At 50.4% G+C, this 69,890-nt stretch overlaps 5 protein-coding genes and 1 pseudogene across 6 annotated transcripts in view; all 6 read left to right on the top strand.

Annotated features, from left to right (window-relative positions):
• The window catches only part of LOC140896946 (ribonuclease-like), a 417-nt gene extending 70 nt beyond the window's left edge, over positions 1–347 (top strand). Inside the window, exon 1 of the mRNA XM_073309129.1 lies at positions 1–347. This exon is cut by the window's left edge and continues 70 nt beyond it. Coding sequence (XP_073165230.1) covers positions 1–347 — 347 coding nt within the window.
• A 3,310-nt stretch (positions 348–3,657) lies between these two features.
• LOC140897229 (ribonuclease-like) lies at positions 3,658–7,512 on the top strand (annotated as a pseudogene).
• Positions 7,513–16,171: 8,659 nt separating this feature from the next.
• LOC140897228 (ribonuclease-like) lies at positions 16,172–16,902 on the top strand. The gene is made up of 2 exons (XM_073309623.1): positions 16,172–16,561; positions 16,786–16,902. Exons 1-2 carry the CDS (start codon positions 16,172–16,174, stop codon positions 16,900–16,902), a joined length of 507 nt encoding a protein of 168 aa, XP_073165724.1.
• An 11,050-nt stretch (positions 16,903–27,952) lies between these two features.
• Positions 27,953–28,462, top strand: LOC140897227 (ribonuclease-like). The gene is made up of 2 exons (XM_073309622.1): positions 27,953–28,113; positions 28,186–28,462. Exons 1-2 carry the CDS (start codon positions 27,953–27,955, stop codon positions 28,460–28,462), a joined length of 438 nt encoding a protein of 145 aa, XP_073165723.1.
• A 9,120-nt stretch (positions 28,463–37,582) lies between these two features.
• Positions 37,583–39,569, top strand: LOC140897035 (ribonuclease-like). Of its 2 annotated transcripts, none has more exons than XR_012154667.1 (2): positions 37,583–37,641; positions 38,343–38,534. XR_012154667.1 is itself a non-coding variant. In XM_073309296.1 (2 exons), exon 2 carries the CDS (start codon positions 38,922–38,924, stop codon positions 39,351–39,353), a length of 432 nt encoding a protein of 143 aa, XP_073165397.1. In that variant the 5' UTR covers positions 37,583–37,641; positions 38,899–38,921; the 3' UTR covers positions 39,354–39,569. The 2 variants fall into 2 exon arrangements, 1 of the variants encoding a protein (XP_073165397.1); XM_073309296.1 differs by lacking the exon at positions 38,343–38,534 and adding an exon at positions 38,899–39,569.
• A 16,692-nt stretch (positions 39,570–56,261) lies between these two features.
• LOC140897226 (ribonuclease-like) lies at positions 56,262–56,681 on the top strand. The gene has a single exon (XM_073309621.1). The coding sequence runs from the start codon at positions 56,262–56,264 to the stop codon at positions 56,679–56,681; it is 420 nt and encodes a 139-aa protein (XP_073165722.1).
• Positions 56,682–69,890: the final 13,209 nt, after the last annotated feature.

Here is a 69,890-nt window from a genome sequence, read left to right as displayed (position 1 = left end):
CGACAGCTGACGCCCAGTATGATAAATTCCTGAAGAGACATCTCGACTTCCCCAAGTCATGGGCTGAGAACGACCAGCTGTACTGCACAACCATGATGGGGAAGCGTAGCATCCGCTGCCAGGGCAAGAACACCTTCGTCCACGCCAGCGAGGCCCAGCTGAGAGCCGTCTGCAGCTCGGGGTTGAGCCACGGGCAAAATGCCCGCGACAGCCTGGGCACCTTCCGGCTGACCTTCTGCACCCGCCTACCCAAGGGTCCGTGCCTCTACCGGGGCAGCTCCACCATAGCCCGTATCCGCCTGGTCTGCCACAACGGGTTGCCCGTCCAGTACGTGAGGCGTATCTAGTGCCACCCTGCCCAGGCACTGTACTGTTTTAAGTGTGGATTTCCCAAAAATATTATAAAAATAATCCGCACTCCAGTGACTTACTGATTAGAAAACAGGCCATGATAGCCATGATATCAGAAGCTTTGCTCTTAGGTAAACTATTTGCAAACATGCATCTCCAAAGGAGCTAAAGCCGTCTTCAACCATATAAGTAGTAATCAAAGCTTGCACCACTGGGTGGAAACAGGAGTTAGAGAGGTCACCCATATCCTCTTGAAAACATTTTCCAAGCAGTATGTCCTTCTTTAAATTGCAGGGATACAGCCTTATACAATCGACTGTATAAAATTGCCTTTTACAGCCTTATACAATCGACTGTATAAAATCACTTCCTAAAAATCGACTTCTATAAATTCAACCTAATTTTGTAGTGTAGACATACCCTAATTAGAGCAGTTTTACTTTCAGTCAGGAATTGGTAAGGATTTAAATGGAGGGTTATTGCTAGAAAGAGAGAAGGGAGAAAGTCCCACTTTTACAGTTTCATTTTATGGCTTCTCATTAGGATCCTTTTTGATCCCGAATACAGAGCATTTAGACATTCCTTTCAAGTCAGGACTCTCCTTAAACCGCATCCTCCTTCCTTTGTTCTCCAGATAATCTTATCCCTCTACCAGACTGCTGTCCTGGTCATTGATAAGGTCCAAGTGGTTTGTTGCCATTCGCAGTGTATTTACAACTTGCCACTATTAATTATTGCACACGACAAACAATGCTTATCGGCCTTCGCAAAACATAGCAGAAAAGAAGAGAGTCTATACAGATAAAGCCAGACAGAAGTTATATAAGTTATGTTTTAGCATCTGTGTAAACACACTTGAGTGTCATAAAGGTGGTTTTCCAGCCAACGAGGTGCTGTCTTCCTCCCAAGTGGCTTACCCTTGGGTGGCTGCGTGGCGTGGTAGAAAGCTATCACTTCAAGTGCAATGAGCCAAACTCCTTGTCAGCACTCAGCTCTGGGGGCCTTTAGGTGCCTAAGCCCCTTTGTGAATCTAGCTCCCGGAGATGGTCCATGGGAGTTGGGCACCTCATTCCCTTAGGTCTCTTGGAATAGCTCAGCCCCTCTGAATAGCAAAAGAAGACGTAGTTATTCCTCTCTCCTGACCAGGGACGTTGCATTGATGGCACAAGTTGGGAGACTCCCCCTTGGTTCTGTCTAAGGCACGTGGCTGACTTGTGCTAAGCCCGTTTTGACGAGGAGAGCTCCCCACACTATGGGCCTGAATGAACAGACAGCGGTAGTGTCTGTTCCAAGGTCTGTTTGTTTCACAATTGACGTTACCTGTTAGGATATAGATATTCAGGCCTGTCTGTAAAGGCCTATTACTTTAAGAATTTAGGTATATGTTTAACATTTAGCTAGTTATAAAGGTATAAAAAAAGAATGACAATCGCTGTCTGCCTGTGTAAGGGCCTTCTCTCACAGTGACAGTCTGAGGCCCTGTTCTTGAGGCCTTTGGCTAAGCAGCAGAGGCAGCCATGACTGGGAAGCGACCGGTCACCTCCTCACATTCCAAACTAGTCACAATGAAATCAGGTGCTATTGGGCTGTAAGGAATACAATCCTGTCCTGATAATGCCTATCACCTCCAGAGAAAGATGGTTAAAGAAAACTTAGTTTGATAGCATCCTGTCTGACAAGAAATCACTTCTCAATAGTTGTGGTTGTGAAACCCTCATTTCTGTATGTTTTATCTTTATGGCCCCCACTTTTCTATTGTAAATCTGTCTGGTTCTCTAATTGTTTCTGTCTGCTGTATAATTAATTTTGCTAGGTGTAAGTTAATTAGGGTAGTGGGATATAATTGGTTAGAGAATTATGTTACAATATGTTAGGATTGGTTAGGTACATTTCAGTAAAATGATTGGTTAAGGTATAGCTGAGAATATTCCTATATAAATTAGGGGCAAACAGGAAGTAAGTTGAGATTTGAAAATAAGGGAAAAAGAACTTGGATTTAAGCTTGCTGGAAGTTCACCCCAATAAACATTGAATTGTTTGCACATTCGGACTTCAGGTGTTGTTGCTCTCTGTTCATGCGAGAAGGACCAGGGACGTGAGAGGGTGAAGGACGAAGCCCTCTAACATTACCGGCACTGGTTGCACAGCACTGCCCATTCCGCAGTGTTAGCTGAGCCCGGGAGTCCCTCCCACCACCCCGGGCTGTATATAACCGGCAGCTACGGGAGGACGGCATCAGCGACGCTCTGCAGATAGCTCATCTATTATCCAAGGGGACAGGAGCTGAGGAAGCAGGACTTTGGCCAGGAGGAGACCACACCACAGTTAGTTCCTGAGAGGTTCTGAATCTTCATGCTGGAAAGCCCACAGGTGTAGACATGGCTCAGTTAATTGGCTGCTGGAGGGCAGGACTTCAGGTGGTGAGGGCAGGTGCAATTGGGTGTCAGAGCACTTGGGTCCTATTCCCAGCTGTGGGAGGAGGTGGGGGGTCTAGCGGTTGGAATGGGGGGGCTGGAAGTCCAGCTCCCTGGGTTCTATCAGGGATGAGAAGGGAGTCCTGGGAATTAGAGCAGTGGGGCTGAGAATCAGGGTTCCTGGATTCTAGCCCCAGCTCTGGGAGGAGAAGACAATAAAGTAATTGGAAAAGCAGGGGTCTGGGAGCAGAGATTCTTGGGTTCTATCCCTAGGTCTAGAATAGGAGTGGGGTCCAGTAGGTTAGAGCAGCCCCTCCAAGGGGATTCTCTCTGGGGATTAGTTTTGGAGTGGAATCCATTTTAGTCAGGACTCCTGGGTCCTCTCCCCAGCTCTGGTTGGGGGGGTGAGGAATGGAGTCTAGTGGTTTGTGTGGGGCGAGGGCGCTGAGATCCAGGACACCTGGGTTCTATCTCCAACTCTAAGTGGGGAATGGGGTCTAGTGGGTTAGAGAGGTGGGGTGGGGAGGTTTTGGGACTCCTGCGTGTAGGAAAGAACTTGTCACCTAGAGATTCAAGCAGAGGGCTTGGCAGACCCCACCACGGCTCCTCTGAGAATTGGAGCAGGAGTTTCCACCAGTTTAGATCTTACCTCTGAGCTGCAGAATTTCAGAAGGCAAAGCAGGTGAGAGTGGCAGGGTCAGTTCATGTGGAGAGGGAAGCTCAGAGCTCAGGCTAGCAGCTCGTTTCTTTAAAGGAGGATAAAATAAAGAGGCCGGGTTGGGAGGATCCGATTGCCACGGGGCGACATTCAGCCTCCCATGCTGTGCAAAGCTGGGCTGACCGTCCGACCGGCGCTAGCTGGGTCCCTGTGGGACACGTAGGCTGTGTCTACATGACAGACCTTACCGTGGCACCGCTGGACAGCTGCAGCTGCTCCACGGTAAGGTCTGTTTTGTAGCCGCTCTGTGCCCATTGGAGAGAGCATCTCCCGCCGACATAGCCATGTCCACACCGGCGCTTTTCTTGGTGAAACTTCTGTCAGCCAGGGGGGCGTTTTTTCACACTGTTAACCAACAAAGTTTTGCCAACAGAAGTGCTAGTGTAACAAAGCCTAAGAATCTTATTGCTGGAGGACTGTGGCTGGGGTCTGCAAAGGGGCCTAAGGGAGTTAGGGGATCTCTTGTGGGATTAGGGCACCTAGCTCTGGAAGGCTCCATTCAAAACCCCAGCTCAGGTCCCCCGTCTGACAGACTCATAAACCTCTGGGGATCAGCTATGAGAGAGATGGGAGGACATGCCGGGAGGGGGTTACAAAGAGGTTCTGAGTAGGGGGATCTCTCTGGGGATTAGTTTTGGGGTGGGATCCATTGTCTACCCCAGGGGGAAATTTTGGACCTTGCCTTGATGCATCCCTTCCATGCCCATTTTCACAAGAAGCCCTGTAGAGCTGGGGAGTTCACACCCTGAACCAGCCTTCGTGAATTGCCTCCCACCAGAACAATTTAAACATTTTAAAGCCAGGCCAGAGAATTTCACCCAGTTACCCCAGCACTGAGCCCAATCACTTGTGTCTGGCTAAAGCACCTTCCACCAAGTTGCCTAGTCTGGACTGGAAGCCACCCAGAGATGGAGAAGGTGGCGTTTGCTCCCTTTGATCGTTTGTTGCCACGATTCCTCATCCTCACAATTAAAAACTGGGGCCTTATTTCTAAGTTCAATTTGTCTGGCTTCAACTGCCAGCCCTTCGTTCTTTTTCTGCCGTTCTCTGCTACATTAAACAGACATAGAGTGCCTGGTGTTTCCTCCCCGTGAAGGTCCTTGTATACTCTCATCAACCACAATCTTAAAGTATTTAGACTGCAGGTGTGTAACATTAGGAGATTGCAAAAAGTGCCCTGATACCATGGGGATGGACGAGACATTAGACGGCTAACCTGATGCCGGAACGAAGAGAGATCACAAGAGTCTTGGATGTCGTATGATTTCAGACATTTAGGCAGCTTTCTCATCAGACAGCAAAAGCGCAGAATGAGACCCAGTGACTGGCAGTTGAACCTGGACTGATTCAGACTAGAAATAAAGTGGAAATTATTGAGTGAGGGAAATTAACTGTGGGGATCACTGAGCTCGGGACTGGGTGCCCTCCCCATCACTGGCATCTCCAAAGGGACATATCTGTCTTTCTAAAAGATGTGCTCCAGTTCAAACAGAGCTAGGAACTAGATGCAGAAAATGCTGGATCAGTTTGTCTGGCCTGCGATATGCAGGAGTTCCCACAAGACGATCATCAGGGTCCTGTCCAGCTTAAAATCAACAAAAAGTCATCTAACATAAAATGCTTCACCATAAAACAGACATCAATCAGTTGGAGTCACTCATACGCCTCACCCTCTGCTGCCCCAGCGCCCATGTATATAGGGCCCGACCAAACTCACAGCCGTGAAAAGCGCATTGCAGACCCAGCGGCGTATTAAGGCCGACAAATTTGCAGAGGCGGCAAATTTGTAAGAGCAGCCAGAGGCACCAACTTCCCCCGGCACCGCTGGGTGGTCGCGCCCCCCGGTCCCACCCCAACTTCACCCCTTCCCTGCCTCCATTCCCCGCCCCCATTCCAACCCCTTCCCCAAAGTCCCCGCCCCAACTCCACCCCCCTATTGGTCCCCTTCCCCAAATCCCCGCCCCGGCCCCACCTCCTCCCCTGAGCAGGCTGCGTTCCCTGCTCTTCCCCGTCCCTCCCGGCTGTGCGAAGCTGTTTGGGGCACAAGTGCTGGCAGGGAGCGGGGAGAAGCAGGACCCGGAGGCGCACTCAGGGGAGGAGGCGGAGGCGGAGCGGAGGTGAGCTGGGTTGGGCAGCTGCTGGGGTGGGGTGGCAATTGTTTCAGGGCCTAGGGGTGGCAAAATCATTAACCTGCCACTGCGCAGACCATGAAAACTGGTTATTGTCGTTCACAGAACTGCCACCCTCACTTCTGCCCTGCTGCTGGCCGTGGCGCTGCCTTCAGACACAGGCAGCTGGAGAGTGGGAGCTGCTGCCCGGCAGCCTAGCTCTAAAGGCAGCGCCCTCACCAGCAGCACCGCAGACGTCAGTGTGACAATATTTCAAAATGCCTAAAACAGCCTTGCAAGCGCCCCACAACTCCCCTGTGGGTTGGCACCCCCACGGTTACAACACTGCGAAACCTCACATTTAAATTTCTGAGACCGTGGAATTTACCATTTTAAAAATCCTATGACCGTGAAATTAACCAAAATGGACCATGAATTTTGTACGGTCCTAATTATTCAGTAAAGCCGACCCCTCCGCACCTATCAGCCTCTGCTGCCCCTAGTGCCCATTATACAGTATAGCCGCCCCTTCCCCGCCCCCACCCTCTGCTGCCCCCTAGTGCCCATGATACAGTATAGCCGCCCCTTCCCCGCCCCCACCCTCTGCTGCCCCTAGTGCCCATTATACAGTATAGAGTATAAAATATCCAAGGGACATGGAAACTGAGTCTTAATATCTTTTTTCCTGTTTCCCCTCTGTAACAGGAGGATAAGGACCCCTTCCCTATTTGCTTTGCCTACTGAGACTGTAAGAGTTTCTCTCGGGTCTGTGCAGCACCCGACACAATTGGGGGCCTGAGATCAGTTGGGGTCTGGGCAGCGCCTGGCACAACGGGGGCCTTGATCTCAGTCGGGGTGTGTGCAGTCCTGATCACACTGTGGGTAATTAGGCTTTAGATGTTGAATGGGCTCGCAGGGGGCGGGGTTCAGGCTCAGGAGGTTCCATGGAGGAGGCAGATCCCCACCCCGCGCTCTCCCCATCCATCTCCCCTGCACTCCGCACTGCAGGTCAATCCAGTGACAGACACGGCCATGGCTCTGAGGGGCCCCGCCCCGTACTCCTGCTACTCCTTGTCCTGCTGGCCACCAGATGGGCCCAGCTCAGTGAAGGGACCAGCTACTTTGATTTTGTGGACTGGCACCAGGACAACCCAAAGATCTTTGCCTTCGACAATCGGCACTACTGCGACATAACGATGAAGCGACGAGGCTTGACCTGCCGTTCCTGCGACCCCACCAACACCTTTATCCACGCCCCTCCCAGCCATCTCCAGGACATCTGCAGCCAACGGGGACCCACGTCTCTGCAAACCTGTACGACAGCAAGGCGTCCTTCAACATCACCACATGCCGGGTACTGTACGGCTCTGTACTGGAGGACTGTAAATACAGGGCTGCAATTGGCAACACCAAGATCCACGTGGCCTGCCTCTGGTGGCTGCCCGTACACTTAGAGCTGACGTACCTGCCGTGAGCAGGGAGCAGAGGATCCCCCTTCTGCCCCCCACCCCCTTTCACTCCTGGGCAGCTCTCTGCCACTGGGGGCTCCCTGTCCCCGCACCTGCTCCTCCTGGGCAGCGCCCACCATGAGTCTCCACAGGGACATTCAGTGCCTCCCCTCATCCCACAGGCTGGCAGCTTGAGGCCTGCGGGGGAATTTCCCACACTAGGTGCCCAGTTCCCATCCACATGAGTGAAAATCCGGGCACCCAGCCCCCCCCCCCCCCCAATCTGGCACTGAGACCCTCAGGGTGAGCCCAGTGCCCATCTCGCTGGATGCCCATTATACAGTACAGCTGCCCCCTCCCACCCTGCATCCATGGGGTATTGGGGGCAGGGTATGGGGAGGAGATTGTCCCAGGTGGGGCCCTAGAAGCGCTCACTGAGTTTTGTTTCCTTGCTGTTTCGTGCAATAAAAAACTTTCCTGTCAATGCAGAACGAGCCGGTGTGTTTGGGGGGCTGGGGGCAGAGTCACTGTGCATCTGGAGATCTCAAACCCTTGGGCTATTTTGGGAACGTGGCTAAGTTTTTAAAGGGATCAGGAAGGGGCTTAGAGAAATGTCCCATTGCTATGCCATGACCATGATCAAACCCCAGGTCAAGGGGCCTGGCTTCCCCAGGGGATTGGGGATTGCAGTCTGAGACCTTGCCTTTTTATGGGATGCCAGCTCCAGTCCAGATACAGGTGGGGCAATTCACTGGCTGAACAGGGTGGGGAATGCAGTACAGGGCCGTTCCCCAGAAGGAAGCAGCAGGTCTTATGGGCTGCAGGCCCCAGCGTGGCCCCAGGTAGGGCTGGTAGTGGCCGCTGGGGAATGGGGCACAGGAAACGTTTATTTCCAGAGCACTAGAGGCAAAGCTGGCCCAGCTTGGCAGGGTCTGGCTGGGTCTGGGTGTGTGTCAGGGAGCAAAGAGTTTTCATCTGTGGTTTGCCAGTGAATAGCTCATTTGCTTGCAGCCACAGTTTCCGTGGAGCTGGAAGGGCCCCCATGCCTCATGGCCACCTATGAGGCTCTGTCCCAGAGGGGTTTGCAGCATGGAAACAGAGCTGGCCTCTCCTACCAGTGGCCCCTTCACCCACTGCTCTGCAGCTCCCACAAACAGCAGAGCACATACAGCCACCATCAGCACCGCAGTGCCCCTTTGTAGCACTCGGCCTCCATCCCAGGCCCCTCTAAGCCCTTTACACAGACCAAGCCAGGATCTTCACCCCGATTCCACAGGTGTGGGAAACTGAGGCAGAGGTGGGGCTGTGGCTCAGTCAGGGCCAGGCAGTGTACAGTCAGTGGCACTGCCCAGTGTGCTCCCTGCAGCCCACCGGAGGTGAAAATATTCTCAGGGGTGACCTTTGTCCCCTTGTGGATCCATTGCACAGAGCCCTGCTGTTGTAAGCCAGGAGCTGTGAATTCAATTTTCACTGGGCTCTAGATGAGTGTTTTCAAGAATATTTTCCCCCTGGTTCATTTCCTCAGCAGTATGTGGGTGGCTCAGGCCTTAAGAGATGCTGTTGTCACCAAATGGCATTTTTCACATGACTGGAAAGAGAAAAACGTCCCCTGCAAAGCCATATGTTTAATTCTAGCCAGGCCAGTGCTGAAGGCTCATTTATCGGGCACTAGCTAAGGAATTACGACCTCTTGGTTCCATTCTTGGTTCTCCTGTGGGACGTCGGGTCTGTCCCGTCTCTGTTCTGTGCCGCATTTTCAGTGCTGGTCCCTGTGACATACCCAGCGTACAGTCCAGACCGATGAGTAGCTGGATCATTTCTGCCTTCTGGCCCTTTACACTGCTTTGCTGCTGCAGCCTCCAGCCTGGACGGTTCACACATAGCCTCCGGCATGCAAGTCACTCCCAGCTGTATCTGTGTGCATCCTGCAGCCAGACAGCCACGCCTTGGCTCCTACCAGCCTCGGTTGTGCTGCAGGATGACCCCAGAACACCCCCAGCCCCAGACCGGCCCCCAGCCCTCTCTTGCACTATATAAGTTTATGTAAAGTCTGTTATTGCTTTCATAGAAACAATAGGCACGTAACCTGCCACTCCAAATTGGAGTTTCCCAGACACTTTGATGTAAACACTCTGGAGCAGATCAAACGATGAAACAAGTTTATTAAGTCAAAGAGAGAGATTTGAAGTCAGTCCAAGCAATGAGGCATACAAGACAGAAATGTTTTCAGGAAAATAAAAGTTAAAACACACCTGGAGCCTAACTTAACAAACTAGATCCAGTTTAAGCAAAGTTTCTCACCATGTGCTTCCACCTGTTTTAATGACCAAACGACTCAGGGAATGGCCCCTTCTCCAGCTGAACGAATGCTTCCATTGTCTCTTCTGGTGCCGTGAATGCGATGGTCAGGGAGACAGGAATGGGGCCCATTAGGATGTTTGTCCCTCCTTTTTATAGTGCACATTTGAAGTCTATCTAAATAATGGAGGACATCTTAGAATAGTTTACCATGTAACAGAAAGGAGTTTTTAAATATAATTATAGCTCCATTAACATCCAGCCCATTTTCGAATCTATCCCGTTCGCTTCATCGGGACTTGACAGAAACTTAAAATGTGCCTCAAATAGGTCCAAACGTTCCACATCACAGTTCTTTAAAAACATTATTCATTCATAGAATCATAGAATCATAGAATATCAGGGTTGGAAGGGACCCCAGAAGGTCATCTAGTCCAACCCCCTGCTCGAAGCAGGACCAATTCCCAGTTAAATCATCCCAGCCAGGGCTTTGTCAAGCCTGACCTTAAAAACCTCTAAGGAAGGAGATTCTACCACCTCCCTAGGGAACGCATTCCAGTGTTTCACCACCCTCTTAGTGAAAAAGTTTTTCCAAATATCCAATCTAAACCTCCCCCACTGCAACTTGAGACCATTACTCCTCGTTCTGTCATCTGCTACCATTGAGAACAGTCTAGAGCCATCCTCTTTGGAACCCCCTTTCAGGTAGTTGAAAGCAGCTATCAAATCCCCCCTCATTCTTCTCTTCTGCAGGCTAAACAATCCAAGCTCCCTCAGCCTCTCCTCATAACTCATGTGTTCCAGTCCCCTAATCATTTTTGTTGCCCTTCGCTGGACTCTCTCCAATTTATCCACGTCCTTCTTGAAGTGTGGGGCCCAAAACTGGACACAGTACTCCAGATGAGGCCTCACCAATGTCGAATAGAGGGGAACGATCACGTCCCTCGATCTGCTCGCTATGCCCCTACTTATACATCCCAAAATGCCATTGGCCTTCTTGGCAACAAGGGCACACTGCTGACTCATATCCAGCTTCTCGTCCACTGTCACCCCTAGGTCCTTTTCCGCAGAACTGCTGCCTAGCCATTCGGTCCCTAGTCTGTAGCTGTGCATTGGGTTCTTCCGTCCTAAGTGCAGGACCCTGCACTTATCCTTATTGAACCTCATCAGATTTCTTTTGGCCCAATCCTCCAATTTGTCTAGGTCCTTCTGTATCCTATCCCTCCCCTCCAGCGTATCTACCACTCCTCCCAGTTTAGTATCATCCGCAAATTTGCTGAGAGTGCAATCCACACCATCCTCCAGATCATTTATGAAGATATTGAACAAAACCGGCCCCAGGACCGACCCTTGGGGCATACCACTTGATACCGGCTGCCAACTAGACATGGAGCCATTGATCACTACCCGTTGAGCCCGACAATCTAGCCAGCTTTCTACCCACCTTATAGTGCATTCATCCAGCCCATACTTCCTTAACTTGCTGACAAGAATACTGTGGGAGACCGTGTCAAAAGCTTTGCTAAAGTCAAGAAACAATACATCCACTGCTTTCCCTTCATCCACAGAACCAGTAATCTCATCATAAAAGGCAATTAGATTAGTCAGGCATGACCTTCCCTTGGTGAATCCATGCTGGCTGTTCCTGATCACTTTCCTCTCATGCAAGTGCTTCAGGATTGATTCTTTGAGGACCTGCTCCATGATTTTTCCAGGGACTGAGGTGAGGCTGACTGGCCTGTAGTTCCCAGGATCTTCCTTCTTAAAGACAGCTGTGACATTGGAATAGCCGTTACTGTCGCTTCTCCATCACGGTCTTTGGAGCTGAGGCTCTCATCTTTCCCAGGGTTTGAATGCGCCACTGCATTGTTTTAAGGGTAGATTCCCCAAGGACGATAAATAGCCCACACTCCAGTGACTTATTGATTAGAAAACAGGCCAGTAAGGTCATTGGACTCCATGGCACATAGAGCATCCCACCATTGCCATAGCCAGGCTATCAGAAGCTTTGCACTTAGGTAAAGTATTTGCAAACACGCATCTCCAAAGAAGCTAGAGCCGTCTTCAGGCATATAAGGAGCAACCAAAGCTTGCACCATTGAACAGAAGCAAGTTAGACAGAAACAACGCGGAGTCCAGTGGCACCTTAAAGACTAACAGATTTATTTGGGCATAAGTCAGACAGAAATCACCCATACCCTCTGCAAAACATTTTCCAAGCATCAGTGTCTTTCTTCAAATTGCAGGGATACAGCCTTTGAGAGTGCTTATTTAAGAAGGTTTTACTTTCAATAAGACATTGGTAGGGGTTTAAATGGAGGTTTATTGCTATAAAGAGAGAAGGGAGAAATTCCCGCTTTTATGGCTTTTGATAAGGATGTCAGTGTCAGCCTCCTAGAATAGAAGTTGTCATAAAATATCAGGGTTGGAAGGGACCTCAGGAAGTCATCTAGTCCAACCCCCTGCTCAAAGCAGGGCCAATCCCCAATTTTTGCCCCAGATCCCGAAATGGCCCCCTCAAGGGTTGTACTCACAACCTTGGGTATAGCAGACCAATACTAAAACCACTGAGCTATCCCTACCCCCACCTCTTTGGTCCTGAATACAGAGTACTTAGACATTCCTTTCAATCAGGACTCTTTAAACCACAAACATCCTCCTTCCTTTGTTCTTGAGATAATCTCATCCCTCTACCAGACTGCTGTCCTGGCCTTTGATAAGATCCAATTGGTTTGTTTGCCTTTTGACCCAAGTGGCTTTAACACCTGCCATTCCCAGTCTCTTTACAACTTGCAACTAAAGACTTCAATTAATTATTGCTCACAACAAACAATGCTAATCTACCTTTTCAAAACATAGCACAAAAGAAGAGAGTCTAGAGAGAGAAAGGTTTCAGAGTAACAGCCATGTTAGTCTGTATTCACAAAAAGAAAAGGAGGACTTGTGGCACCTTAGAGACTAACCAATTTATTTGAGCATGAGCTTTCGTGAGCTACAGCTCACTTCATCTGATGCATACTGTGGAAACTGCAGAAGACATTATATACACAGAGACCATGAAACAATACCTCCTCCCACCCCACTCTTCTGCTGGTAATAGCTTATCTAAAGTGATCATCAAGTTGAGCCATTTCCAGCACAAATCCAGGTTTTATCACCCTCCGCCCCCCCCCCACACAAACTCACTCTCCTGCTGGTAATAGCCCATCCAAAGTGACCACTCTTTTTAAAATGTGTATGATAATCAAGGTGGGCCATTTCCAGCACAAATCCAGGTTTTCTCACCCCCCCCACCCCCCTCCAAAAGCCACACACACAAACTCACTCTCCTGCTGGTAATAGCTCATCCAAACTGACCACTCTCCTTACAATGTGCATGATAATCAAGGTGGGCCATTTCCAGCATAAATCCAAGTTTAACCAGAAGGTCGAGGGGGGGGTAGAAAAAAACAAGGGGAAATAGGCTACCTTGCATAATGACTTAACCACTCCCAGTCTCTATTTAAGCCTAAATTAATAGTATCCAATTTGCAAATGAATTCCAATTCAGCAGTTTCTCGCTGGAGTCTGGACTTGAAGTTTTTTTGTTGTAAGATAGCGACCTTCATGTCTGTGATTGCGTGACCAGAGAGATTGAAGTGTTCTCCGACTGGTTTATGAATGTTATAATTCTTGATGTCTGATTTGTGTCCATTTAAAAGAATAAATGTGCCGTAATTGCACTGCCAGAACAGTGGCCTTCAAGTTTGTTAAGGAGATCATTCCTCGCTTTGGATTCCCCCTGTGGATGGAATCTGACAACGGGACACATTTCACGCCAAAAATCATTCAAAGCATCTCACATGCTTTACAGATCCCCTGGAAACTCCAAACGCCCTGGAGATCGCAAGCCAGTGGTGTAATGGAGCGTACCAATCAGACCCTTAAACGGCATCTCTCAAAAGTGTGCCAAGAAGCCTCACTGCGATGGCCTAATGCTTTGCCCCTCGTCCTACTTCGTATCCGCATTCTCCCTAAGGGTAGATTAGGGCTTAGTCCCTTTAAAATTATGTTTGGAAGGGCATGGCCTATGAATGGCACCCCGGTTCTGTCAGGGGAATGGGAGCTAGGTAATGTTTTTTTGTCTCAGTATATGTGTTCCCTGTCTGCTGTTCTCTTGTCTCTTCACAGGTATACCAAGGATTCCCAGCCTCTCCCCTTGGACTCTCCCATCCACTTCTTACAGCCTGGTGACTCTGTGCTTGTTCGCACCTGGAAAGACGAGCCTCTCCAGGAAAAGTGGAAAGGACCCTATACCGTCCTGCTGATCTCCCATACAGCGGCAAAGATCGAGGGACACAAGAACTGGATCCATCACTCTCGTCTGAAGGCAGTACCCGCCCCCTCGTCAGCAGAACAGTGGACCGTCCAACCTGCTGACTCCTCATCTAGTGACGATCTCGGGCTAAAGCTACTGTTTAAAAGACACAAATAGCGGGCACCTTAATGCTAAAATGGGCCCACCCAGGTACTGGAGACCCCGGGTTGGAAAGACTCTGGTAATAATTAATTGGGTAATATTGTTATTCTCTGTATTGTTATTTCCAAACTGTGCATATCGGGAGCATAACTCCTTTGTTTCGCTTGCGCACCATGTTGCTACTTTAACAAACCAGACTGATTGCTGGGTATGTGCTCCATCTCCACGGTCCCCCAAAACGGGAATGCCCCTTGACATGCTGCCCTTGACCCCAGCAGAATTAGCCGCCAGCAAAGAGCAGGAAAGAACGGACTCGCCGTTCTGAAATAAGACCTCTTTACAGCAAGCCACCTATCAGAACCAGGAGTATTCAGTTGCAGTACTCACTGAGGGAGTGTAATGTTTTACCGGAAACCAATCTGATTACTATGGGCGTCCTGTGGAAAAAAGCTCCTGTGTTATTACACAGTGGGCTAATGGGTATTAAATAAAGACCAACAGGGGAGGACAGCAGTGTGGGTGTAATTGTTCCTCCACTTTTAGAAAAACTCTTACAAATAATCTTACCACAAAAAAAAAAGGTTTGGAAATATAACTTGCCGTCCAGTTAATATCTCCAGTGTAGCAAGCCAATGGTGGGTTTGTAGTGGTCCCTATGGCAAGTGTAATTTGAACGGCACAATTAGAAACGCCTCCACTTGTACCCAATCAGAAGGATGGGATGCCCCCCTAGGGGCATATGAACTGTTTGGATAAACAGCCAAAGCAGCCTTAAATATCCCAGGAATCCCCTTAAAACACAGTCCTTACTGGGCCCTACAGGGTCATCATTTTGTGTGTGGCCGAAAGGCTTACAAGGTGCTGCCAGCCAACTGGACAGGTAGCTGTTATATAGCTCATGGAGTTCCTCATCTGTCAATAACTGCCACACTGCCGGAGACACCTCCGTTAAGTCACAAAAAAAGACCCTGCGGCAACTGACTATGGCATTAAAGGGCAATATAAAGAATTCCCTCACAACCGAGAAGCTTGTAGGGTGCTCTGTACTGGAAATAGCGCCACTGTTTTCCGGGCCAGCCATGGCATGCATAAGCCGCTATACTGTAAGGCTGCAAATGGTACTTAAGAAAGTTGACTTTGAGTTAGAGGACTCGGTTAGTAATTTAAAGTCAGCAGTGAAAATATTAAATAAAAAGGTACAGCAGCTCAGGACGTTTTCCCTCCAAAACAGGCTGGCTTTGGACTATCTCTTGGCATCCCAAGGAGGGGTTTGTGCCCTCGTTGGGCCCCAATGTTATATATATATATATATATATATTATATATATATATATATATATAATAGCAGTTATAAAATCTATAAAAAGGTGGTACAGGCTGAGGCCCATGCCCGAGCACAGGTTGCCTATACTGCCCCAGAGAGCGATTGGTTGCAAACCTTGTTTTCAGGCTGGGGTTTGTCATCTTGGCTTGGTGGTTTATTTAGCCTGTTATTAAAATTTCTCTTTCCTGTATTGCTTGTATTAATGGTATTATGCTGTGCAGTATCATGTGTCAGGGCCCTTTTGCAAAAGTTAATAAGTCATTCTCTTCAGGGCTATCACAAAGTGCTTATGCAAAATCCTATTATAAAAAAATAAGTAGCCCAAGTAAAAAAACTCAGAGCCAAAGCTGTTAACTGTTCTCAAAGGAGGGAGTTGTTGGGGACACTGGGCCATGGCCACTAGGTAACTCGAGGGGATGGAAGACCACGAGTGTTGATGAAGCCCCCTCGCACTAGGCCCAAGTGTCCTTGCCCCCTCCCCCCGCCGCCCCCCGCCTGGAGACACTCGCAGCAGTTCTGCGTACTAGGCCCAAATGTCCTTGCCCCCCCCCCCCCGCCTGGAGGCACTCACAGCAGTTATGCCAAGGATCTGCAACAATATGTTGCAGAGTCAGACTGCCTGAAACTAAACAAGGCCAAACAGGGCAAATATATATAAAAAAATGCTAAATAAAGCAGCTTTATGAATAGTTTAACAAAGAATACAAAAAACAAAAAAACTAGCTGGTGACTAAATTGGCTGGCTATATAGATACTTAGGGCAGCCTGCTATTAAATAAATATGCTAAAAATATATATATATATCTAAAAGCCTGTGAAACTTCCTGCTCTGTGTGCAGGATTTGAGATTCTATTCTCCCTGTACCTTTTTAAAGCTTCAAATAAACTTTTCTGCTTCTCCACCCCATTGTAATTATTGGGTAAAGCACACCGGGTAGCGAACCAAACCCTGCTGTTGTTTTGCCTCTCGGCACTGGGTGCCGGCAACAACCCTGTCTCCATCCATCTCCCCCCTCTCCCCACTGCAGGTAGATCCAGTGACAGATATAGCCATGGCTTCGAGGGGACCCCACCCCGCGCTCCTGCTGCCCCTCGTCCTCCTGGCCACCAGCCTGGCCCAGCTTAGAGAAGGCACCAGCTACTCGCAGTTCTTGAACCAACACATTGAATTCCCCAAGAGCAGTGCCTCCAGTGACCAGATCTCCTGCGAACTCATGACACAGCACCAGGGCCTGACCCGCCCTTTCGGTATAACCGGCGACACCTTCATCCAAGCCGCCACCAACCAAGTCCAGGGTGTTTGCAGCAGTGGAGGGAAACGGGTCCGCGACAACGTCTATAACAGTATTGCACGCTTCCACATCACCACATGCCAGCTAACATCCATTTCCCCACTAGGGCACTGTATCTCCAAGGCTAGAATCCGGACCCGCAGGATCCATGTGACCTGTGCCCAGGGGCGGCCTGCGCACTTAGACAGAGTCCTATAGTCAGAGTCCTGCCCAGGCGCTGGCCACAGGCGGAGCAGGGGGGCCCCGGCTCCCCCACTTTGACTCCTGGGCAGTTCTCTGTCACTCGGGGCGCTCCTGCCTCGTCCCTGCCCATCCTGGGCAATCCCTGCCATGAGTCTCCACAGGGACATTCAGTGTCTTCCCTTATCCCACAGGCCGGCAGCTTGGAGCCTGTGGGGCGGATTTCCCAAGCCAGGTGCCCAGTTCCCATCCACACGAGTGAAAATCTGGGCACCCAGCCTCCCCAGCTGGCACTGAGATCCTCAGCCTGAGCCCAGAGCCCGCCTCGCTGGGTGCCCATTATACAGTACGGCCACCCCCTCCCACCCGGCATGCATTAGGTATCGGGGGCAGGTTGTGGGGAGAAGATTGTCCCAGACAGGGCCCTGAAAGCTCTCCCGGAGTTTTGTTTCCTTCCTGCTTCTTGCAATAAAACACTTTCCTGCCAATGCAGAACGAGTCGGTGTGTTTGGGGGGCTGGGAGCAGAGTCACTGTGCATCTGCGGATCTCAAACCCTCGGGCTATTTTGGGAATATGACTAAGAGTTTGGCTACACTTACATTTTATAGGGCTCTAACTTGCTGGCTCAGGGGTGTGAAAAATCACCCCCCTTCGTGCAGCAAGTCAGAGCGCTTTAAAGCGCTAGTGTAAACAAGCTCTGAGCGCAAGGAGCAGGGCTCCCAGGTCTAGGAGCTGATCCCCCCATGGAGGTGGATCACCAGGAGCGCTGGGAGAACCCTCTCTCCCAGCGCTCCTTCGTGACCACACTCACACTTCCAAGCGCTGCCGGAGGAGCGTTCCCGCGACAGCGCTTTGAAGTTTCCAGTGTAGCCATGCCCGAAGTTGTTCAAAGGGACCAGGGAAGGGATTTGGGGGCGTGCCCCTTTGCTAAGCAGTGACCATGATCAAAACCAGGTCAAGGGGCCCAGCTGGCTCCAGGGATTGTGGAATGCAGTCTGAGGCCTTGCCTTTTTATGGGGCACCCGCTCCAATCCAGATGCAGGTTGGGGCAACTCACTTACTCAGTGGGGCAGGGAATGCAATACAGGGCCGTTACCCAGAAGGGGGCACCAGTCCTCACAGGTTGCGGGCCCCAGCATGGCCCCAGATGGGCTGGTCAGTGACTGCAGGGGAATGGGGCACAGGAAATGTTTATTTTTGGAGTACCAGTATAGTGTGGGCCCAGCTCGGCAGGGTCTGCCTGGCTCCAGGTGAGTGTCAGGGAGGGGGATCCAGGAGCAAAGAGGACTCATCTGAGGTTTGCCAGTGAATGGCTCGTCTGCTTGCAGCCAAAGTCCCCATGGGGCTGGAAGGATCCCCAGGCCCCACGGCCACCTATGGTGCTCCATCCCAGAGGGGTTTGCAGTGCAGAGGCAGAGCTGGCCTCTCCTATCCCTTCCTGCTTGATGACTCTGTATACTGCTTAAGTGTAAATTCAGCAAAGCACATGTTCCTTTGTTCGAGACAGGCCTGTTTGCCGACCTCAGTTTGGAACATGTGGTAACAACACCATACAGTGGAATCTTATAACTTCACACACAACGTTGCCACACACATTTTATCCGGACAACAATGATCAGCAAATTATGAATTTTCAAATGATCCCTCACCAGGCATCCTATCTACAAAGATTATTACAATAGTGTGTGGGGTATGGACATGGGGTATATTCTGTCATGTCCCCCAAACGGGGAGGGGATGGCAAAAACTAGGGGGATCAAGGATGAATGATTAAGACCATCTGGGGTATGATCAGAGACATGGGTTGATCCCAAAATCTGTTTTAAAAGAATTGGTAGAATCAGTCAACCTTAAGAGAAGCTTTTTTCCCAGGGTTGTATCTCAGGAACCACAGCATCAAGTAACCCCAAATTTGGATTAATAATCCTACCCCACGTCCCCAAGAGATGAAACACATTTCAAGTCCATCTAAATAATGGAGCACATTTTAGAAAAGTCACCGATGTAACAGAAAAGAGTTCTTAACAGCAGTTATAACAGAACTGGTGCTGCATTAAAATCCAGTTCATTTTTGGAGCTATCCTGTTTGCTTCATCAGGGTTTTACAGATGCTTAAAATCTGCCTCAAACTGGTCCAAACTTGCCACTTCAAATTTCTTTGTAAATGTAAGGGGACTGCTGGCCCTTTACTAAAACTCAGTGGGGGTGTTTTGGCTGGCTAGCTCCCAGTACCAAAAGGAAGGAGAAGGGTCAATGGGAAATCAAGTCCCTGAGACTGGCAATCCCCAGGAACAATGGGAAGAGTTCAATGCTCCAGGTCAGCGCGATTGACAGGGCAGGCAGGCTAATCGGGGAGTCAGGAGGCCAGGGGCTTTCTGTCCTGCAAGTGAGCTGGAATTGCCTGGGTCAGACAGAGTGGGGCCGAGCTGAGGAGAGATGCAGCCAGAGAGAACCAGAGAAGCAGCCCGGGGGAGCAGGTCCGTGCTGGGAGCAGAGTCACAGAAGCAGCCTAGGGGGAGCAGGTCCGTGGTGGGAGCAGAGTCACAGAAGCAGCCCAGGGGGAGCAGACCTGTTCTGGGAGCAGAGCTGCAGCAAGCAGAGCCAGGGGAGCCAGAGAAGCAGCCCAGGGAGCTGGAGGCAGAGCAGCAGCCGTGCTGAGGCAGAGTGGAGCTGGAGCTCGATAGGGTGTCCGGTCCGGTCGGGGGTGCTGTGGGTCTAAGGCAGGCTAGTCCCTACCCGTCCTGGCACCATGCTGCACCCTGGAAGCAGCCAGCAGCAGGTCCTCGGGGAGGGGGCCACAGGGCTCCGTGCACCGCGCCCACCCTTTCCTGCACCCCAACCCGCTGCCCTAACCCAGAGCCCCCTCCCCCAACCTGAACCTCTTATTTCTGGCCCCAACCCGGAGCCCGCACCCCAAGTTAGAGCCCTCACCCCCCCGCACCCCAACCCCCTGCCCCAGTCCAGTGAAAGTGAGTGAGGGTGGGGCAGATCAAGCCACTGAGGGAGGGGCAATGTAGTGAGCGGGGGGCAGGGGCTCAGGGAAGGGGTGGAGAAGGGGGCAGTGCCTCAGGGAAGGCCTAGGTCTACGGTGTTCGGTTTTGTGCGATTAGAAAGTTGGCAACCCTAGAGCTGGGGTGGAGCAGTCTGGAGTGGGGTGCGGTGAGCAGCTGGGGAGAGCGAGGGGGACCCTGGGCAGCAGGCCTAGCGCAGGGAGACGCGCCCAGCCAAGAGAGGCCTTGTAGGCCAGACCTGGAGGGGGATCATAATCCCAACGGGGGTGGGGGTGAAGGGGGCTGACACTGGGAAGAAGGGTCCTGCCACCTAGACACTGAGGCATGTGGCCACCGCCAGAGCAAGTGTCCGACCTGCAGCATCCCTGCAGCGCAGCCAGGGCCTGAGAAAAGGCCTGGGACTTGTGAGGAACAGACTGAACTCCCCTGACATCCCAGAAATGCTGGTTGTGACATCCCCATGCCACAGAGCAGGGTGACGGGTTTTCCTTTCATCTTTCCCATTTTTTCCTTACTTTTTTTAATTGGTTGCTGTTTAATAAATTGTATTTGCTTTGAACTGTATTTGATGATTGGGGGTCAGGGAAGCATCCGGTGCAGAGAGAGCACCCTGGAGTGGGGACACCCTAGACCCCGCCCTAAGTGACCACAACAAGGTTGGGGGTCAAGCCCCCCAGGACTCCTGGGCCCAGCCTTGTTGGGGTTACGAGGACTCTGCCACACAGGAGAGTAGAAGGGGAGCCCTGGAGGTCAGGCCAGCCTCTGGCTAAAGGAAGTAGGAGCGAGGACTCAGATCCTTTCGCTAGTCCATTTCAGTGGAGTAGCGTATAAGCCTGGAAAGTTCCCCACAATAGTGGGACCATTCCCCCGCTTACATAAACATTATTAATTCTTAAAAGACAACCACGAAATTTGAACAGCCATGACTGTCTCTTCTCCATCATGGTCTTTGGAGAGGAGGCTGTCGTCTTTCCCAGGGCTTGTCTGCACTGGAATCACTGAAGCTGCGCCAGTGCATTGTTTTAAGTGTAGATTCCCCAAGGATGATAAATAGCCCACACTCCAATGGATTCTTGATTAGACCGCAGGCTGGTAGGGTCATTGGATTCCATGGCACATAAAGCATCCCACCATTGCCATAGCCGTGATATCAGAAGCTTTGCACTTAGGTAAAGTATTTGCGAACACGCATCTCCAAAGAAGCTAGAGCCGTCTTCAGGCATATAAGTAGCAACCAAAGCTTGCACCACTGGGAGGAAACAGGAGTTAGACGGAAATCACCCATACTCTCTGCAAAACATTTTCCAAGCATCAGTGTCTTTCTTCAGATTGCAGGGATACAGCCTTTGAGAGCGCTCACAGAAGGTTTTACTTTCAATCAGAAATAAGTAAGGGTCAACAGGGTTGGGCAAACTGGCCAGTGAGCTCCTGCAGGGAGCGGGGTTTTGGGGCCTGCACCGCTCCAGTTGGGGCACAGGGGCGGGGGCTGCACCACACGGCTCCCAAAAGCCGCGGCATGGCCCCACTCCAGCTCCTACGGGCTCCAATGGCCCTGCTCCAATGGCCCCCTACGGCACTCCAATGGGAGCTGTGGGGGCAGCGCCTGCAGACGGGGAAGCGTGCAGAACCGCCTGGCTGCGCCTCCACGCAGGAGCCGGAAAAGGGACGTGCCACTGTTTCCAGGAGCCACTTGAGGTAAGCGCCGCTTGGAGCCTGCACCCCTGAGCCTCTCCCCACATCCCAACCCCCTGCCCCAGCCCTGATCCCCCTCCTGCCCACCAAACCCCTCGATCCCAGCCCTGCGCACCCTCCTGCACCCCAAATCCCCACCCCAGAGCCCGCACCCCCAGCCAGAGCCTGCACCCCTTCCCGCACCCCAACCACCTTCCCCAGCCCTGATCCCCATCCCACCCTCCAAACCCCCTCAGTCCCAGCCCAGAGCACCCTCCTACACCCCACACTCCTCAGCCTCAGCCCCACCCCAGAGCCCGCATCCCCCAGCTGGAGCCCTCACCACCCCTCACACACCCACCCCACCCCACTCCCCGAGCCCAGCCCAAAGCCCCCTCCTGCACTCGGAACTCCTCATTTCTGGCCCCACCCCGGAGCCCGCACCCCCAACCAAAGTCCTCAGCCCCTCCCGCACCCCAACCCCAATTTTGTTAGCATTCATGGCCCGCCGTACAGTTTCTGTTCCCAGCTGTTTGCCCACCCCTGGCCGAAAAGGAGGGTTATTGCTAGGAAGGGAGAAAGAAAAAAGTCCCACATTTACAGCTTCTTTTTATGGCTTCTGATAAGGATCCTTTCTGATGCTGAATAAAGAGACAGTCCTTTCAAGTCAGAACTCTCTTTAAATCACAAACATCCTCCTGGGTTTGTTCTCGAGATAATCTCCTCCCTCTACCAGACTGCTGTCCTGGTCTTTGACAAGGTCCAAGTGGTTTGTTTGCCTTTTGACCCAAGTGGCTTTAACATCTGCCATTCACAGTGTATTTACAACTTGCCACTAAACACTTCAAGTAATTATTGCAGACAACAAACAATGCTTATCTACCTTTGCAAAACATAGCAGAAAAGAAGATAGTCTAAACCGCTACAAGAAGATACAAATTATGTCTTAGAGCCTGTGTAAACACACTTGAGTGTCATAAAGATGGTTTTATGACCAGAGACATGCTGTCTTCCTCACGCGTGGCTTATCCCTGGGTGACAGTGTGGTGTGGTAGAGAGCTGTCACTTCAAGTGCAAGGGGTTCCCTGATCCTGCTGACAGGCTAGGGGGCTCTGGAGGGGAGCATTTGATCTGGGTCTTCAGCACCATCAGCCTGAAGAGAGCCTGCCTGGAGTAAGGTGGGGTGAATTGTTCCTTGGGGAGCAGCCTGTTGTTTCTCTCTGTGTGTTTTTGGATTCTTGTGCGTTGCGGTTCTGGATTCTAAGAAATATAGTTGCTACCTTCCAGCAAGAGTATTGTATGATTTTATCTAATTTCTCTGTGTGTGTGTCCTGAATGTAACAGACAGAAAGAAAAATCCTCTATTGAATTTCTTTATTTACCCTGAGCAATTAAAATCTAGGCATGCCAGTTGTTACATTCTCCAAATATCCTGGATAAAAATAATTGTGAGTGTCTCTTTAGTTCAGTGAAGGCACAGGCAAGTTTGTACTGAGGTAACATTCTAAAAAAATAGATAACCCTTTTTATGTCAGTACTGAGGTTTACCCGCCTCCTTCTGCTGGATATTCCCGCTAGGATTTGGTTCAGAGGGAAATCTGCTGCTCTGGCTGCAATAAAATGTTTTTACTGCAGATCAAAGGCAGATCCCAGATATCTGACAGCAAATAGGCAGATCCCAGATATCTGACAGCAAATATTTACTGAAAGTGGTGTCTACTTTTTATGGCCATTGATCAGGGAGGAGGGTGTAATTGTTGCAGAGTAAAGGGCCAGTGTACGTAAATGGCCTACACTCTGTCTCCTGGCAACTGATGGCCTGGGCCCTTCCCCCCTGCAAGGTGATAGAATCAATCATAGAATCATAGAATATCAGGGTTGGAAGGGACCCCAGAAGGTCATCTAGTCCAACCCCCTGCTCAAAGCAGGACCAATTCCCAGTTAAATCATCCCAGCCAGGGCTTTGTCAAGCCTGACCTTAAAAACCTCTAAGGAAGGAGATTCTACCACCTCCCTAGGTAACGCATTCCAGTGTTTCACCACCCTCTTAGTGAAAAAGTTTTTCCTAATATCCAATCTAAACCTCCCCCACTGCAACTTGAGACCATTACTCCTCGTTCTGTCATCTACTACCATTGAGAACAGTCTAGAGCCATCCTCTTTGGAACCCCCTTTCAGGTAGTTGAAAGCAGCTATCAAATCCCCCCTCATTCTTCTCTTCTGCAGGCTAAACAATCCCAGCTCCCTCAGCCTCTCCTCATAACTCATGTGTTCCAGTCCCCTAATCATTTTTGTTGCCCTTCGCTGGACTCTCTCCAATTTATCCACATCCTTCTTGAAGTGTGGGGCCCAAAACTGGACACAGTGCTCCAGATGAGGCCTCATCAATGTCGAATAGAGGGGAACGATCACGTCCCTCGATCTGCTTGCTATGCCCCTACTTATACATCCCAAAATGCCATTGGCCTTCTTGGCAACAAGGGCACACTGCTGACTCATATCCAGCTTCTCGTCCACTGTCACCCCTAGGTCCTTTTCCGCAGAACTGCTGCCTAGCCATTCGGTCCCTAGTCTGTAGCTGTGCATTGGGTTCTTCCATCCTAAGTGCAGGACCCTGCACTTATCCTTATTGAACCTCATCAGATTTCTTTTGGCCCAATCCTCCAATTTGTCTAGGTCTTTCTGTATCCTATCCCTGCCCTCCAGCGTATCTACCACTCCTCCCAGTTTAGTATCATCCGCAAATTTGCTGAGAGTGCAATCCACACCATCCTCCAGATCATTTATGAAGCTAAAGGGTTGGAGAACAAAGGAATCAGGTGACCTCCTGGCCCTGGAAAGGGCACCCATAAGCAATTACTGGGAGATTAACAGGGTATCGCAGGTGGCTCCTTGTCCGAGGGGGGAGAGATTTCATTGCTGTGCTGTAGTCCCAGCATCGCCCATCATGACTGGGTCCCATGTGCTCGGTGCTGGACAAACACAGCGCCAGGGACAATCCCGGCAGCAGAGACCCTAGAGTATAAAAGCCACCATTCAAGCAGGAGATTGCAATTTCAGAGTCAGCTGGTATTTACCTGGTTTCAAGTGGTGAGGTCGGGGCAGGAGGATTAGAAGCCAGGAGTCTGGAGTTCTAGCCTTCCTCTGGGGGGGTCTAGTGGGCTAGAGCAGGGAGGGATGGGAGCCAGGATTTGTGGGTTCTAGCCCTATCCTGGGGTGGCTAGAAGGTCTAGTGGGTTAGACCAGGGAGCCAGGACTCCTGGGTAGAACAGGGCAAAATTTGTATTAATTTATTCACCCCAATTGTCAAGCATGGTGACGCTGAGTAGCCATTGTGCCTGGGACCGCCCTTGAGAATGACTCTGGTTAACGCCTGCACCTCAGATGTGGGTGACCCAGTTTCCAGGCCCTGCTCCAACAGCGATCCAGCCAAAGTGGAGCAGGGCAGCTCCAAGTGGAGCGAGTGAAGAGTCCCCAGCTGAGAGGGGGCAGATCTCTGGTCTAATCCCTTCCCCTTGGCAGGCAGAGGGGGGATTTGAACTGGGTTTTCCCACAGCCCTGAGTGAGTGCTCTAACTGCTGGGCTGAAAGTTACAAGGGAACCCGTCCCCACCAGCCATTTTATGGCTTTAGGCCTCTGCTTTTGTCCGAATGCCCCAAACTGGAAAAAAAAAAAAAAAACATTTCCAGTCAGGTCAAACAGAAATGATTTCTGTCCAGGTGATGTGGAATTTTTTGACTTTTTATTTCGCCAAAAATTTGAAATAATATGGGGTTTGGTTCAACCCAAGACAAAACCACAGTAGGGCCTCAGAGTTACAAACCCTTCGGGAATAGGGGTTGTTCATAATTCTGCAACGTTCGTAACTCTGAACAAAGTGTTTGGTGGTTCTTTCAAAAGTTTATAACTGAATATTGACACAATACAGCTTTGAAACTTTACTATGCAGAAGAAAAATGTTGCTTTTAACCCTCTTAATTTAAATGAAACAATTTAAAATTAACTTAATTGCTTTTAACCCTCTTAATTTAAAAGAAATAATTTCTTACCCTTGTCAAATACTAATTTTAAAACTTTCCCTTTTTTAAAGTCATTTAGATTTAGCACAGCACTGGATTTGTTTTTGTTTTTTGTCTCTGAGGCTGGCTGATTGCATACTTTCTGTTCCAAACGAGGTGTGTGGTTGACCAGTCAGTTTGTAACTCTGGCATTCATAACGCTGAGGTTCTACTATCATTTTCAATTGCTCGGAACCAAAAAATTCATTACTCACCCAGCTCTACTCCTGGATTCTGTTTCTGATTGCGGGAGATGGAGATGGAGTCAAGACTCCTAGGTTCTAGCCCAGCTCTGGGAAGAGAGTTGCGGGCTGGGAGTCAGGACTCCTGGGTTCTATCTCTGAGTTGAGGAACGGAATGGGCTGTAGTTGATTAAAAGAGGAAGAAAGGGCTGAAGGGCCCCGCAGAAGGATTGATGCTCACCACTCTGAGCATTAGAAACTTTTCCCTAATATCCAACCTACATCTCCCTGGCCACAGACTCAGGCCATTACTTCTTGTCCTGTCCTCAGTGGACACGGAGAATGATGGATCTCTGTCCCCTCCAGAACAGCCCTGCACAGATTTGAAAGTAGTTCTCAGCTCTCCCTCAGTCTTCTTTTCTCAGGACTATACCTGCCCAGTTTTTAACCTTTCCTCACAGGTCAGGTTTTCTAACCCTTTGATCATTTGTGTTGCTCTCCTCTGGACTCTCTCCAGTTTGTCCACATCTTTCCAAAAGTTTGGTGCCCAGAACTGGGCCCAGGACCCCAAGTGGGACCTCACCAATGCCGAGTAGAGCAGGACAATTCCTTCCCATGTCTTGCCTATGACACTTCTGGTAATCCACCCCAGGAGGACACCAGCCTTTTCCGCCACTGCATCCCATTGTTAACCTGGCATCATTCCCTCCTCTGCCCTGCTCCCGACACTACAACGGCACTCCACGTGGGAGCAGGGCTCTGCCGTTAACAGCGGGGAACGAGCAGCCGTTGGCACATCCCACCGGCCTATGGAGTCACCACCCGTTAGCCCGTTACCCCATCCCCGGTTTTGAAACTTCCTCTGTACGTGCACGGTTTTGCCCCACTCCCTGAAGTCCCGGGGAGAGCAGCCTGCCCCAGACCACAGGGAGGGATCCATCAACAGCCAAACCACCAACCGACACCCAGCGTGCCAGCGGGGCTGGGCAGTGCAGATTGGGAGGGGGCCGGTCCAGGCTGACAGGGTCGTGGGGAGCCCTGATGGGCCAGATCTGGGCTGGCCCGGGGACTGGGGGGTGTCAAAGCCCCGAGCCCATGAGCACCGTGAGACACTGCAGGGTGAATGGGACAGGAGCTGGCACAGAGGGGCCTGGCAGGACCCCCATAGCTTGTGCCAGTGGAGACAGATCCCTCCTGGGCCCAGATCCTCCTGGGCCCAGCCAGCCCAGGCCAGCCCAGCCCAGCCTGCTCCTGGGCCCAGGCAGCACATGGCAGGGCTGGCTAGCTCAGCCCTCTCTGCACTTGCCGTGTGATCCGTCTGGGGCATGAGCATTAGGTGTGTTCATTGCCTGTCATGAGAGCCAAACTCTCTGTCTCGTACCATTCTCAGTTTTGTCCCCACAAAGGGCTAGTGTGCGGCCTGCTCTTTGGGGGGTGGGGGGCCCCAAGACCCTGGGGTGATGGTCATGGTCTGGGTTTGAGCCCCAGCTCTGCACCAAGTTGGGAAATCCAGGCACTTTCAGCCAGACTGTTTTGTTCAGGGATAGGGAACCCCTTCCTCAAATGACCCTAAGTTTGGGTCAGTCACCCCAGCTTCCCCTGCTCCCTAGGGGCCCACACCAAATTTCTTGGTAAACCTGTGTGGATTTTAGAGCACTTAGGAGAGCTGAGGTTTGAACGGGGAGCTGGTCTTAACCTTCGTTGTAGCAGGGCTGGCAGCCGCTGTGCCAGCACAGAGGGCGATGAGCAGGTGACCCAAAAGGGACATTGTCTCATAACCTCCCAAACACACACAAGACCCCACTGCCCACCCAGAGCTGGGATAGACCCCAGGAGTCCTGGCTCCCAGCCCTCACCAGCAGTGGGCAGGCCCCAGACCCAGGAGAGATGACTCCAATCCCCAAGGCCAGGCTGGTGCCGGCAGCCAGTCCCTGCCCCCTACATGTCCCATCCAGCCCTCACCCTTCCCCCAGGCCCTGGGGCTCAGGTGGCGCTGTGGGGGCCAGGCCCCGGCTCCCACTGGTTCTGCTGGGCACGGGCATTTCCAGTAGCCAGGCCTGTCCCTCCCCTGGCTGGGTCGCTGCCCCTTGCATGGTTCCAGGAAGCGGCTGCCAGGTCGCTGCAGCCCCTAGGTGCAGGGAGGCCCCACTCCAGATAGAGGGACTATCAGCCAGGTGATGGTGAATTGCAGGTGAGGTGGGGGTGGGGCAATGGCGAGTACATGAGTACAACGGCACCCACTTATACACCTCCAGCATCCCAAAAATTTTGGGAACCCTTGTTCAATGTTGGCTGTGTGACTCTGGTGCCCCAGGGTAAATGGGTTAATAGGAGTTGCTCTGAATCAAGCAGTTAAGTCCCATCTCACTGCCCTGGGGTGAGAGGAGTTGTGGGGGAAGAGTGGGTTGGAGGGGAGGGGTTAGGGCCCAGGAGGTTCCATGGAGGAGGCAGATCCCCACCCCGTGCTGTCTCCATCCATCTCCCCCCTCACCCCACTGCAGGTCGATCCAGTGACAGACATGGCCATGGCTCCGCAGGGACCCTGCCCCTTGCTCTTCCTGATCCTCGTCCTGCTGGCCACCAGCCTGGCCCAGGAAAGGTGAAAGGTGAAAGGAAAGGTGCCAACAACCAGCAACCAGCAGTTTGTGAACTAGCACATTGACTTCCCCAGGTCCAGCACCCCCAATGACCAGGGCGACTGCAAGCGCCTGATGCAGCGCCGCGGCCTGACCTGCCCCACCTGCAAAGCCAGCAACATCTTAATCCATGCCCCCTTCAGTCAAGTCCAAAACATCTGCGGCTGCGGAGGGAAACACATCTACGGAAACATCTATGTCAGTATCGCACACTTCGACATCACCGAGTGCCAGCTGACATCCTCATTCCAAGGGCGCTGTAGATACAGAACCACAGTCCTCAGAAGTGGGATCCGTGTGACCTGTCTCTAGTCACTGCCCTGAACTCCTATAGAGCCCAGGCGCTGGCCACGGGCCTCCTGCTCCCCCTTTCACTCCAAGGCAGCCTTCTATTGCTGGGGGCTCTCCTGCCCCATCCCTGCCCCTCCTGGGCAACACCCGCCATGAGTCTCCACAGGGACATTCAGCAGCTCCCCTTATCCCACAGGCTGGCAGCTTGGGGCCGGCAGGGGGATTTCCCACGCTCGGTACCCAGTTCCCATCCACACGAGTGAAAATCCAGGCACCCAGCCCCTGCAGCTAGCACTGAGAGCCTCAGCCCAGCGCCCACCTCGCTGGGTCCCCATTATAGAGTACAGCCACCACCCTCCCATCCTACATCTATTAAGTATTGGGGGCAGGTTGTGGGGAGAAGATTGTCCCAGGCGGGGCTCTGGAAGCTGCCCCTGAGTTTTGTTTCCTTGCTGCTTCTTGCAATAAAAGGCTTTCCTGCCAATGCAGAACGAGTCGGTGTGTTTGGGGGGCTGGGGCAGAGTCACTGTGCATCTGGAGATCTCAAATCCTCGGGCTATTTTGGAAACATGGCTAAATTATTTAAAGGGATGAGTGAAAGAGCAGACATAGAATCATAGAATATCAGGGTTGGAAGGGATCTCAGGAGGTCATCTAGTCCAACCCCCTGCTCAAAGCAGGACCAATCCCCAACTAAATCATCCCAGCCAGGGCTTTGTCAAGCCTTACCTTAAAAACTTCTAAGGAAGGAGATTCCACCACCTCCCTAGGAAATGCATTCCAGTGTTTCACCACCCTCCTTGTGAAAAAGATTTTTCCTAATATCCAACCTAAACCTCTCCCACTGCAACTTGAGACCATTACTCCTCGTTTTGTCATCTGCTACCACTGAGAACAATCTAGGGGAACCCCCTTTCCGGCAGTTGATAGCAGCTATCAAATCCCCCCTCATTCTTCTCTTCCGCAGACTAAACAATCCCAGTTCCCTCATCTCTAGTCATAAGTCATGTGTTCCAGTCCCCTAATAATTTTTGTTGCCCTCCGCTGGATGTTTTCCAGTTTTTCCACATCCTTCTTGTAGTGTGGGGCCCAAAACTGGACACAGTACTCCAGATGAGGCCTCCCCAATGTTGAATAGAGGGGAATGATCACGTCCCTCGATCTGCTGGCAATGCCCCTACTTATATATCCCTGTCACGGAGTCCCCGGGTGATGCTCTGGAACTGCCCCCCATGAAGCCAGTCAGGACTCTGGGGAAGTCTCCTTTCTGCGAGCAGCCTGTCTGCAGGACACATAGCTCACACAGCTTCCACCTTCCTGGGTCTGACCTCGGAGCATTCAGCATCCTCTGCCCCTCCGTGCACTTCCCCCAGCGAGTCCGCCCAGGCAGGGTCTTGGGGAAGCCAGAGGGTCCTGCACCCCAACTCCGCAGTCAGACGTGACTCTCAGCCAGCCAGTAAAACAGAGGTTTATTAGACGACAGGAACATGGTCTAACACAGAGCTTGTAGGTGCAGAGAACAGGACCCCTCAGCTGGGTCCATTTTGGGGGGCAGTGAGCCAGACAATCATATTTGCACTTCACTCCTCGTCCCCAGCCAACCCCAAACTGAAACTCCCTCCAGCCCCCGCCCTCCTCTGGGCTTTGTCCCTTTCCCGCGCCAGAAGGTCACCTGAGTCCTTTGTTCTCGAACCTTTTAGCACTTACATTGCAGGGGGGGAAGGGCCCAGGCCATCAGTTGCCAGGAAACAGGGTGTTGGCCATTCTCCTTGTCCAGACCCCTGCACACACCTGCCCTCTAGGGCTCTGCAATGATCATACACCCTTATCCCACCACCTAGATACTTAAGAACTGCCTAGGGAAAATCAAGGCAACCACACAATATTCAGAGGAAACATTAAGAACAGTCCCGCTTCGTCACAATCCCAAAATGCCATTTGCCTTCTTGGCAACAATGGCACACTGTTGACTCATATCCAGCTTCTCATCCACTGTAACCCCTAGGTCCTTTTCTGCAGAACTGCTGCCTAGCCATTCGGTCCCTAGTCTGTAGCTGTGCATGGAATTATTCCATCATAAGTACAGGACTCTGCACTTGTCCTTGTTGAACCTCATCAGATTTCTTGTGGCCCAATCCTCTAATTTGTCTAGGGCCGTCTGTATCCTATCCCTGTCCTCCAGCGTATCTACCTCTCCTCCCAGTTTAGTGTCATCTGCAAACTTGCGGAGGATGCAATCCATGCCATCCTCCAGATGATTAATGAAGATATTGAACAAAACCGGCCTGAGGACCGACCCTTGGGGTACTCCACTTAATACCGGCTGCCAACTAGACATGGAGCCATTGATCACTACCCATTGAGCCCGACAATCTAGCCAGCTTTCTATCCACCTTATAGTCCATTCATCCAGCCCATACTTCTTTAACTTACTGGCAAGAATACTGTGGGAGACCGTGTCAAAAGCTTTGCTAAAGTCAAGGAACAACACGTCCACTGCTTTCCCCTCATCCACAGAGCCAGTTATCTCGTCATAGAAGGCAATTAGATTAGTCAGGCATGACTTGCCCTTGGTGAATCCATGCTGACTGTTCCTGATCACTTTCCTCTCCTCTAAGTGCTTCAGAATTGATTCCTTGAGGACCTGCTCCATAATTTTTGAGGAGCCGAGGTGAGGCTGACTGGCCTGTAGTTCCGAGGATCCTCCTTCTTCCCTTTTTTAAAGATGGGCGCTACATTCAACTTTTTTCTAGTTGTCTGGGACTTCCCCCGATCACCATTAGTTTTCAAAGATAATGGCCAATGGCTCTGCAATCATATCTGCCAACTCCTTTAGCACTCTCGGATGCAGCGCATCCGGCCCCATGGACTTGTGCTCGTCCAGCTTTTCTAAATAGTCCCGAACCACTTCTTTCTTCACAGAGGGCTGGTCACCTCCTCCCCATGCTGTGCTGCCCAGTGCAGTAGTCTGGGAGCTGACCTTGTTAGTGAAGACAGAGGCAAAAAAAACATTGAGTACATTAGCTTTTTCCACATCCTCTGTCACTAGGTTGCCTCCCTCATTCAGTAAGGGGCCCACACTTTCCTTGACTTTCTTCTTGTTGCTAACAAACCTGAAGAAACCCTTCTTGTTACTCTTAACATCTCTTGCTAGCTGCACCTCCAGGTGTGATTTGTCCTTCCTAATTTCACTCCTTTAAAATACAGCCAGCTCTTCTGGACTCCTTTCCCCCTCATGTTATTCTCCCAGGGGATCCTGCCCTTTAGTTCCCTGAGGTTGTCAAAGTCTGCTTTTCTGAAGTCCAGGGTCCGTATTCTGCTGCTCTCCTTTCTTCCCTGTGTCAGGATCCTGAAGTCAACCATCTCATGGTCACTGCCTCCCAGGTTCCCATCCACTTTTGCTTCCCCTACTAATTCTTCCCGGTTTGTGAGCAGCAGGTCAAGAAGAGCTCGGCCCCTAGTTGGTTCCTCCAGCACTTGCACCAGGAAATTGTCCCCTACCCTTTCCATAAACTTCCTGGATTGTCTGGGCGCCGCTGTATTGCTCTCCCAGCAGATGTCAGGGTGATTGAAGTCTCTCATGAGAACCAGCGCTTGCGATCTAGTAACTTCTGTTAGTTGCCGGAAAGAAGCCTCGTCCACCTCATCCCCCTGGTCCGGTGGTCTATAGCAGACTCCCACCACGACTTCACCCTTGTTGCTCATGCTTCTAAACTTAATCCAGAGACACTCAGGTTTTTCTGCAGTTTCATACTTGAGCTCTGAGCCATCATACTGCTCTCTTACATACAAAGCAACTCCCCCACCTTTTCTCTGCCTCTCCTTCCTGAACAGTTTATATCCATCCATGACAGTACTCCAGCCATGTGAGTTATCCCACCAAGTCTCTGTTATTCCAATCACATCATAATTCCTTGACTGTGCCAGGACTTCCAGTTCTCCCTGCTTGTTTCCCAGGCTTCTTGCATTTGTGTATAGGCACTTGAGATAACTTGCTGTTTGTCCTGCTTTCTTAGTATGAGGCAGGAGCCCTCCCCTTTCACTTTCTCCTGCTCGTGCTTCCTCCCGGTATCCCACTTCCCCACTTACCTCAGGGCTTTGGTCTCCTTCCCCCGGTGAACCTAGTTTAAAGCCCTCCTCACTAGGTTAGCCAGCCTGCTTGCGAAGATGCTCTTCCCTCTCTTTGTTAGGTGGAGCCTGTCTCTGCCTAGCACTCCTCCTTCTTGGAACACCATCTCATGGTCATCTTAGAACTTAGTAAGTAAACTAGCTAGATATGCGTTAGATTCTGTTTGTTTAAATGGCTGAGAAAATAAGCTGTGCTGGAGGGAATGGATATTCCTGTTTTTGTGTCTTTTTGTAACTTAAGGTTTTGCCTAGAGGGATTCTCTATGTTTTGAATCTGATTAGCCTGTAAGGTATTTACCATCCTGATTTTACAGAGGTCTTTCTTTTACTTTTTCTTCAATTAAAATTCTTCTTTTAAGAACCTGATTTTTTTTAATTGTTCTTAAGATCCAAGGGTTTGGGTCTGTGTTCACCTATGTAAATTGGTGAGGATTTTTATCAAGCCTTCCCCATGATGACTCAGTCCCCCCGAGGAGAGAGTCCCCGACCACCACCACCCGCCTCCTCCTCTTCAGAGCGGTGGTCGTGGAACCCCCATCCCTAGGAGAGTGCATCTCATGCCTTCCAATCGGCAGAGTCTCCTTCTGCTCCCTTCCCTCAGATGTATCGTCTAGTCTACTCTCCACATTAGTACCTGCGGAGAGAACATGGAAACGGTTGCTTACGTGTATCTGCACTGCTGGTACATGGACGCTCCCCTTCTTCTTATGGAGGTCACATTCTGCTAAATTTCTTCACCAACATCCTGTCCCCGCAGCACAGCCTGCTCTGAATCTTCAGAACATTATGCCCGTAGAAGCATATCCTGACGTCTGTCCAGGAAATCTTCAGTTTCTCTTGTGCAACGCAGGGTCGATACTTGTTTCTCCAGACCTTGAAGCTTCTCTTCCAATATGTAGACCAGCCTGCACTTTGTACAGACAAAGTCGCTTCTGTCCTGTGGAAGAAAGACAAACATGGCACATCCAGTGCAGGTCACAACAGCTGAACCGTCCCCATCCATATTACCTTCCTTCCATGAGCTTCCTCAGGAGTTGTAGTAACTACTCAGAGAAGCCGGCAAGATGTAAGCCTCAGCGGGCTCTCCCCAGGCGAACTCCCAGGCAAACTCCCTCTGTTAGCGTCTCTGCTGTTCACCGCTTATATGCACCATTGCTGTGCAGTGACCATGATCAAATCCCAGATCAGGGGTCCTGGCTCACTCAGGAGTTTGGGGACTGGATTCCGGGGCCTCTCCTCTTTAGGGGGATCTGGCTCCAGTCCAGATGCAGGTGGGGAAATGGGACGGGGAATGCAGTACAGGGCCATTCCCCACAAGGGGGCACCAATCCCCATGGGTTAGGGCTCCAGCGTGGCCCCAGATTGGGCTGCTCAGTGGCCGCTGGGGAATGGGGCACAGGAAATGTTTATTTCTGGAGCACCAGGTACAGTCTGGGCCCAGCTCTGCAGGGTCTGGCTAGGTGTGGGTGTGTGTCAGGGAGGGGGATCCGAGAGCAAAGAGCTTTCATCTGAGGTTTTCCAGTGAATGGCTCATCTGGTTGCAGCAAAATCTGTATGGGGCTCGAAGTTTCCTTGGGACTCATGACCATCTACAAGGCTCTGTCCCCAAGGGGTTTGCAGCACGGAGGCACAGCTGGCATCTCCTACCCCTGCCCCCTTCACCCACTGCCCTGCAGCTCCCCCGAACAGCAGGGCAAGCAGAGCAGCCATAGAAGCACAGAAACGTGGGGCTGGAAGTGACCTTGAGAGATCATCAAGCCCAGACCCCTGTGCAGAGATAGGGCCAAGTAACCCTAGACCAGCCCTGACAGTGGGTATTCCAATGATGCAACCCCCTTGGGAGCCTGGTCCAGAGCTTCACCACTCTGAGCATTAGAAACTTTTCCCTAATATCCAACCTACTTCTCCCTGGCTCCAGACTCAGGCCATTACTTCTTGTCCCGTCCTCAGCGGACATGGAGAATGATGGTTCTCTGTCCTCTCCAGAATAGCCCTGCACAGATTTAAAAGCCGTTCTCAGCTCCCCCACAGTCTTCTTTCCTCAGGACTAAACCTGCCCAGTTTTTAACCTTTCCTCACAGGTCAGGTTTTCTAACCCTTTGATCATTTGTGTTGCTCTCCTCTGGACTCTCTCCAGTTTGTCCACATCTTTCCTAAAGTTTGGTGCCCAGAACTGGGCCCAGGACCCCAAGTGAGACCTCACCAATGCCGAGTAGAGCAGGACAATTCCTTCCCGTGTCTTGCCTATGACACTTCTGGTAATCCACCTCAGGAGGACACCAGCCTTCCCTGCCACTGCATCCCATTGTTAACCTGGCATCATTCCCTCCTCTGCCTCGCTCCTGGCACCACAGCGACACTCCACGTGGGAGCAGGGCTCTGCCGTTAACAGCGGGGAACAAGCAGCCATTGGCACATCCCACCGGCCTATGGAGTCACCACCCGTTAGCTCGTTACCCCATCCCAGGTTTTGAAACTTCCTCTGTACGTGCAGGGTTTTGCCCCCCTCCCCCGAGTCCCAGGGAGAGCAGCCTGCCCCAGACCACAATGAGGTAACCAGCAACAGCCAAACCACCAACCGACACCCAGCAAGTGCAGATTGGGTGGGGGCCGGTCCAGGCTGACAGGGTCGTGGGCAGCCCTGTTGGGCCAGATCTGGGCTGGCCCGGGGACTAGGGGGGTGTCAAAGCCCCGAGCCCATGAGCACCATGAGACACTGCAGGGTGAATGGGACAGGAGCTGGCACAGAGGGGCCTGGCAGGACCCCCATAGCTTGTGCCAGTGGAGACAGATCCCTCCTGGGCACAGATCCCCCTAGGCCCAGCCAGCCCAGCCTAGCCTGCACCGGATCCCCCTGGGCCCAGCCAGCTCAGGCCAGCCCAGGCCAGCCCAACCCAGCCTGCTCCTGGGACCAGCCAGCGCATGGCAGGGCTGGCTAGCTCAGACCTCTCTGCACGTTCCGTGTGATCCGTCTGGGGCATGAGCGTTAGGTGTGTTCGTTGCCTGTCATGAGAGCCAAACTCTCTGTCTCGTACCATTCTCAGTTTTGTCCCCACAAAGGGCTAGTATGCGGCCTGCCCTGTGTGGGGTGGGGGGCCCCAAGACCCTGGGGTGATGGTCATGGTCTGGGTTTGAGCCCCAGCTGTGCACCAAGTTGGGCAATCCAGGCACTTTCAGCCAGGCTGTTTTGTTCAGGGATGGGGAACCCCTTCCTCAAATGACCCTAAGTTTGGGTCAGTCACCCCAGCTTCCCGCCCTCCCCAGGGGCCCACACCAAATTTCTTGGCAAGCCAAGTACCTGTGTGGATTTTAGAGCACTTAGGAGAGCGGAAGTTTGAACAGGGAGCTGGCCTTAACCTTCGTTGTAGCAGGGCTGGCAGCCGCTGTGACAGCACAGAGGGCGATGAGCAGGTGCCCCCAAAGGGACATTGTCTCATAACCTCCCAAACACACACGAGACCCCATTGCCCACCCAGAGCTGGGATAGACCCCAGGAGTCCTGGCTCCCAGCCCTCACCAGCAGTGGGCAGGCCCCAGACTCAGGAGAGACGACTCCAATCCCCAAGGCCAGGCTGGTGCCGGCAGCCAGTCCTTGCCCCCTAGATGTCCCATCCAGCCCTCACTCTTCCCCCAGGCCCTGGGGCTCAGGTGGCGAAGGGAGGCTCCGCACGCTGCTCCGACCCCGAGTGCCGGCTCTGCAGCTCCCATTGGCCAGGAACTGTGACCAGTGGGAGCTGCGAGGGCAGCGCCTGCAGGTGCAATGGTAGCGCGTGGACAGAGCCTCCCTGCGCCTAGGGGCCACAGAGACCTGGTGGGTGCTTCCTGGGAGCTGTGGTAAGTGCCGCCGGGACCCCGTACCCCATCCCCCTGCCCGGAGTCTCCACCTGTACTCAAACTCCCTCCCAGAGCCTGCATCCTGGACCCTCCTCTCCCGAACCCCGGCTCCACCCCAGAGCCCTCACCCCGAGCTGGAGCCCTCACCCCCCCTGCATGCCAACCCCCTGCCCCAGCCTGGAGTCCCGTCCTGCACCCCAAGCCCCTCATCTCCAGTCCCTCCCCAGAACCAGCACCCCCAGCCAGAGCCATCACCCCCCCCATCCCTGCCCCAGCCCAGAGCCCTCTCCCAAACCCTTAACCCTTCATTTCTGGCCCCACCCACAGCCTGCACCCACAGCCAGAGCTCTCATGCTCCCCCTGCACCCCAACCCCCTGCCCCAGCCTGGTGAAAGTGAGTGAGGGTGGGGGAGAGTCAGCGATGGAGGGAGGGGGAAAGGTATGAGTCGGGGGTGGGACCTTGTAGAAGGGGTTCAGGGCCTCAGGGAAGGGCTGGGGCAGGGGGCAAGGGGTGCAGGGGGAGCATGAGAGCTCTGGCTGTGGGTGCAGGCTGTGGGTGGGGCCAGAAATGAAGGGTTAAGGGTTTGGGAGAGGGCTCCGGACTGGGGCAGGGATGGGGGGGGTGATGGCTCTGGCTGGGGGTGTTGGCTCTGGGGAGGGACAGGAGATGAGGGGCTTGGGATGCAGGTTCGGTTTTATGCAATTACAAAGTTGGCAACCCTACCCAGGGACCTGGGCAGGGAATGCACAGAGGGACTTGCCAGGGCTGGGGGGTTTGGTTATGGGGTATCCAGAACAGCCAATAAGGGGCAAAACCTGTAACAGGGCACCAGGACTGTGTGGTTAGAGAGGCTGGGAGCCAGGAATCCTGGGTTCTAACTTGGATCGGGGAGGGGAGTGAGGGCTAGTGGGTTAGAACAGGGGGGGTGGGAGTCAGGACTCCTGGGTTCTCTCCGCAGCTTGGGGATAGCGTTGGACTGAGGATAACAGGGGGAGATGCATTAGGCACTGTGGCTGTGGGGTTCACAGTGTCTCAGGACCCTGCCCTGTGCCCACTTCTCCCCTAACTCCCTGCCCCACCCAGAATCTCTGAGGCCCTGGGTGGGAGGAGCTGCCCCATCCCACCCACAGCTGCCTGGCCGTGCTCTATATAATGACACCCGAAGGGGAAGGAGACTTAGAGACTCTCAGCTCTGCTGGCAGCTGGATCCATCTCTGACAGGAGCCCCAGGAGTTGGGTGAGCTGAGAACAGACACAGCCAGGGGGAAAATGCAGAGGGAGGGTCACTGCAGATTGACCCCAGAGGGGCTGGACGCAGAATCCGGCCCTGACCCCACTGCACTCAGGGGTGACTCTGGATTGACCCCAGGCAGCTGAGATCACAATCTTGGCAAGAGGGTAAAAGAACGAGGAGGTGAGATCTAGAGTCAGCACTCCTAAGATCTCTCCTGGGGCAGTGGGGTCTAGTGGTTAGAAGCGGGAGGCTGGGAGCCAAGACTCCTGGGTTTTCTACTGGCTCTGCAGGGGCAGTGGGGTCTAGTGGGTTGGAGCAAGGGGGGCTGGGAGCCAGGACTTCTGGGTTCTCTTCCCCACTCTGGGAGAGGAGCAGGATCTAGGGTCACAGAAGGGGGAGAGCTGGGAGTGCGGATGAAGGACGCACTGTGGACAAACAGGTAAAGCAGAGAGTTAGTGGCAGGCTGGGGTTGTGGCCAAGGCTCCCCACTGGGGTTTAGGGAACCTGGGTTTCATTCTCTGTGTCTTAGGATGGGATTTTTCAAACCCCTAAAGGGGTCTTGAGGCCAAATCCTCATGTACCCCCGTGGGACCCAAGTCACCAAATGGGAGCTGAAAAGCTGAGCCTTAACCACTCTTTGTCTCGGTTTCCCCGTCTGTAACAAGGGAAGAACAACCCTTTCTCGGTGTGCTTTGCCCATTTAGACTGTAAGAGTTTCTCACTGGCCACTAGCCAACCAGAATCCACGTGACAAAAAGAGAGAGCTGGCTTAATCCATGGAGAAGGGCAATATCACACACTTGGGCTGCTGGGAAGGGTGTCTTCAGCTCGGCAGAAAGAAAGAAAGAAAGAAAGAAAGAAAGAAAGAAAGAAAGAAAGAAAGAAAGAAAGAAAGAAAGAAAAGCCCTCAAATCTCTGGAACCTAGTAAATGCAGCCCAGCCCTGTACCCTTAACTCTGCCCTCTTTGAGTGATGGTTGTGGGGCGGAGCTGGTGTGCTCCACTTAATTCTTTAATTAGTGGTTTCAGGAGCATTTGACGTTCTGGCAGAGGCTGAGGCAATTCCGGGTAACTTTAATGCTCTGCAAATAAGGTTTTGGAGTTTGGCATGAAGCGACTGCCTGCCTGCCAGCCTTAGCCTGCAATCTGCAAGGAGCTCCCGGCGGGGCGGGGGGCCTGGAGGGGATGAGTGGATGCAGGTCCCATGGTGCAAACAGGTCCCCTCCCCCTTGTCCATTCCTCCATTTCCTCCCTACTGCAGGGCGAGCCAGCAGCAGAGGTATCATGGCCCAGAGGGGACCCCACCCAACACTGCTGCTGGTCTTGCTGGCCGCGTGCCTGGCTCTGGCCAGGGGGGAGACGCTCTATGAGAAGTTCTTGAGGCAGCACGTCGATTACCCAAAGACTGCCGCCCCGGACACCAGGACCTACTGCAACCAGATGATGCAGCGCAGGGGCATGACCTCGCCAGTCTGCAAGTTCACCAACACCTTCATCCATGCCAGCGCTGCCAGCATCACCACCATCTGCGGCTCTGGGGGGACCCCGGCAGGTGGGAACCTGCGAGTCAGCAATGCCTCCTTCGCCCTCACCACCTGCCGGCTGCAGGGGGGATCACAGAGACCGCCCTGCAACTACAACGGGGGCACCAGCACCCAACGCATCCGCATCGCCTGTGATGGGGGGCTCCCTGTGCACTACGACGGAGCGATATAGCTCGGGCCCATTGCACAGCACTGTCAGTCCCCCCAGACCCTGTTCCGCTGCTGCCCTGGTGCCCATTATACAGTATAGCCGCCCCTTCCCACCCCCACCCTCTGCTGCCCCCTGGTGTCCATTATACAGCATAGCCGCCCCTTCCCGCCCTTGCCCTCTGCTGCCCCTAGTGCCCATGATACAGTATAGCCGCCCCTTCCCGCCCCCGCCCTCTGCTGCCCCCTAGTGCCCATGATACAGCATAGCCGCCCCTTCCCGCCCCCGCCCTCTGCTGCCCCCTAGTGCCCATGATACAGTATAGCCGCCCCTTCCCGCCCCCGCCCTCTGCTGCCCCCTAGTGTCCATTATACAGTATAGCCGCCCCTTCCCGCCCCCGCCCTCTGCTGCCCCTAGTGCCCATGATACAGTATAGCCACCCCCCACCCATCCCACATCTATTAAGTATTGGGGGCAGGTTGTGAGGAGAAGATTGTCCCAGGCGGGGCCCTGGAAGCTGTCCCTGAGTTTTGTTTCCTTGCTGCTTCTTGCAATAAAACACTTTCCTGCCAATGCAGAACGAGTCGGTGTGTTTGGGGGGCTGGGGCAGAGTCACTGCATCTGGAGATCTCAAACCCTCGGGCTATTTTGGGAACATGGCTAAGTTATTTAAAGGGATGAGTGAAGGAGCAGACATGCCCCATTGCTGTGCAGTGACCATGATCAAATCCCAGATCAGGGGTCCTGGCTCACTCACTGGTTTGGGGACTGGATTCCGGGGCCTCTTCTCTTTAGGGGAATCTGGCTCCAGTCCAGATGCAGATGGGGGAATGGGATGGGGAATGCAGTACAGGGCCATTCCCCACAAGGGGGCACCAGTCCCCATGGGTTAGGGCTCCAGCGTGGCCCCAGATTGGGCTGCTCAGTGGCAGCTGGGGAATGGGGCACAGGAAATGTTTATTTCCAGAGCACCAGGTACAGTTTGGGCCCAGCTCTGCAGGGTCTGGCTAGCTGTAGGTGTGTGTCAGGGAGGGGGATCCGGGAGCAAAGAGGTTTCATCTGAGGTTTTCCAGTGAATGGCTCATCTGGTTGCAGCAAAGTCTGTATGGGGCTCGAAGTTTCCTTGGGACTCATGACCATCTACAAGGCTCTGTCCCCAAGGGGTTTGCAGCACGGAGGCAGAGCTGGCATCTCCTACCCCTGCCCCCTTCACCCACTGCCCTGCAGCTCACCCGAATAGCAGGGCATGCAGAGCAGCCATAGAAGCACAGAAATGTGGGGCTGGAAGTGACCTTGAGAGACCATCAAGCCCAGACCCCTGTGCAGAGATAGGACCAAGTAACCCTAGACCAGCCCTGAGAGGGGGTTATCCAATGATGCAACCCCCCTTGGGATCCTGGTCCAGAGCTTCACCACTCTGAGCATTAGAAACTTTTCCCTAATATCCAACCTACATCTCCCTGGCTGCAGACTCAGGCCATTACTTCTTGTCCCATCTGTCACGGAGTCCCCGGGTGATGCTCTGGAACTGCTCCCTACGAAGCCAGGCAGGACCCTGGGGAAGTCTCCTTTCTGTGAGCAGACTGTCTTCAGGACACACAGCTTCCACCTTCCTGGGTCTGACCTCGGAGCATTCACATCCTCTGCCCCTCTGTGCGCTTCCCACAGCGAGTCCGCCCAGGCGGGCTCCTGGGGAAGCCAGAGGGTCCTGCACCCCAACTTCGCAGTCAGACGTGACTCTCAGCCAGCCAGTAAAACAAAAGGTTTATTAGATGACAGGAACATGGTCTAACACAGAGCTTGTAGGTGCAGAGAACAGGACCCCTCAGCTGTGTCCATTTTGGGGGGCAGTGAGCCAGACAACCGCGTCTGTACTTCACTCCATGTCCCCAGCCAGCCTCAAACTGAAACTCTCTCCAGCCCCTCCTCCTTTGGGCTTTGTCCCTTTCCTGGGCCAGGAGGTCACCTGATTCCTTTGTTCTCCAACCCTTTAGCTCTCACCTTGCAGTGGGGAAGGGCCCGGGCCATCAGTTGCCAGGAGACAGTGTGTCAGCCATTCTCTGTGTCCAGACCCCTGCACATATGTGCCCTCTAGGGCTCTGCAATGATCATACACCCTTATCCCACCACCTAGATACTTAAGAACTGCATAGGGGAAACTGAGGCACTCCACACTATTCAGAGGAAACATTAAGAACAGTCCCACTTCGTCACACCGTCCTCAGCAGACACAGAGAATGATGGATCTCTGTCCTCTCCAGAACAGCCCTGCACAGATTTGGAAGCTGTTCTCAGCTCCCCCGCAGTCTTCTTTCCTCAGGACTAAACCTGCCCAGTTTGTTTGCCTTTCCTCACAGGCAGGTTTTCTAACCTTTTGATCATTTGTGTTGCTCTCCTCTGGACTCTCTCCAGTTTGTCCACACCTTTCCTAAAGTTTGGTGCCCAGAACTGGGCGCAGGACCCCAAGTGGGACCTCACCAATGCCGAGTAGAGCAGGACAATTCCTTCCCGTGTCTTGCATATGACACTTCTGCTAGTCCACCCCAGGAGGACACCAGCCTTTCCTGCCACTGCATCCCCACGTGAGTCACCACCCGTTAGCCCGTTGCCCCATCCCCAGTTTTGAAACTTCCTCTGTGCGTGCAGGGTTTTGCTCCTCTCTCCGCAGTCCCGGGGAGAGCAGCCTGCCCCAGACCACAGAGAGGGAACCAGCAACGGCCAAACCACCAACCGACACCCAGCATGCCAGCGGGGCTGGGCAGTGCAGATTAGGTGGGGGCCGGTCCAGGCTGACACAGTCGGGGGCAGCCCTGTTTGGCTAGATCTGGGCTGGCCCAGAGACTGGGGGGGTGTCAAAGCCCCGAGCCCATGAGCACCGTGAGACACTGCAGGGTGAATGGGACCGGAGTTGGCACAGAGGGGCCTGGCAGGACCCCCAAAGCTTGTGCCAGTGGAGACAGATCCCTCCTGGGCCCAGATCCCCCTGGCCCAGCCAGCCCAGCCCAGCCTGCTCCTGGGCCCAGCCAGCGCAATTTCTTGGCAAGCCAAGTAACTGTGTGGATTTTACAGCACTTCGGAGAGCGGAGGTTTGAACGGGGAGCTGGCCTTAACCTTCGCTGTAGCAGGGCGATGTGCAGGTGACCCCAAAGGGACATTGTCTCATAACCTCCCGAACACACATGAGATCCTACTGCCCACCCAGAGCTGGGATAGACCCCAGGAGTCCTGGCTTCGAGCCCTCACCAGCAGTGGGCAGGACCCAGACCCAGGAGAGACGACTCCAAGCTCCAAGGCCAGGCTGGTGCCGGCAGACAGGCCCTCCCACCTACATGTCCCGCCCTGGGGCTCAGGTGGCACTGGGGGAGCCAGGCCCCGGCTCCCACTGGCTCTGCTGGGCACGGGCATTTCCAGCAGCCAGGCCTGTCCCTCCTCTGGCTGGGTTGCTGCCCCTTGCGATGTCCAGGGCTAGGACTGCCAGTCATCCTGTTTTCGACTGGAACACCCGGTCGAAAAGGGACCCTGGCGGACTGGGCCGTTAAAAGTGCGGTCAGTGGCACAGCAGGGGCCCGGGCCTAAGGCGGGTGCCAGGCTCCCTGCATGCCCTGGCTCCACATGGTTCCAGGAAGCGGCCGCCAGGTCCCTGCAGCCCCTAGGTGCAGGGAGGCTCCGCGCGCTGCCCCCACCCCGAGTGCCGGCTCTGCAGCTCCCATTGGCCAGGAACTGTGACCAGTGGCAGCTGTGGGAGCAGCGCCTGCAGGTGCGAGGGCAGCTCCTGGACGGAGCCTCCCTGCGCCTAGGGGCCACAGAGACCTGGTGGGTGCTTCCTGGGAGCTGTGGTAAGTGCTGCCGGGACCCCGTACCCCATCCCCCTGCCCGGAGTCCCCACCTGCACTCAAACTCCCTCCCAGAGCCTGCACCCCGGACCCTCCACTCCCCAACCACGGCTCCACCCCAGAACCCTCACCCCCAGCCCAGAGCCACCCCACCCCCGCATCCCCCAACCCCCTGACCCAGCCCAGAGCCCTCTCCCGCACCCTGAACACTTTATTTATGGCCCCACCCAGAGCCCGCACCCACAACCGGAGCCCTCATGCTCCGCCTGCACCCTAACCCCCTGCCCCAGCCTGGTGAAAGTGAGTGAGGATGGGGGAGAGTCAGTGATGGAGGGAGGGGTGAAAGGTATGATTGGGGGGTGGGGCCATGTAGAAGGGGGGCAAGGCCTCAGGGAAGGGCTGGGGCAGGGGGCGTGGGCTTGGCTGGATATTAGAGGCGATTTGTACCACAATACAGCCAAATCGCTGCCCCGCTGACAGACCTCACCAAAAAGAAACAGCCAATGCAGTTCAGTGCACTGAAGAGTATCAGAAAGCCTTTAACCAGCTTAAAGCAACACTCATGTCTGACCCGGTGCTAAGGGCCCCAGACTTTGACAAACCGTTCCTAGTAACCACGGATGCGTCTAAGCATGGTGTGGGAGCAATCTTAATGCAGGAAGGACCGAATCAAATATTGCATCCTGCCATGTTTCACAGCAAAAAACTGTCTGAAAGGAAAAGCCACTGGTCAATCAGTGAAAAGGAATGTTACGCCACTGTCTACGCTTTGGAAATGCTACGCCCATACTTTTGGGGATGGCGTTTCCACCTGCAAACTGACCATGGTGCACTACAGTGGCTTCATACCGCCACGGGAAATAACAAAAAAACTTATTCGGTTTAGTTTAGCTCTCCAAGATTTTGATTTCAACATCCAACACATCTCAGGAGCTTCTAACAAAGTGGCTGATGCACTCTCCCATGAAAGTTTCCCAGAACCAACTGGTTCAAATCATCCTTGAGATGTGGAAAATATTGTTAGTCTGTATACAATTAGTAGTATATATAGAGGTGCATGTGTCTTATTAACTCTGTTTTCTCCTAGAGCTCCAGGAAGAAATCACAGCCAGTGTGGAACCAGCTGTCCAACACTATCTGTGATTTGGGGGGCGTGTCATAAATATAAAGGGAAGGGTAACCACCTTTCTGTATACAGTGCTATAAAATCCCTCCTGGCCAGAGGCAAAACCCTTTCACCTGTAAAGGGTTAAGAAGCTAAGGTAACATCACTGGCACCTGACCCAAAATGGCCAATGAGGGGACAAAATTCTTTCAAACCTTGAGGGCGGGGTGTGCGGGAACAAAGGGTTTGGGCTGTCTGTGTGATACCCTTTGCTGGGAACCGATCAAGGATGGAAGTTCTCCAACTCCTGTAAAGTTAGTAAGTAGTCTAGCTAGAAAATGTGTTAGGTTTTCTTTTGTTTAATGGCTTGTAAATTCGCTGCACTGGAGGGAATGTGTATTGCTGTTTTTGTAGATTCTGTTTTCTTTAAATGGCTGAGAAAATAGGCTGTGCTGGAGAGAATGGATATTCCTGTTTTTGTGTCTTTTTGTAACTTAAGGTTTTGCCTAGAGAGATTCTCTATGATTTGAATCTTATTACCCTGTAAAGTATTTACCATCCTGATTTTACAGAGGTGATTCTTTTACCTTTTCTTTAAATAAAATTCTTCTTTTAAGAACCTGATTGATTTTTCATTGTTCTTAAGATCCAAGGGTTTGGGTCTGTGTTCACCTGTACAAATTGGTGAGCATATTATTATCAAGCCTTCCCCAGGAAAGGGGGTGTTTTGGGGGGATACTTGGGGGGAAGACGTTTCCAAGTGGTCTCTTTCCCTGTTTTTGTTTAAAACACTTGGTGTTTAAAATACTGTTCAAGGACATGGCAAAGTTTGTACCTTGGGGAAGTTTTTAACCTAAGCTAGTAAGAATAAGCTTGCGGGGGGGGGGGGTTCTTTCATGCAGGTCCCCACATCTGTATACTAGAGTTCAGAGTGGGGAAGGAATCTTGACAAAGATGGTAATAATAACTGTTCTTCTGAGGCAAAAAGAAGCAGTTAGTTGCGATCGGCTGGAGCTGATGGTATCATTGTTGTTACACTCCAATCCTTTTTCTTCAAATACAAAACATGACAGACACACACACGAAAGGGGAAAAAGAAGAATGGCAAAGAGACAAAATGCAGTTTCTTTCTCTGGTGTAACTCTCCCTTGCAGTCTCACAGAAACCCAGCCCTAGCACACAGCCCTACCAGACCCTCTGAGACTTGGCAACTTGTACTAGCCTGTGGTGTTCAGCACATTGCTTTTAATTGCCTCTTTGGTCACAGAGTTACAGCAATGTTACAGGTTTCAGAGTAACAGCCGTGTTAGTCTGTCTTTGCAAAAAGAAAAGGAGTACTTGTGGCACCTTAGAGACTAACCAATTTATTTGAGCATGAGCTTTTATGCATCCGATGAAGTGAGCTGTAGCTCACGAAAGCTCATGCTCAAATAAATTGGTTAGTCTCTAAGGTGCCACAAGTACTCCTTTTCTTTTAGCAATGTTACAACATATACAGTTTTGACCAGCTATGAAGGAGAGAGATGTGGAAGGACAAAATGAGAGAGAGAGAGAGAGAGAGAGAGAGAGAGAGAGATATTCTCAGATGAGGGATGTAAATGATTTCCTCTTGGGACTGAAGCCAGGTCTGGAGTCTTCAAGGGTTGGGTTGGGTTAGAGATTTTGCTCGCTCCTCCAATGGCTGTAGGCAAGGGAAGGAAAGTGATATGTTGGGAAAAACACTTGGAGAAATATATCCAGGTAAACACACAAGACACAAACTCACACTCAAAAGGGAGCTAGTTAGATTCATCGAAGATGGGTCAATCAATGGCTATTAGCCAGGATGGGCAGGAATGGTGTCCTTAGCCTCTGTTTGCCAGAAGCTGGGATTGAGTGACAGGGCATGGATCACTTGATGATAACCTGTCTGTTCATTCCCTTTGGGGCACCGTCAGAGGACAGGATACTGGGCTTGATGGATCTTTGGTCTGACCCAGTATGGCTGTTCTTATGTTCACATGGGAAACAATACAGGAGACAGATAAGGCTCTGACTGACAGAAGCAAAAGCCAGAACCATAGAAAACACAAACACACCCATCAAAAGATAGAAACACCCATGAGGAGGAAGAGGAGATATGCCAGAGGCATTCAAAGAAGAGGCATATCATATACCCACACAACACAAACATACACACAAGAACCATATCATGAGACATGAAGACTCACATAAGTAAGGGATTCAAACACACACAACACAGACCCACACACAAATCCAAACCTGAGGTAAGGAAAAATGTGACTCTCAAAAGCAAGAGTTTGGGGTTTTTCATTTTTGGCAATGAACACCAATTAAAAGGTTCATTATACTGCTGTGATTTGTTGCCATCAATAGTGAGGATTAACCTGCAATGGTGTGAACAATGGTTCTAGTAGTACATCTGAATCTACAGGAGGGGTTGTACTGGAAATTGGTACCCAAACTGCTCTCTCTCTCTTTCTTTGTCTCTGTCCATCTCTCTATCCCAGACACACCCATATTTATCTACTTATATTTGTGACCTTCCCATTGTGGGAGTCTCTGAAGGCTGGCAGCTGCTACAGCAACATGGGACGTTGTTATTGTCATGAGCGTTCTCGAAAGGTATGATGGATGGAGCCTCTGAGCTGGGATGAGGCCACAAGATGTAATTACCATGCAAATTCAGACTGTCAAGGCTTCTGAACTAGATAATGTCCTAGTTTCGCCTAGCAGGTCACATCGATCCCTATTACTATCCATCACTTTAATCAATTTTAAAGTTGTCAATTCCTCAGCTTCTCGCTTCTGATGGGGATCTGGAGTCAGGACACCTGGGTTCTAATGCTGGCTCTGGAAGAAGAGTGAGGTCTAGTGAGCTGGGGCTGGGAAAGAGGATTCCTGGGTTCTATCTCCAGTGTTACGGCTGTCTGTGGAATGAGGTCTCAGCTTGAAGCTATAATAGTGCTGACAAGCCCAGGGACATGCACCTCACTTCCTGGGGAAGGTTTGGTAAAAATCCTCACCAATTTGTATAGGTGACCACAGACCCAAACCCTTGGATCTGAGAACAATGAAAAAGCATTCAGTTTTCTTACAAGAAGACTTTTAATAGAAGTAAAGGAATCACCTCTGTAAAATCAGGATGGTAGATACCTTACAGGGTAATTAGATTCAAAACATAGAGAATCCCTCTAAGCAAAACCTTAAGTTACAAAAAAGACACACAGACAGGAATAGTCATTGTATTCAGCACAGTTCTTTTCTCAGCCATTTAAAGAAATCATAATCTAACACATACCTAGCTAGATTACTTACTAAAAGTTCTAAGACTCCATTCCTGTTCTATCCCCAGCAAAAGCAGCATACAGACAGACCCAGGCCCTTTGTTTCTCTCCCTCCTCCCAGCTTTTGAAAGTATCTTGTCTCCTCACTGGTCATTTTGGTCAGGTGCCAGCGAGGTGACCTTTAGCTTCTTAACCCTTTACAGGTTAATGCCAAAGTTTCATGCCCCAGAGAGCTTCTGCTTTGACAGACCATCAGATTCACATGTGGGGAAGGAGCAGTTTGCACATTTTCTCTTTGCAACTAAGCGCAAGTGAGTTCCCTAGTCTATGCCATGGGCTGGGAAGCTGAACATATCCTGAAATCCTTTGCCTTTGAAGAGGAGAGCCACAAGAACAATTATGCTGTGAGGCTGGCTAAGTTTGATGAGCAATTTATACCATGGTGTAATGTGGTTTATGACCGAGTGTGTTTTTACCAGCATGTCCATATGTCTCGGGGGGCCTATAGAATCTTGTATAAGAGGCTTGTACGGCATGGCAGAAACCTGTGATTATGAAGACAAAAAGGAAGAGCACAATAGAGACAGAGTAGAGATTGGCATTTTAGACGAGAGCTGTCAGAGACACTGCAAAATAAGTGGGATCGAACCCTTCATGCAGCAATAGAAATAGCAAAACAAGCGGAGATGATAAAAATCAAAACAGAGACAAGTGGCTGCCAAGAAGAAACACAGAGGAAGTGACTTACAACAGAGTCACGCTAGGGGATATAGCACACCTGCAAAAACCAATTGCAATAAATCCCCAAAGGCAATGTGGGGCAAGCCCCAGGCAAAAGAGAGCATTTTGTCAGTTAGATGCACAAGACGTGGGAAAGATCATGGTTCAAGAGGTGATTGCCCAGCTAAAGGAGCCAAATGTAGTAAATTAACAAAAGTAGAACATTTTTCCACTTTCTGCCAGACTAAAGCAGGACAGAGAGTAACCACTGAGAGTCACGAGACATTTTTTCTGAGATCAATCCTGTGTAATAAGACAGAGTCAGGCTGGAGGGAGGAATAGAATATTTTTGGAAAGACTGTTAATTTTAAACTAGATTTGGGGGCAGGTGTAACAAGTCACACGGGAAGGAACTTACAACCACCTTCAATCCCTCTCGGAGCTGAAACCAGCCAGATACTGTGTGAAGTTGCCTCAGAAATTTGGTGAGTTGCTTTGCTTTAAGTTCAATGCTATCACTGAAGCACTGTTTTAAGATCATGCCCGGTAAACAAGAGACGTCTGGGGCTGGAAATCAATGGATCAGAATTGGTGTATCGGAAATTAGGCCTAACTGGTGACCAAAATAATGAGGGGAGGGGTTATTCCACCCATCACTGTCTTTTGGGGTCCTTTAAAAAGGGCAAGTTTGGGAGAAAAATTGACAGAGGAGAGGAAGTGAATGTAACAATCGCTGATGGAACGAAGGGGAAGGAATGAGCTTTACCATCATGGCTGCCGCCCTGCCATTTCCTGGGAGCACAGGATCCAGCATGACACCCCTGAGCCTCTTTCATCCGAATCCCAAGAGACGTCCTGACCAGAGACAGGGACCCAGCTGACATGGCCACCTCCATGTTCCAGCTAAAACCCAACCACCACATGGGATAGGAGACTTCATCTCCACCCCTGCCCCCCATGTATCACTTTCCTTCCCCACCTTATTTCCCCCCCTCTTTTCTACCTATCCTTTTTCCTTGTGTCTAATAAGACTGGATATTTCACAATAGTGCTGTAAATCAGATACCAAAGAGGCAGTTAAAAGCAATGCCCTCAACACCCCAAGCGAGTACAAGTTGCCAGGTCTCAGAGCAGCAGGTAAAATCGTGGGCCAGGCCCGTGTTTCTCCAGCTCTGAGGCTGCGAGGGAGAGTCACACCATAGAATCATAGAATATCAGGGTTGGAAGGGACCTCAGGAGGTCATCTAGTCCAACCCCCTGCTCAAAGCAGGACCAATCCCCAACTAAATCATCCCAGCCAGGGCTTTGTCAAGCCTCGCCTTAAAAATATCTAAGGAAGGAGATTCCACCACCTGCCTAGGTAACGCATTACGGTGTTTCACCACCCTCCTTGTGAAAAAGTTTTTCCTAATATCCAACCTAAACCTACCCCACTGCAACTTGAGACCATTACTCCTTGTTCTGTCATCAGCTACCACTGAGAACAGTCCAGAGCCATCCTCTTTGGAACCCCCTTTCAGGTAGTTGAAAGCAGCTATCAAATCCCCCCTCATTCTTCTCTTCCGCAGACTAAACAATCCCAGTTCCCTCAGCCTCTCCTTATAAGTCATGTGTTCCAGTCCCCTAATCATTTTTGTTGCCCTCCGCTGGATGTTTTCCAATTTTTCCACATCCTTCTTGTAGTGTGGAGCCCAAAACTGGACACAGTACTCCAGATGAGGCCTCACCAATCTTGAATAGAGGGGAAGAATCACGTCCCTCGATCTGCTGGCAATGCCCCTACTTATACATCCCAAAATGCCATTGGCCTTCTTGGCAACAAGGGCACACTGCTGACTCATATCCAGCTTCTCGTCCACTGTAACCCCTAGGTCTTTTTCTGCAGAACTGCTGCCTAGCCATTCGGTCCCTAATCTGTAGCGGTGCATGGGGTTCTTCCGTCCTAAGTGCAGAACTCTGCACTTGTCCTTGTTGAACCTCATCAGATTTCTTTTGGCCCAACCCTCTAATTTGTCTAGGTCCGTCTGTATCCTATCCCTACCCTCCAGCGTATCTACCTCTCCTCCCAGTTTAGAGTCATCTGCAAACTTGCTGAGGGTGCAATCCACACCATCCTCCAGATGATTAATGAAGATATTGAACAAAACCGACCCCAGGACCGACCCTTGGGGCACTCCACTTGATACCGGCTGCCAACTAGACATGGAGTCATTGATCACTACCCGTTGAGGCCGACAATCTAGCCAACTTTCTATCCACCTTATAGTCCATTCATCCAGCCCATACTTCTTTAACTTGCTGGCAAGAATACTGTGGGAGACCGTGTCAAAAGCGTTGCTAAAGTCAAGGAACAACACGTCCACCACTTTCCCCTCATTCACAGAGCCAGTTATCTCGTCATAGAAGGCAATTAGATTAGTCAGGCATGACTTGCCCTTGGTGAATCCATGCTGACTGTTCCTGATCACTTTCCTCTCCTCTAAGTGCTTCAGAATTGATTCCTTGAGGACCTGCTCCATAATTTTTCAGGGGCCGAGGTGAGGCTGACTGGCCTGTAGTTTCCAGGATCCTTCTTCTTCCCTTTTTTAAAGATGGGCACTACATTAGCCTTTTTCCAGTCGTCCGGGACTTCCCCCAGTCGCCATGAGTTTTCAAAGATAATGGCCAATGACTCTGCAATCACATCCGCCAACTCCTTTAGCACTCTCGGATGCAGTGCATCCGGCCCCATGGGCTTGTGCTTCTCCAGCTTTCCTAATAGTCTCGAACCACTTCTTTCTCTGCAGGGGGCTGGTCACCTCCTCCCCATGCTGTGCTGCCCAGTACAGCAGTCTGGGAGCTGACCTTGTTCGTGAAGACAGAGGCAAAAAAAACCACTGAGTACATTATCTTTTTCCACATCCTCTGTCACTAGGTTGCCTCCCTCATTCAGTAAGGGGCCCACACTTTCCTTGACGTTCTTCTTCTTGCTAACAAACCTGAAGAAACCCTTCTTCTTACTCTTAACATCTCTTGCTAGCTGCAACTGCAGGTGTGATTTGGCCTTCTTGATTTCACTCCTGCATCCCCGAGCAATATTTTTATACTCTTCCCTGGTTATTTGTCCAATCTTCCATTTCTTGTAAGCTTCTTTTTTGGTTCAAGATCAGCAAGGATTTCACTGTTAAGCCAAGCTGGTCGCCTGCCATATTTACTATTCTTTCTACACATTGGGATGGTTTGTCCCTGTAACCTCAATAAGGATTCTTTAAAATACAGCCAGCTCTCCTGGACTCCTTTCCCCCTCATGTTATTCTCCCAGGGGATCCTGCCCATCAGTTCCATGAGGGAGTCAAAGTCTGCTTTTCTGAAGTCCAGGGTCCGTATTCTGCTGCTCTCCTTTCTTCCCTGTGTCAGGATCCTGAATTCGACCATCTCATGGTCACTGCCTCCCAGGTTCCCATCCACTTTAGCTTCCCCTACTAATTCTTCCCGGTTTGTGAGCAGCAGGTCAAGAAGAGCTCTGCCCCTAGGTGGTTCCTCCAGCACTTGCACCAGGAAATTGTCCCCTACCCTTTCCAAAAACTTTCCAAAAACCAGAGACAGAAGCTGCATTTTCTCTCTTTGCCGTTCTTGTCTTTCCCCTCTCGTGTGTGTCTGTGGTATTTTGTCTTCTAGGAAAGAGGATCGGACTTCAACAAAATTGACAGCTCCAGCCCATCTCAACTAATTTCTTTTCTTTGCCCCAGAAGCTCAGTATTGCCATTTTAAATACCATTTCTGAAACTGTCACACAGGGAGGAGAGGTTCCTTTTAAAACTTCTCCCCAGCTACAGGGAAAGGGAATAAGGGACGTAGTTAAAATAAAAGCCTTAATGCTTTACCTTTCAAAGGTCTGAGCTGTTTGTCCTTCCTTTCTGTACCTTCAGTGAAAGGGGGAAAGGACTGTTAATGGTGTGTTTGCCATGGGACTGAGCAAGCTGATGACTCTGGATACCAAACCCCAAACCTTATTTAACACTGCTTGTTCTTCGGCAGTGACAAGGTCACACTAACACCATTGATTCTCTGGGGCCATATATTCCATCTCAATGACTGCCACAGAGCCCAGGGCTGGGATAGCAGGGGCTGTGGTCGGGCCTGGGGGGCACCAGAAGAGCAGTGAGTTTCTAGGCTAGGACTGGATTAGCAAGGGCCAGTGGATCAGGGTGTGTCTGCTCAGCAAATGAAGGTGTGATTGTAGCATGGGTGGGCATTCCTACGCTAGCTTTAATCTAGCTAGCATGGATAGCAATAGCAGAGAGGACACATTGACCTGGACTACAGCACTGGCTGGCAACCAGGGTAGGTGCCCAAAGTCCCTGGTGGGCTGGTACCAGAGCACCTAGTCCACAATGACGTCTGTACCACTTGATATTGTTACCCACAGTAGCTAGATTAAAGCTGGCAGGGACACACCTACCCATGAATCATAGAATCATAGAATATCAGGGTTGGAAGGGACCCCAGAAGGTCATCTAGTCCAACCCCCTGCTCAAAGGAGGACCAATTCCCAGTTAAATCATCCCAGCCAGGGCTTTGTCAAGCTTGACCTTAAAAACCTCTAAGGAAGGAGATTCTACCACCTCCCTAGGTAACGCATTCCAGTGTTTCACCACCCTCTTAGTGAAAAAGTTTTTCCTAATATCCAATCTAAAACTCCCCCACTGCAACTTGAGACCATTACTCCTCGTTCTGTCATCTGCTACCATTGAGAACAGTCTAGAGCCATCCTCTTTGGAACCCCCTTTCAGGTAGTTGAAAGCAGCTATCAAATCCCCCCTCATTCTTCTCTTCTGCAGGCTAAACAATCCCAGCTCCCTCAGCCTCTCCTCATAAGTCATGTGTTCCAGTCCCCTAATCATTTTTGTTGCCCTTCGCTGGACTCTCTCCAATTTATACACATCCTTCTTGAAGTGTGGGGCCCAAAAATGGACACAGTACTCCACATGAGGCCTCACCAATGTCGAATAGAGGGGAACGATCACGTCCCTCGATCTGCTCGCTATGCCCCTACTTATACATCCCAAAATGCCATTGGCCTTCTTGGCAACAAGGGCACACTGCTGACTCATATCCAGCTTCTCGTCCACTGTCACCCCTAGGTCCTTTTCCGCAGAACTGCTGCCTAGCCATTCGGTCCCTAGTCTGTAGCTGTGCATTGGGTTCTTCCGTCCTAAGTGCAGGACCCTGCACTTATCCTTATTGAACCTCATCAGATTTCTTTTGGCCCAATCCTCCAATTTGTCTAGGTCTTTCTGTATTCTATCCCTCCCCTCCAGCGTATCTACCACTCCTCCCAGTTTAGTATCATCCGCAAATTTGCTGAGAGTGCAATCCACACCATCCTCCAGATCATTTATGAAGATATTGAACAAAACTGGCCCCAGGACGGACCCTTGGGGCACTCCACTTGATACCGGCTGCCAACTAGATATGGAGCCATTGATCACTACCCGTTGAGCCCGACAATCTAGCCAGCTTTCTACCCACCTTGTAGTGCATTCATCCAGCCCATACTTCCTTAACTTGCTGACAAGAATACTGTGGGAGACCGTGTCAAAAGCTTTGCTAAAGTCAAGAAACAATACATCCACTGCTTTCCCTTCATCCACAGAACCAGTCATCTCATCATAAAAGGCAATTAGATTAGTCAGGCATGATCTTCCCTTGGTGAATCCATGCTGGCTGTTCCTGATCACTTTCCTCTCATGCAAGTGCTTCAGGATTGATTCTTTGAGGACCTGCTCCATGATTTTTCCAGGGACTGAAGTGAGGCTGACTGGCCTGTAGTTCCCAGGATCCTCCTCCTTCCCTTTTTTAAAGATTGGCACTACATTAGCCTTTTTCCAGTCATCCGGGACTTCCCCGGTTCGCCACGAGTTGTCTAAGATAATGGCCAATGGCTCTGCAATCACAGCCGCCAATTCCTTCAGCACTCTCGGATGCAACTCGTCCGGCCCCATGGACTTGTGCACGTCCAGCTTTTCTAAATAGTCCCTAACCACCTCTATTTCCACAGAGGGCTGGCCATCTCTTCCCCATTTTGTGATGCCCAGCGCAGCAGTCTGGGAGCTGACCTTGTTAGTGAAAACAGAGGCAAAAGAAAGCATTGAGTACATTAGCTTTTTCCACATCCTCTGTCACTAGGTTGCCTTCCTCATTCAGTAAGGGGCCCACACATTCCTTGGCTTTCTTCTTGTTGCCAACATACCTGAAGAAACCCTTCTTGTTACTCTTGACATCTCTGGCTAGCTGCAGCTCCAGGTGCGATTTGGCCCTCCTGATAACATTCCTACATGCCCGAGCAATATTTTTATACTCTTCCCTGGTCATATGTCCAACCTTCCACTTCTTGTAAGCTTCTTTTTTATGTTTAAGATCTGCTAGGATTTCACCATTAAGCCAAGCTGGTCGCCTGCCATATTTACTATTCTTTCGACTCATCAGGATGGTTTGTCCCTGTAACCTCAACAGGGATTCCTTGAAATACAGCCAGCTCTCCTGGACTCCTTTCCCCTTCATGTTAGTCCCCCAGGGGATCCTGGCCATCCGTTCCCTGAGGGAGTCGAAGTCTGCTTTCCTGAAGTCCAGGGTCCGTATCGTGCTGCTTACCTTTCTTCCCTGCGTCAGGATCCTGAACTCAACCAACTCATGGTCACTGCCTCCCAGATTCCCATCCACTTTTGCTTCCCCCACTAATTCTACCCGGTTTGTGAGCAGCAGGTCAAGAAAAGCGCCCCCCCAGTTGGCTCCTCTAGCACTTGCGCCAGGAAATTGTCCCCTACGCTTTCCAAAAACTTCCTGGATTGTCTATGCACCGCTGTATTGCTCTCCCAGCAGATATCAGGAAAATTAAAGTCACCCATGAGAATCAGGGCATGCGATCTAGTAGCTTCCGTGAGCTGCCGGAAGAAAGCCTCATCTACCTCATCCCCCTGGTCTGGTGGTCTACAGCAGACTCCCACCACTACATCACTCTTGTTGCTCACACTTCTAAACTTAATCCAGAGACACTCAGGTTTTTCTGCAGTTTCGTACCGGAGCTCTGAGCAGTCATACTGCTACAGGTACTACATGCTACAGCTGCACCTTCCCTTGCTGGGTAGAAACACCTCGAGCCCACGTCTCTAGCGGGACTTGTGCTGTTTGTTCCTCACCCACCCATGGCCTGCTGGTCCACTGCTTTTAATTACCAAATATCAGGAAATGATGCTGACCCAATTATTTACTAGGTTTCCCTTCCTCCTCTTCCTCCTCCATATCTGGCTGGGCTCTATATAACACACTCCAAGGTGGGCAGGAGGATCAGGTTGAGGTTTGGCTCCGCAGTTTCTAGGATCCATTGCTCTGAGAACAGTGAAGCAACAAGGACTTGGGTAAGCTGCAGGAGTTTCCCCCAGCGGGGAGAGAGGAGAGAACACTATTACATAGGGTTGCAAATACAGGGTTTGTTTCTTGGAGGACGCAAGTTCTAGTGGTTAGAGCAGAGGGCCTGGGAGTCAGGACTCCTGGGTTCACTCTCCACCGCTGGGTGGGGAACAGTGGGTTAGAGGAGGTGGGGGCTGATGTCAGTTGGGGTCTGTGCAGCACCTGGCACAAAGGCAGGAGGCCCATCTTGATCACAGCCTGAGACTCTGGACACCTGGGCTCTAACCTGGCTGTGGGAGGGGAATGGGGAGCAGTGGGTTAGAGGAGCAGGCCCCGATCTCGGTGGGGGCCAGGGCAGCACCTGGCACAATGGAGCCCCTGATGTGCCATGTTCTGAGAAGCCCCCAGCACAATGGGGCTGGGACAATGGGATGGACTCTGGGCAGAGTGGGGTGGGCCGGGATATCAGGAGGGGTGAGGATTTTGGGCAGAGTGGGGTGGGAGGGGATGAGGTTGGGCCCAGGCGTTCCATGGTGGAGGCAGATCCCCACCCTGCACTGCCTCCCTATTGCAGGTCGATCCAGCAACAGACACGGCCATGACCGTGAGAAGGCCCCACCTACGGCTATTGCTGCCCCTCATCCTGCTTGCCACCTGCCTGGCTCTGGCCAGAGGGCAATCATGGACCCGTCTGAAAAACAGATTCAGAGAACACCATGTGGATTTCCCAGAAAGGCCAGCTGACTTCCCTGACAACTACTGCGAGATGATGATGTTTAAACGGGGAGTGTATGGGACGTTCATCCACACCTTCATTCATGCGCCCACGCGATCTCTCAAGGGTGTCTGCTCTGTGGGCGGAATACACGTCTCAACTGGCCTACACAGGAGCATTTTTCACTTCACTGTCACCACTAGCAAATATGACCTGCAGATCGGCTCTTACACTGAGAAAAAGTATTCCTGGAACATTGTTATTGGCTGCTGGAGTCGGCTCCCTGTGCTCTATGTGGAGTAGATGTAGGGCCTGTTACTTCCTCTAACCCTGCTCTGTTCCTCCCACACGGGCCACAGCACCCGGCTCCTCATCCTCCTCTGAGCACTGGTCAGATTGTTTAGGTGTTTCCACCCCTCATCCTCAGCTCCCCCTAGTGCCCATTATAGACTATAGCCGCCCCTTCCCACCCACACCCTCTGCTGCCCCCTGGTGCCCATTATACCGTATAACCGCCCCTGCCCACCCTTCCCCGCCCCTAGTGCTCATTATACAGTAGAGCTGCCACTTCCTACGCTCACCCTCTGCTGCTTCCAGTGCCAGTTTTTCAGTATTGTCACTCCTTCCCCATGTTGTATTGGTCTTCTGCCAAATAGTGGCTGTCTAAAAACCTTTCCTTTGATTGAGAAATATCCATCAATTTCACTCTTCTTGTATTGTGTATTGAGTCTGATAATGGACTATCCTCATTCATCACAATTAACTGTAATTTCTCGTTGCTCTCCTCATTGTTTTTTCAAGATTTGCGCACTGCTTGCTTGTCTCTGTGCTCCCCAATCTGCATAAAACCTGATAGCTGCAAAGCAATCACTGTGTTGTGTGAGATTGGGGATGGCAAAAACATAAGCCACTGAAGACGTAATGAATGTGCTGGAAATGTTTTGTGGTTTTCCAGAGAGGTTCTTTGTACTTTCAAGCCAAATCTCAACATTTTCCCTAGTGCTGGGAATACAGCCCATGAGTCCTGACTGCTACCGATGACCCTGCTGTAACCCACTAGACCCCACTCCCCTTCAAGAGCTGGGAAAAGAACCCAGGAGTCCTGAGTCTTCATCTGCCCTATGACAGGATCTCCCTCCCCTCCCAGGGCCAGGGTTAGAAACCAGGAGTATTGATTCCCCATGCCCCACCCCTTTCCTTTAGCCCAATAGACCCAACTCCCCTCCCAAAATGGAACCAACACACTAGATATAAACTTTTGTGCCTCAGGGCATGAGCCAGTCACTAACCAAGAAAGGTCAGGAAGAAACTGCACCTTTCAGCAAGTTTGTCCATTATTCCTTTCTTGGAGGCACTCCTTCCTTTTGAGCAACTGGGATGGGCTAGAGCCAGTGGCTGAGCTGGCGGGGCCCTCACCTGTGTCACCTCCAAAATCTTTGCTAATGGCTGAGTTAGTCCAGCTGGCAGCTGTTGATTCCCCCACCAGAGGGAAAGAATTAAATTGAGTCACTGGCAGAACAGCTCCCTTCTGGGGTTTGAGCCATTGACCCTATACATGCCAAATGAGAAACCCACCCTCGGAACCACAGAGAAAAAAGTAGGGGCTTGTTCTCCAGGTAGGGCAGCTGAGCATTTTAAGGTGGATGCTGTAGGCTCTAGTTTTTTTAGGGCCATGGGTTCCAATCCCACCACTGCTGGTGTCCAACCGTGGATTGGAACTCCAAGAGTTCAGAATTGAGACACAAATCGGAGAGCAGGGAATCAAAAGCCAGTTTCTAAGAGTCAGGCCAAGTCAGGATAGCAGGAGGTCAGGACGAGAAAGCAGGAACAGCAGTCCATGGCAAGGGGAAGTCCAGTTGTACAGACAATTTTGAATTTCCTCTGCTCGCTTAAATAGGGACTGTCAAGGCTGATTCCACACTCTGGCACTTCGAGTGCAGAAGGTGGGGGCTCGCAAGGATTCTAAAAATTAATACTGGCCACTCCAGGCTGGTATTAAACTCCCAAGGTCACAGCTTCTCTCTGACCTTGGATGGATAGATGCTGCCACAACCCAAGTGCAACCTTCCCCCCTCCCCTTTTTAGAACCCAGGAAGGAACACTTAGGAATTCCTTCCTGTGGGGTACCCTCAAGCCCTTTCACCTCGCCCCCCACCTCCGGGGAAGATCTGAGAAAGAAAACAAAGGAAATCATCTGTTGCCACCAGCTAATTAAATGACGTGCACAAACCTCTTAGGACACCAAAAATCCAATACTATTCTTAAAAAAGGTAAATTTTATTAAAAACAAAAGAAAGAAAATACATCTGGAACTTAGGCTTTTGCTTGTTTTAAAACACCCACTTACAGGAAATTAAACATCAAGAATAATCTTCTTGAGGTCCAGCTTAAAGGTTACAAGCAAAACGAAAGCATTTGGGGTTAGCACAGAGGAGTCCACAAGCCAATAAGAAATAAACAGGGATAAACCTAAACGCGTCTTTCTAGACATTTTCTGATCTACTTACATATCTGGAGTTTCAAATGAGGAGTTTTAGGTATGATCTGATGATTTCCATACCTGACAAAAAGCTTTTTACAGCATAGTGTCATAGTGTTCCCCCCTGTCTCTGCTCTGTCCCCTCTTTCTGGAGAACAACCACAGACAGACAAAGGGAATTTTTTTTCCTAATTTTAAAAAGTTCTAGCCCTCCCATTCGCTCTTTTGGTCAGGTGCCCACTCCCTTCCCTTTACCCATGCATGCAGTCAGATTTTTTAACTCTTTACAGGCAAAGCAAGTTGAGAACAGCTATCAAGAGGAATTCAATAGCTAACTGGCTGGGTGGGTGTCCACAAAAGGGAGCTACCTCCCTTCTCATTTATCACAGGGACTGTGGCCCTATCAGGAGCCTTGGATCTCTCCCAATCATAGCCTAAGCGCATTTGGACTTCATGGGCCCCAGTCCCAGCTGCTGTCTATGAGCTGACGGGTGGAGAATAGGAGAGCGATAGCTCACAGAACCCCACCCACAGACTCAGGTTTGAAACCCACGGGGCCTGACGGCATCCCTTCCCTAGGGGATGACCTCTGGGCACCATAGGTTTGGGGCGGTTCCTCTAGAAGGCTTCTATTAGGGTGGGTATGTGAATAGTTCTCCTGGCTCCCACATATGCTCCTCAGGGCCAAAGCCTTCCCAGTCAATTAGGTAAAAAAGTGTACACTACCGGCCCTTAACATCCAAGATCTCATGGATGACATATTCCTCGTGGCCTTATATGTGCACTGGTGGGGGAGGCAGCTGGGTCCTGGGTAGAAACAAATTCTCAGTATAAGGTTTCAGGAGGCTTATATGGAATACCAGGTGGGTCTTGAGAGATCAGGGTAGGTGTAATTCAACTGTGACCCGGCTAACTTGGCAATGGATTCACTAAGGAACTGGAAGTCCAATTTACATGAGGGTCTGTTTGTGTGGAGATGCTCCGTTGAGAGCCACGTTTTTTGCCCCACTGAATAGGTTGGGACTGAATGACAATATTGGCCTGCATGTCACTTGTAATTGGCTTTTTCTTTTTCTAGGTGGCCTCTTACTTCTCCCTTGATTTACTGAATTCTCAGCACCAAGTCTGAGGTGGCCGGCTTAGGCATGGTCATGGGTAGCTTAGGTGGAATCAGGGGTGGTACTCAAAGTTGGCAAAGATGGGGCTTCTTCCCATGGAAGTGTAGTAGTTATCGTACGCAACCTCTGTGTAGGGCAATAGTGAGGAGCAATCATCTCAATGGTGGTCAGTATAACATCGTAGGTGTTGCTCTGAAATGTGGTTGACCTTTTCTGTCTGCCTGCTGGATTGAGGGTGAGTGGAGGAAAAGTGAGACGGGAACCCCAGAAGATGTAGGAAAACTATCGACAGAGGATGTAATTGCAAAGTAACTATGATTGTTCACACAGCACTATCATCCTGAACTACCCACAAGCAAATGGAGGGGCTGAGAGGGCTGGACTTACAGACAGCCAAGAAAATATTGAAGCAGGAAGATCCATCCCTGCTCTTCCGAGCTACGGATTGACACTCTGAGTAGCTACTGGTTACAGCCCAGCCTCACCCATAATGGGAAGGCAACTCAGGACGCCTGTTCTAGCCCTGGGAAAGAATCTACCCCCAAAAGGGACCATGTCTGTGTCAAACTGGATGAAGAAAAGGATGGAGAACTCCAGGTGTTACAAAAGAGAAGAATCCATTGCCCAGATCATTCACTATTGAGACAGAGCGTGTGGAGTTCAGCAGAAACCATTGACAGCTTCTATTTGCTCCAGAGAATGAACCATGAACAGAGCAAACTCTGCAATTTACAGATGCAGTACGAGGAGACAACTGTTAGCCTATTCCCCACCAGCCAGAGGCAGTCATTGCAAATAAAAGACAGCTTAGTCATTGTTTATTGCTCGTTCTGGCCAGATAGTTTAAAAAAACCTGCAGGATTTAGGGCTGAGTAATAGACAGATGTGTGTTGAGAGTTAATATTAGTTTGGAAAAAAATATTTTCTACATTTAAAATTGTTAAAATGCAGAAAAGGAAAGAGTAATGTTTTGTCACTAGGTGGCACTGGGCGAAGAATATGGCAGCACATCTTTACCAAATGGTGGAGACATTTCTTTTTGCAATAAAGTTGTGCCTTCTGTTTTGCCTCTGTCTCTGTGTGACTAACCTGACAGACTCCTTCCCTGAGGTGGGGGCTGGGAGGAAGAACTCTTTACCCCTGCCAGAGTCTCCTGCCTGAGTCAAGAGGAGAAAGGACATGCAGTACCATATAAAAACTTTCTGGGACATCCCTGCCTTGTTAAGGTGAGCTGTTCTCTTATTTAATGTTATTACCTCTTAACCCCAATAACCTCTCAATGGTTATATCCTAAAAAAGAAGAGAGATCTGATTTTTGAATCTGGAATTATATTTCCCTGTGTGGTCTGAAGAGCTTTCCCCAAACTACCATCTGGCCCACAGCACTGAAAAGGTTGGACCACTCTTATTCATCTTATCTATTGCAATTCATCCCTCTCTTCCTGCCTATCTTCAAATCGTTCTCCCACCACACAAATAGGTACCTGAGTCTGTATTACTGTATCTCTTCATCTATTCAGGTAGCTGTACATAGGTCACCTATATTGTGATTGGCTAATGTCCAACAGAGATGAACATAAGAGAAAAGAAGTTGCCAAACCGGAATGGACCATAGGTCCATCTAACATAGGAACACACCGTGCCCGGGTGCAACTATGTTGTAGTAGCCAGGCAAGGTACTAACAAACTTCAATGGGACTTTATTTTTTTAAAGTGGAAACCTCTTTTTCAAGCTGCTGCTGCACCCTCAGTAGCTCTCCCTCAGCCTCTTCAACCCCTCTCCCTCCTTCCTTTTTCCTGTCCTTTCAGACTCCCAGCAGCCAATTAATTCTAATAATTACAAGCAACATCTAAACACCACAAACTACTTTTTTTCACTAAGAGGGTGGTGAAACACTGGAATGCGTTACCTAGGGAGGTGGTAGAATCTCCTTCCTTAGAGGTTTTTAAGGTCAGGCTTGACAAAGCCCTGGCTGGGATGATTTAACTGGGAATTGGTCCTGCTTTGAGCAGGGGGTTGGCCTAGATGACCTTCTGGGGTCCCTTCCAACCCTGATATTCTATGATTCTATGATCCTATGATACTTCACAGGAAGCAGCAGGAGCTCACCAGGAGGTTCTGCCCATCGAGTAGTTTATCCCTAAATCCCATAACTCAGTGGTAAATCTAGGAGGAATTAGATCACTTCTGCATTATTTATTGTATTTAAAATCACTCAGGATGTTCTTATGAGCCATGTGTCAGGCCCTGCAGGCTGAAATCCAGGTCCATGGGGCCCTGGGAGTCACCACACACCAACCCGCCACCCTGCAACTCACAAAGAGCAGCTGGGACTGGGAGCCATGAACCACAATTGGGGCACAAGCCCCACCCCTATGCTCTAATTGGGTGACATTCAAGGCTCCTGACTGGGCCACAGCCCCTGTGTAAACAAGAGGAGGAATCAAGAAATTGTCCATACAAGTTGGTTTGGTCTTGCCATGGACCTTGGATCCTGCCTGGGATCCTGACTTGGCTGGATTCTTGGTTGGTCATTTCTGTTTCTGATTTGTCTCTTGAATCTGATCTCCTGGCATTCCTACCTGGTCTGATTCCTGGTAACTGGACCCTTGGCCCATGCCTCTGAGAGAAGGCTTCCTATGTCCTGGCCCTGACACAGTGTAAATGTGAAAATGCTCCCCTAAACTAGGCTGAGCTCTCTCAGCCTCAGTAAGTCCCAGTGGTAGGGAGTTTCACTGGTTAACTGTGAGGCCAGAAACCCTGTGATAGTTTGCAGGGAGGAAGCAGGTGATCGTGATCAAGGGATGTCTGAGTGACCCGTCAGGAAGGTGGGAGAACACAGGGGAAGCACCAACTCCCAGGTTCATTGGTCTAGGGGTATGAATCTTACTGCCAGTTTGTGAGGTCCTGGGTTTAAACCCCCTGATGAATGCAGGGTTTTTTTTACAAAGAAGAACAATATTGCAAATTGCATTTAAGAAGAGGCTAGAGAGAGAGAGAGAGAGAGAGAGAGAGGATCAGAAGGTTTTGGGAAGAGGATCCCAGAGTCTGAACAATTTAGAAAGTCCTGGAAGGGATTCTAGTTTGGGGGTGTCAGTGAGCTGGCAGAGATGGAGTAAATTAGACAGTGAGGCATGCCAAGAGACAACAGGAGTTGGGGTTCATTAGCGAGTCATGCTTTATGGGGGACACCTTTCTCTCAAACTCTACATTCACCCCTCATCCCCTTCACACAATGGTCTGTGAGTGGCTAGTAGGTTTGGGAGTTGGCAGGGGTGGGACTGGAATCCGTGTCCCTAAAAACACTAAAGCCTACAGCATCCATCTTAAACTGCTCAGCTACCCTGCCAAGAACTCTCATCCCTACTTCTTTCTCTGTGGGCTTAGGGAAGGTTTTTCACCTTGTGTCTGGTCAATGGCTCAAACTTCAGAGAAGGCTAGTTTTAATAATGACACAGTTTACTTCTGTTCCTCTTGTCGAGGACCATGGGTGTACTAGCTGCAGTGACCCCACTGCTAGCAATGATTTTCAACAAGGCACAGACCAGCATCCATGCAGATCAGCCTCTGACACTAGCCCATCCCAGTTGATTCAGAGGGAGGAACCCCCCAAGAGGAATTATGGAAAAATTTGCTCAGAGGAAAAGTTTCTTTTTGACCTCCTTAGTTAGTGACAGGCTCCTGCCCTGAAGCATGAAGGTTTATATCTGTCGTGTCAGTTCTAATTTTGGGAGGGGAGAGGGGTCTAGTGTATTAGAGCAAGAAAGGCTGGGAGTCAGGACTCCTAGGTTCTGCCCCTGAGTCTGAGAGGGGAGTGGGGTCCATAAGGTTAGAACAGGGTAGATGGAGATTCAAAACTCCTGGGTTCTTTTCCCAGCTCTCGGAGGGAAGGGGAGTCTATGTGTTAGAGCAAACCAGAGGTACACATCAGGACTCCTGGGTTCTATTCCAAACCATGTGGCAAAGGTTGAGACTGGGCTTGAAAGCATGCAGAGCTTTACTGGAAAACCACAACACATTTCCAGCACATTCCTCGAGTGTTCAGTGGCTTATGTTCTTTCTATCCCCAATGTAACATAACAAGCCAGTTATTGCTTTGGAGGTGTCACATTTTATGGCATTTAGAGAGCACAGAGAATGGCAGAAAATGGTGAGGGGAATGTTCAAAAAGGATGAAGAGAATAACCACAAATAATAGTTAATTGTGATGAATGAGGCTTATCATAGAATCATAGGGCTGGAAGGGACCTCGAGAGGTCATCTAGTCCAGCCCCCTACACTCATGACAGGACTAAGTATTATCTAGACCATTCCTGAGAGGTGTTTGTCTAACCTGCTCTTTAAAATCTCTAATGACGGAATTTCGACAACCTCCCTAGGTAATTTATTCCAGTGCTTAACCACCCGGACAGTTAGGACGTTTCTCCTAAAGTCCAATCTAAACCTCCCTTCCTGCAATTTAAGTCCATTACTTCTTGTCCTCTCCTCAGAGGTTAAGAAGAACAATTTTCCTGCCTCCTCCTTGTGACAACCTTTTACATACTTGAAAACTGTTATAATCTCTTTTCCAGACTAAATAAACCCTTTTTTTCAATCTTCCCTCATAGGTCATGTTTTCTAGACCTTTAATCATTTTTGTTGCTCTTCTCTCTCTCCAATCATAGAATCATAGAATATCAGGGTTGGAAGGGACCCCTGAAGGTCATCTAGTCCAACCCCCTGCTCGAAGCAGGACCAATTCCCAGTTAAATCATCCCAGCCAGGGCTTTGTCAAGCCTGACCTTAAAAACCTCTAAGGAAGAAGATTCTACCACCTCTCTAGGTGGTCCCAATTTGTCCACATCCTTCCTGAAATGTGGTGCCCAGAACTGGACACAATACTCCAGTTGAGGCCTAATCAGCGCGGAGTAGAGCAGAAGAATTACTTCTTGTGTCTTGCTTACAACACTCCTGCTAATACATCCCAGAAGGATGTTCACTTTTTTTGCAACTGTTGATTCATATTTTGCTTGTGGTCCACTATGACCCCCAGATCCCTTTCCACAGTACTCCTTCCTAGGCAGTCATTTCCCATTTTCTATGTATGTAACTGATTGTTCCTTCCTAAGTGGAGTACTTTGCATTTTTTTCCTAATTGAATTTCATCCTATTTACTTCAGACCATTTCTCCAGTTTGTCCAGATCATTCTGAATTTTAATCCTATCCTCCAAAGCACTTGCAACCCCTCCCATCTTGGTATAATCCTCAAACTTTAGAAGTGTAGTCTGTATGCCATTATCTAAATAATCTATGAAGATATTGAACAGAACCAGACCCAGAACTGACCCCTGCGGGTCCCCACTCATTATACCCTTCCAGCAGGACTGTGAACCACAGATAACTACTCTCTGGGAACAGTTTTCCAACCAGTTTTGCACCCACCTTATAGTAGTTCCATTTCGGTTGCATTTCTGTAGTTTGTTTATGAGAAGGTCATGTGGGACAGTATCAAAAGCTTCACTAAAGTCAAGATATACCACATCTACTACTTCCCCCCATCAACAAGGCATGTTACACATTATCCATTATCAGATTGCATACACAATACCAGAAAGGTGAAATTAGTGGATATTTCTCCAAAAACTGGTTTTTAGATGGCTGCTATGTGGCAGCAGAGAGTACAAGATGGGGAAGAGGCACCTATACTCTATAAGGGGCACTAGGGGCAGCAGAGGGTGGGGGTGGGGAAGGGGCGGCTATACTGTATCATGGGCACTAGGGGCAGCAGAGGGTGGGGGTGGGGAAGGGGCGGCTATACTGTATCATGGGCACTAGGGGCAGCAGAGGGTGGGGGTGGGGAAGGGGCCGCTATACTGCATATTGGGCACTAGGGGCAGCAGAGGGTGGGGGTGGGGAAGGGGCCGCTATACTGTATAATGGGCCCTGGGGCAGCAGAGGGTGGGGGTGGGGAAGGGGCGGCTATACTGTATAATGGGCCCTGGGGCAGGAGAGGTGGAGGCAGGGAAGGGGTGGCTATACTGTTACCCTCTCAATTTAGGGCACCCCGCCTATACTGTACCAAGGGCTCACGTCATGACCCAATCAATTTAAATCACCCCCACCCTTTGCCTTCCGAGTGCTCAGTGTGTACAGCACCTATCCTTACCCACGGGGTTTAGGAATAAACCTGGTCAATTTAAGTACTCGCCCTTTCCCTCAGGGCTCTACGGGTCTGCGGAAACTTTTCCCAGTGAAAGAACCTTACATAGTTTTGCTCTAAATATCTATTTATCAGCAACACACACAGAATACATATAACAAGCAAATCTCTTATGCTCACCACTCCCAATATACAGACAAATTTCACCCGATGGCCGGTCAGAATCCATTCATCTGGGGTTCCCGGCGATACCTCTGCATGTCACGGTCGTGCAGAGGGGTCAGAGTTCTAGCAGCTTGAGGTTAAACTGCAGTCCGGAAATGGTTCCCAAAGAGCATTGTTTTTCATTTACATTATATAGGTAAAACTAGCTACCTCCTTCAAATTTACTAAACCTATTACGTTATCCCACACTCCTAAATAACAATTTTTTAAACCAATTATATACTGGCACCTGTGTGTCTTCCTTCCTGCCCAAGTTCTTTACATATTTTCTTTCATGCCCAAATTGTAACTTCAATGTGACCCTCTCTTTGTCCAGATGGTCAGCATAAAATACTGGTCAGAGCTTATCTTACCATTTGTTGAGTCTCTTTTTGTGTCCTCCCTAATTTCCCAGCATCTTTACAACCTTATAGAATCATAGAAGATTAGGGTTGGAAGAGACCTCAGGAGGTCATCTAGTCCAACCCCCTGCTCAAAGCAGGACGAACAGCAAATAAATCATCCCAGCCAGGGCTTTGTCAAGCTGGGCCTTAAAAACCTGTAAGGACGGAGATTCCGCCACCTCCCTAGGTAACCCATTCCAGTGCTTCACCACCCTCCTAGTGAAATAGTGTTTCCTAATATCCAACCTAGACCTCCCGCACTGCAACTTGAGACCATTGCTCCTTGTTCTGTCATCTGACATCACTGAGAAATGCCAAGCCCCATCCTCTTTGGAACCCCCATCAGGTAGTTTAAGGCTGCTTTCAAATCCCCCCCCTCACTCTTCTCTTCTGCAGACTAAACAAGCCCTGTACCCTCAGCCTCGCCTCATGAGTCATATGCCCCAGCCCCCTGGTAATTGTTGTTGCCCTCCGCTGGACTCTCTTCAATTTGTCCACATCCTTTCTGTAGCGGGGGCCCAAAACTGGATGCAATACTCCAGATGTGGCCTCACCAGTGCCCAATAGAGGGGAATAATCACGTCTCTCGATCTGCTGGCAATGCTCCTACTAATACAGCCCAATATGCTGTTAGCCTCCTTGGCAGCAAGGGCACACTGCTGACTTATATCCAATTTCTCATCCACTGTAATCCCCAGGTCCTTTTCTGCAGAACTGCTGCTTAGCCAGTCGGTCCTAAGTGCAGGACTTTGAACTTGTCCTTGTTTGACCTCATCAGATTTCTTTTGGCCCAGTCCTCCAATTTGTCTAGGTCACTCTGGACCCTATCCCTACCCTCCAGCATATCTACCTCTCCCCCCAGTTTAGCATCATCCACAAACTTGCTGAGGGTGCAATCCATCCCATCGTCCAGATCATTAATGAAGATGTTGAACAAAACCGGCCCCAGGACTGACTCCTGGGGCACTCCGCTTGATACCAGCTGCCAACTAGACATGGAGCTATTGATCACTACCCGTTGAGCCTGACAATCTAGCCAGCTTTCTATCCATCTTCTAGTCCATTCATCCAATCCATAATTTTTTAACTTGCTGGCAAGAACACTGTGGGAGACTGTATCAACAGCTTTGCTAAAGTCAAGCTATATCATGTCCACTGCTTTCCCTATGTCCACAGAGCCAGTTATCTCGTCATAGAGCCTTGGTGGGTATAACTTTCGTTAGGGACATTCCTGAGGTGGGGTGTTTTATCAGTAGCACAACATTCTCTCTTTTTTTTTCAGTTTTATTGGTGAACTCCCTGAGTTCCACCCAAGGATGGTTTAATATGCGGGGGGGAGGCACGGGGGGGATGGGGGAAAGGGGTTGATCAGGTCTCAGGCCTGCAATTCCTCTCCATGATGACACTTTCACCAAAGCAGTCATCATTACCACAGGATACCCATGCTACATTACTAGGGTACACTTCCCAGCTATGGTCAGCAATAGTAACAGTTGATCTCGCATATTGGCCATCTGTACTTTCTGGATGGTTCTTCTCACCCACATCGCCAATATCACCATGCCTAAAAGCAAAGCCAATTGGATTTGAATTATCACCACAATGGGGTGAATCATTATATTAAAAGCTCCAGTCGCTGTCAGCGACCATCCCAGAAACGTTTCCCACCAAGAGCGATATCCAATTTCCGCAATAGTTTTTAAAACCTTAGATACTTGTAGATTGTTGTGCTGCACTTCAATGCGAATTTGTTTCTCAATGTGTTTTACGTATTGCTAATGATCAGCCAGCATAGGGTGAAATAGCCATTGTCTAATCAAACTCATATTCACACCGACGATAACAGTTCTTATGTAATTAAATACATGAACATTATACTGCAAATATTCTACAATCCAAAGGGGTACATAATATTAAAAATCAAAGCCCTTAATTTTACTAAAATTACAAAAACATCTATTAATTAAATATGTTATAAATACACTTCATTATATTCTACAATAATTTCTGGTCAGTGAGTTCTCACACATACACAGCTTTTGTCTGCGTAAATTATATACGATTTTTGTTCTGCAAACACATCAAACTTGCACCTTTGATTGCCCTTGGTTTTAGCATGAAAGCACTCATCCCTTATTTGTAAATTTTGGTCCTCACATATGTATCCTGAATCTTCGTAAGGGATACATCTATGGTTTTCCATCGTTCATATTCTTGGTATGGCCATCCACTGAATACATTACTAAATCTCTTGTTACCTGAATCCCTATAGTTAATATGGGGTATATATTGATGGTATGGCTAGGGTAGACAGTTATAACATACCCTTGAATAGCCATTTGATCCTTATAAAAGGTAAAATTTACTAATTTCCACCAGAACACCAATTTGTCTTTCTCCTTCAGTGACATTTTCCCATAGTATTTTTTGAAAATTTCTAATGGCAGTCTTCCTTGCATACCCTCTTGAATTACTTGAATAACCAATTGCTGGCTCATTTTTTGAGCTTGTGTACATGCCAGGGATGGGGCTATATTATCCTGTATTGCTTGTGTATTCTCTGTTAGTATCAACAAATCCTTTTCCTCTAGTTTATGCCATATTGCCATATGGGCAATATTTCAGATATAAGGCATTGTCCCATCCCAAATTTTGATAATAAGCCATAAATGGGCTTTTCCAATTTCCGGATTTCAGCGGTGGCATAACTTAATTTATTTGCCAACACTTCTATGTAAGTGGCATCTAGTAGCCCAACCCCAAGGCTGGTCCTGCCCCATGCAGATCCCAATATATATCTAGAGACCCTTTTCCTTGCTCATTTCTTAAGATACCATAACGTCAGAAAGCAGCCCACCCATTATGAACATATGGGGCACAGATGGGGATTTCCTTAGATACATTTAAACCTGCAAGACTCAAATTACTTTGTTTTAAGGAGCATATTGGACTTCAAGTTACAATGACTTCTTTTACATGATCCAATTTCACTACGTGAGGCCTGTCATAAATATAAAGGGAAGGTTAAACACCTTTAAAATCCCTCCTGGCCAGAGGAAAATTCCTTTCACCTGTAAAGGGTTAAGAAGCTAGGATAACCTCGCTGGCACCTGATCAAAATGACCAATGAGGAGACAAGATACTTTCAAAAGCTGGGGGGAGGGAG

The sequence above is a fragment of the Lepidochelys kempii genome, chromosome 13, assembly GCF_965140265.1.
Source record: "Lepidochelys kempii isolate rLepKem1 chromosome 13, rLepKem1.hap2, whole genome shotgun sequence".
NCBI classification, from domain to species: Eukaryota; Metazoa; Chordata; order Testudines; family Cheloniidae; genus Lepidochelys; species Lepidochelys kempii.
This window is presented reverse-complemented; position numbering and strand designations above follow the sequence as displayed.

Bases quoted from the DNA above. Each gene is read 5' to 3' on its own strand.
- LOC140897228 (XM_073309623.1), top strand. From the start codon at position 16,172: ATGGCTTCGAGGGGACCCCACCCCGCGCTCCTGCTGCCCCTCGTCCTC. The intron at 16,562-16,785 runs GTGACCTGTGCC...CTTATCCCACAG, and splicing joins TCCGGACCCGCAGGATCCAT to GCCGGCAGCTTGGAGCCTGT.
- LOC140897227 (XM_073309622.1), top strand. From the start codon at position 27,953: ATGGAGGAGGCAGATCCCCACCCCGTGCTGTCTCCATCCATCTCCCCC. The intron at 28,114-28,185 runs GTGAAAGGTGAA...TGACTTCCCCAG, and splicing joins ACCAGCCTGGCCCAGGAAAG to GTCCAGCACCCCCAATGACC.
- LOC140897035 (XM_073309296.1), top strand. From the start codon at position 38,922: ATGGCCCAGAGGGGACCCCACCCAACACTGCTGCTGGTCTTGCTGGCC.
- LOC140897226 (XM_073309621.1), top strand. From the start codon at position 56,262: ATGACCGTGAGAAGGCCCCACCTACGGCTATTGCTGCCCCTCATCCTG.